Genomic DNA, 72,089 nt, shown 5'->3' with positions numbered 1-72,089 from the left:
CAGTAGCATAGCAGTTAGTGTAATTCTTTAAAGCGCTAGCTGACAGATCAGTGTTCAATTCCCGTCATTGTCTGTAAGGAGATTTTATATTTTCCTCATGACTAGTCTGGTTTTCTCCCACATTCCAAAAGATGTATGGGTTAGGTCTCCATCCCCTGAGATTCTGCATCCAACATACCATTCCCTGCAACTTTGGCCATCCCTAATGTGATCCCTCCACTGGCACATTATCCCCTCCCCTCCTCTGTCCACTTTACTCAGGGTTTTCTCTCTTCATGACATCCTTGTTCACTCGACCCTCATGCCAATTGGCCCCCAGGCACTAATCCCTGCAACCATCCCAAATATTACACCTGCCCCCACATCTTTCTGTCCAGTCCTGTTGAAAGGCCTCAGCCAAGATAAAAATGTTAATTTCCCTCCATAGATGTTGCTTGTCCTGTTAAATCCCTCCAGAATCTGTGAGTGTGTGCGCACGTGTGTTTCTCCACTCCAGCATATGTGATAATGTGTGAAAATAACAGCTTTATGTGACAATAACATTATCACGCCTTCTTCTCCTTTCTGGACTCAGTACAGAATTCAACAATCTCAAATCATTACCAACTTCCAATATTTTTATGATTTTTTAAAAAGTCATAGTCAAAGAGCGATACAACATAGATACAGGCTGTTCAATCCAAAGACTCCATGCCAACCATAGTTCCCACCCAGCTAGTCCCAACTTCCTATCCTTAGCCGATATTCCATATACACTCTACTCTGTGGAAAAAGTTGCCCCTCGAGTCCCTTCTAAATCTTTCTCTCTCACTACTATCTATGTCCCCTAGTTTTGGTTTCCCCTGCTCTGGAGTAGGGGAAAACTGTTGCCGTCCATCTCCCCAGCAGCCTCCATTCACAAGCCTCTTCTTTTCTAATATCCTCCAGAGCTAATTTTGTGATTCATTACTGTCTATACCACCTTCTCTTACCTGGCTCTGACAACCTCATTACATTTAATCATTCCCAGCCACTACCTCAACACATCTTTTTTGTCTTCTCTGCCTTTCTCACTCATTTCTCTCTATCTTAAAAACTTATTTATTTATTGAGACAGAATATGGAATAGGCCCCTCGAGCCATGCTGCCCAGCAACCCCCAATTTAACCTTAACCTTCATCGGACAATCTGTCAATTTCAATTTCACTGACCAATTAACCTATTCTCACCTGGAGAAAGCTTGCATTACTACTTATAATGAAAGGCCAACAACCTTTAACATAGGGGGAGGGGGGATGGGTAACACATATTTTCTTTTTCACACACTTTTATTCTGTAACTATTTGAAAACACAATAAAAAAAGTTTTTAAAAAAAGACCATAGAACATAAAGCATAGACCATGATCTTATTGAAAGGCGGAGGAGGCTCGATGGACCAGATGGCCTACTCCTGTTCCTATTTTTGATGTTATGTTCCTTTAGCTACGGCCATGCTGGGGAAAGGGCGTCAGCTGCCCATGCCTATCTGTGTCTCCTATTACCTTATACACTTCGATCAAGTTGCTTCTCATCATCCTTCTCCCCAGGCAGAAAAGCCCTTGCTTGCTCAACATTTCCTCCATAAAACATGCTGTCTAATTTAAGCAGCACCCTAATAAATCTCCTCTGCACCCTCTCTAAAGCTTCCACATCTTTCCTATAATAAGGTGCATATTAATGATATTGAATACATCTGTGTCAAAAGTAAATGCAGCTCTCAATATTATTCTAAAATTGAATCTATTACTCCTAATAGCATCCCAAAAAGAATCCCAATCCTTCTCAGTCTAGCCGATTCGCCATTATGGGCAAGAGAGCATGCAGGCCGACACCTAATATCCTGACATCAGTCGTCTATATTATAGCCCCCATGGTAAACTGAATGTGTTGGGTTATTGAGTGACATCAACAATGTGCTAGTGACATGGTCTGTGGGAGCATAAACAGCATGCCTTTCCTTGCACGAATAGTGCCTATGCACTGACTACTGTCATGCTTAAAAATACAAATGTGGCTGCAATCACTCTGAATTTACTGAATGTGAGACGGTGTGCGAAATCTCTAAAATTCTTACGCCATTGCGTTCCGGTCCATGCACTTTTGCCTCTGGACGTAGAACATCAGGCCCATCTACCTCTGCTGCCTTCAAAGTTTGTATTTGGTAGACCTCCTGGCTCCCAGAAGTATAAGAGATACCTGTCGTGCTGGCCCAAGAAACTGAAGTCTGCTCGATAAAGACAAAAATCCAATTGGATCTTAGCTGTTTTAAAGCAAAAAATAGCTGCAAGCCATGAACTTCCTGCAGCTATATGGGAAAGTGTGAATAGTTATACTGTGAATAATTGGCACTGTGAGTAATGGATGTAATTACAAAGCAGGCCTGCCAACAGCTATACTTCATTAAGGAGTTTGAGGAAATTTGATATGTCACTAAAACCTCCAGCAAATTTCTACAAGTGCACTGTGAGTGCATTCTGACTGCTGCATCACTGCTTGGAATGGGGATGCCAGTACCCAGGGTCAGCAAAAGCTTCAGAGGGTTATAAACTCACCCGGTTCCATCATCGGCACGAGCCTTCCTGCCATCGAGAACATCTTGCCTCAAGAAGGCAGCATCCATCATGAAGAATCTACCATCTAGAACATGCCCTCGTCTCATTACTACCATCATGGTGGAACAGCCGGAGTCTGAAGACACATACTCAATATTTTAGAATCAGCTTCATCCCCCGCCTTCAGATTTCTGAACGGCTCATGAACACCAACCTCATCACTTTACTCTCTTTTTGCACTACTGATTTATATTTGTAATTAGTTCTTCTGAAAGTTTTCACTCACCTCGACACTGAACTGATCCATAACCTATGGATTCATTTCAAGGATTCTGCAACCCGTGTTCTCAGTATTATTTATCTATTATTAATATTATTTTGTATTTGCATAGTTTGTCGTCTTTTGCACATTGATTGTTTGCAGACTTTGTCATTGATTTTGTTGTATTTCCCACAAGAAAATGAATCTCAGTGGTTTATGGTGACATATATGTACTTTGATAATAAATTTACTTTGAACTTTTGAACTTTATTCTAAATTATAGATTTTTTTATTTATTGCACAATAGTGCTGCTGTAAAACAAACAATTTCATGACATATGTCGGTGATAAGGATGTAGTAAGGATGAACCTAAAGAGTAGTAAGAATGTGGTCTACAAGTTACAATGTGAGATAGAAAATGCATGTTAGAAGGGCAATGTTATAATAGTCATGGGGATTTCTATATCCAGGTAGATTAGGAAAATAAGGTTGGTGTGGGACTCCAAGAGGGGAAGTTTCTAGAATGCTTACAAGATGGCTTTTTAGAGCAGCTCGTGGTTGGGCTCAGCCTTTCTGGACTGGGTGTTGTGCAATGAACCAGAATTGGTAAGAGTTTAAGGTAAGGTATGGGAAGTTACCATTACTGGAAAGAAGGTTCTTAGGAAACTGAAAGGTCTGAAGTTAGATAAATCACCTGGACCAGATGGTGTACACCTCAGGATTCTGAAAGAGGTGGCTGAAGAGATTGTGGAAATATTGGTAATAATTTTTCAGGGATTACTAGATTCTGGAATGGTTCCGAAAGAATTGAAAATTGCAAATATCACTCCACTCTTCAAGAAGGGAGAAAGGCAGAAGAAAGGGAGTTATAGGCCAGTTAGTCTGACCTCAGTATTTGAGAAGATGTTGGAATCGATTATTAACAATGAGGTCTCAGGATACTTGGAGGCACATGATAAAATAAGCTGTAGTCAGCATGGTAAGGAATGTAAATGTGATGTTAGAAGCATTTCAAGAGAACTAGTACATAAAAGCAAGGATGCAATGCTGGGACTTTATAAAGCACAGGCCCCACTTGGAGTACTGTGTGCAGTTTTGGGCCCCTTTATCTAAGAAAAGATATGCTGAAACTGAAGAGGGTTCAAAAGAGGTTCACGAGAATTATTCCAGGATTATTATTAATAATAATAATAATAATTTCCCACTTGGGATCAATAAAGTACTTATTATTATTATTTTGTTATAGCAGCAAACATTTAAAAACACACTTAGCAATAATAATAAATATAATAATAATCATAACTAATGAAGTACAGAATAACAATATACATGATAATAATTTACCAATGCGCGATACTGTGAAATAACAATGTACGAAAAACTAAAACAGAGTCTATTGTACTATGATTTGTGTCTCCTATCACACAGAGTTGAACTGTTGTATATGCTTATGCGTTTGGTAGGAGAGATTTTCAGTAACAATCAAATGGCTTGTCATATGAAGAGAGTTTGATGGCTCTGGGCCCATATTCACTAGAATTCAGAAGAATGAGGTGTGACTTCATTGAAACCTGTTGAATGGTGAATGGATGTGGAGAGGATGTTTCCTATGGTGAGAGAGTTTAACAGCAGAGAACACAACCTCAGAATGGAGGGGCATCCTTTTACAATGGAGATGAGGAAGACTTTATTTAGCCAGAGAGTAGAGAATCTGTGGAATTTATTGCCACAGGCAGCCTGTGGAGGCCATGTTTTTATGCATATTTAAGGCAGAGGTTGATGGATCCTTGATTGGTCAGGGCATGGAGGGATAGGAGAGGGGAGGCAGGAGACTGGGGTTGAGAGGAAAAATGGATAAGCCATGATGAAAGAGTGGAGCAAACTCGATGGGCCAAATGGCCTAATTCTGCTCCTATAACTTATGGTCTTATAGTAAACCTGATTCTGCAGAAATGATGGCTGTGCAACAAGCAAACGAAGAAGCAAAACCTTGAATACTTACCTTAGTTCTAATAAAAAATGCTTTCCTGCTATATAGAATACCTTAGGATCATGTATTGTTGGTGTGCTGACTGCTAACTAATTACTAGGCCCAGTGAACAGTTGATTTACCTAAATCAAGACCAACCTTTGAAAGATTAATGAGAGGGTTACCACTTATTAGCTGATGTGTCTTTTCTGTGATTAACTAAGATGCTCCTAAGACCAATTTCTAGAGCTTATACAAGAGTAGTTAATGCCCAAATACCTATTCTGTATACAGACTAAACAGCACTGAATTTCCTGCTGACATGTGTTCCTGCATGTAACAAGTAATATTAAATGTAGATTAGGTACTAAAGCTGGTAGTTATTAAGCATTTGGAGCACTTTTAGTTGGTTGCAAGTGCAGTGCAGCCTCTGTCCAGTTCATGATCTTTAAAAACTTTGGCTATTATTAATAAAATTCTCATTTAGCTCAATCTCTGTCCAAGACCACAAGAAACTATAGGGGTTTGTGGACGCAGCTCAGCACATCAAAAAAAAAACTAGCCTCTGATTCATGGACTCTGTCTACACTTTTTCCTGTTGCAGTAACATAATCACTCATCTCCAGCACTCGCTCTTCATCCCATCCAGAAGATCTAAAAGCCTGAAAGCATGTACCACCAGGCTCAGCAATGGACTGCATGGTATTGATAGGGTTTGTGAGTTACGGGCATGCAATGCTGATGCTGGAAGCATGGCAACACTTGTGGGCTGCCCCAAGAGCAATTCTTAGACTGTGTTGGTCGTTGATGCAAAATGACATATTTCAATATATGTATAACAAATAACGTTAATTCCACAATTAAAAATCTATTGAATGGACCTCTTATACACTGATAGACTCCTGACCTCACAATCCACCTCACCATTGTCTTACACCTTATTGTCTGCCTGCACCGTAGTTTCTCTGTAGCTGTAACACTTAATTCTTATTCCGTTATTATTTTTCCCTTACACAACCTCGATGTACTGATGTGATGAAATGAACGGCATGGATGACATGAAAAAAGGGATCTTCAGTGTATCTTAGTAGATCTGACAATAATAAACCAATTTACCAGTTTACCATTGTAAAAGGACATATATGGGAATAGTAGTATAGTGGAGGAGCACATCATTTTGATTATTGATCAAGCAACAATTAACAGTGCCTTAAACAAAGGATCTCACCCATCTGGAGTTGAGTTGGACCATGAGGATGAGGAGATTATCATTCCAGAAGAGCATCAAAGGAGCAAGTTCGGTGATTTGGTTCAAGTCTGTTCTGCCATTCCATCCTGGCTAATTGATCATCCCTCTCAGCTCCATTCTCCTGCCTTTTCCCCAAAATATTTGACACCCTTACTAATCCAAAAACCTATCAACCTCCACTTTAAATATACCAAATAACATGGCATCCACAGCTGTCTGTAGCAATGAATTCCACAGATTCACCATCCACTGGCTAAAGGAATTCCTCCTCATCTCTCTTCGAAAGGGACGTCAGTGTTTATTGACGCTGTGCTCTCAGGTCCTAGACTCCCCCACAACAGAATCCCCCATCATTCTGCTAAACTCCAGCAAGGCAGGCCCAGAGCCATCAACCACTCCTCATATGTTAACCATTTCATTTCCCAGGGTCATTCTCATAAGCCTTCTCTGAACCCTCTTCAATGCCAGCACAGCTTCGGCATTACTTTAGCATGGTAATTAGTAATCATTTATCTTTGGACTCAAAGGTAGCCAATTCTGATAAAGAAATGAGATGCAAAACACTGCAGGTGTTTGAATATGGAGCAAAACAGATACAAATTTGTAGAGGAACTCGCTGAGTTAAGCAGCATTTGTTTCAGGCTGAGACTCTGCATCAGGCCTGAGAGTGTAGAGGGAAGATCACCCTCTACCTCTAAAGAGGTGAGGGGGAGAGGTGAGACAGGAGCTGGTAGTTGATAGGTAGAACCAGGTGACGTGGGAGAAGATGGGCTGATGGACCCACTTGGGAAAAGGAGCAGGGGAAGTTTAGAAACAGAAGCTGGTGGGTGTAGCTGAGCGAAGGGCGCTGAGTAGGCTACGGTCAATTATGGAAAACTCTGAACATCCTCTACATAGCACCATCCAGAGACAGAGAAGCAGTTTCAGCGACAGGTTACTATCGATGCAATGCTCCTCAGACAGGATGAAGAGGTCAATACTCCCCAATGCCATTAGGCTTTACAATTCTACCGCCAGGACTTAAGAACTTTTTAAAAGCTATTATTAATGCTTTTTGAGATAGTGATTTGATGCATATCATATTCTTTACTGAGTTAAGTATTGTATGTAATTAGTTTTGCTACAACAAGTGTATGGGACATTGGAAAAAAGTTGAATTTCCCCATGGGGATGAATAAAGTATCTATCTATCTATCTATCTATCTATCTATCTATCTATAAGTGCAACCAGATAAGGGAGGGCTGATGGGTTTATGAACCAGATGGGAAAGAAATTATAGAGGGTAGGACAGAAAGAGAAACAGAAAATAGGGGCAGGAGTAGGCCATTCGGCCCTTCGAGCCTGCACCGCCATTCAATATGATCATGGCTGATCTTCCAACTCAGAACCCTGTACCTGCTTTCTCTCCATACCCCCGATCCCTTTAGCCACAAGGGCCATATCTAACTTCCTCTTAAATATAACCAATGAACCGGCCTCAACTGTTTCCTGTGGCAGAGAATTCCACAGATTCACCACTCTCTGTGTGAAGAAGTTTTTCCTCATCTCGGTCCTAAAAGGCTTCCCCTTTATCCTTAAACTGTGACCCCTCGTTCTGGACTTCCCCAACATCGGAAACAATCTTCCTGCATCTAGCCTGTCCAATCCCTTTAGAATTTTATAGGTTTCAATAAGTTTCAATAAGGACAGAGGGAGAAGAAACACAGGTGGATGAGTATGTAGCTGAAGGACAGATGGAACCAGGTGGCAGAGGGTAATGTCTTTGGGGGAGAGAAAGAAAGGAAAAGATGAACAAAAGGCAACAGGACCTAGGTGAACTGGTAGGTGTGGAAAAGGAACAATGGGGTTTTGAAAATGGGAATGTTATGAATGTACCACAACTCGGAGGGGCCGAAGGGTGCGGGGTAGCCCCCTCCTTTGTGAGAATCGCAAGATCGCTATTGAGTCCATTCAGGAGACCCAGGAAATGAGAGAAAGACATGCAGAATCCACAAGTCGTTGGAATGTGTCTTGGCCTCCGAGAGGCGGACCCACTGATGCCGGGTATTGTCTCTTGGAGACGGACTTGTGTATTGCATCCTGTACGATGCATCGACGCCCCAGGCAATGAAACGAGGGGGAGGTTGGTGGAGGGATTGCATCATCCCAACCTGATTGACATCTGAGACCCTGTGAGTCAGGATAAAAAGAGGGTCTGTGGGAACAGCCCCTCAGACGCACCAGAAGAAACGCCAGCAATCCCGTAATAGCAAGAAACCAGGGGAAAGGCCACGTGCGTTCGGTTCCATTTGCCCTGGAATCGGTGGGCCCTTTTCCACGGCCGAAAGGTTTTTAGCTAACAACGGGGAAACCAACTCCCAATGACTCTCGAAGGATTGACATCATAAAAGGAATGGGCAAGTTTTAAACCCGTCTTTCTCTCCAACCCAAAAGCTGCAGCTTGAATGAACTGAGTGACTTTTATATTTCCATCGGACAATACATTATCCCCTAGACAACGATAGAGCTATTTCTTATTGAATATTATTATACCCGCGCTTTTAGATTTAGTATTGATGATGTGTATTATCTGCATGTTTGCATTGACATTATTTTGTGTATTTTTTTATCAATAAATACTGTTAAAAATAGTACCATCAGACTTCAACGGACCTCTCTATCTTTTCTGGTAAGTGACCCAGTTACGGGGTACGTAACAATTGGGGTTCTCGTCCCAGGATTTGACACCAAATTGGGGGGGCCAGTGAATCGGGCTTGTAAGTCCGAACTTGGATCTGGTTACGCGGGTAGCCAGACAGGAAACCAGCAAAGATGGACGTGGGGGAATTTATAGAAAACCCGACTCTGGAGGCGCTGGAGGCGGCCACCAAATCAGACTTGATAAATTTGACGGGGTTAAACCTCGCAGAGGTGAGGTTGTCAATGAAAAAGCGGGAGGTGCGAAGGGCAATAACTCAGTACTATATTGGGAAGAATGTGTTTACAGCTGAGGTATTGGAAAATATCCCTGAAAAGGTACTAGCTAGTGGGACGGCTCAGTTAGAGTTGGAGAAATTAAGGTTGGAACATGCAATTAAGTTAAAGCAGCTGAGAAGGAGAATGAAAGAGCCGAGAGAGAGAGAGAAAGAGCCGACAAACAAAGGGAGCATGAGCTCCAGCTAAAGGAGAAAGAAAGGGAGCATGCGCTCCAGCTAAAAGAGTTAGAGGTGAAATGGGAGCAGGACAGAGCTGAGAAGCAAAGAGAGCATGAACTTCAGTTAAAACAGCTGGAAGCAGTTGAGAAGGAGAAGGAAAGGGCCGAGAAGGAGAGGGAGGCAGAGAAACAGAGGAAACATGACTTGGAGATGGAGAAGTTAAGGCAAGAGCAACGAGTTCAGGGGTCAGACCAAGAGGAGCGGTTTAATGTTAGTTGGGAGTTGAGGTTAGTACCTCCATTCGAGGAGATGGATGTTGATAGTTATTTGTTGCTTTTTGAAAAGGTGGCAGTGAATCAGAAGTGGCCCAGAGATCAGTGGGTGACGTTGTTACAAAGTGTGTTAAAGATAGATAGAGATAGATAGATAGATACTTTATTCATCCCCATGGGGAAATTCAACTTTTTTTTTCCCAATGTCCCATACACTTGTTGTAGCAAAACTAATTACATACAATACTTAACTCAGTAAAAAAAATATGATATGCATCTAAATCACTATCTCAAAAAGCATTAATAATAGCTGTTAAAAAGTTCTTAAGTCCTGGCGGTTGAATTGTAAAGCCTAATGGCATTGGGGAGTATTGACCTCTTCATCCTGTCTGAGGAGCATTGCATCGATAGTAACCTGTCGCTGAAACTGCTTCTCTGTCTCTGGATGGTGCTATGTAGAGGATGTTCAGAGTTTTCCATAATTGACCGTAGCCTACTCAGCGCCCTTCGCTCAGCTACCGATGTTAAACTCTCCAGTACTTTGCCCACGACAGAGCCCGCCTTCCTTACCAGCTTATTAAGACGTGAGGCGTCCTTCTTCTTAATGCTTCCTCCCCAACACGCCACCACAAAGAAGAGGGCGCTCTCCACAACTGACCTATAGAACATCTTCAGCATCTCACTACAGACATTGAATGACGCCAACCTTCTAAGGAAGTACAGTCGAAAAGGGAAGACACAGCGGGCATATACAGCGTTGTCCATGGAGGAGGAAGAGGAGGAGAGTTAAGACAAAGTAAAGGCGGCCATTCTCCGGAGTTACGAGCTAGTACCTGAAGCGTATAGACAAAAGTTCAGAAATTTAAAGAAAGGGTGGAATCAGACGTATACCGAGTTTGCCTATGAGAAGGGTGTGCTCTTGGACCGTTGGTGCACCGCAGAAATAGTGGAAGAGGATTACTGGCGTCTCAGGGAGTTAATTCTGATTGAGGAATTTAAAGGTTGTGTTTCAGAGGATATCCAGATGTATTTGAATGAGAAGCCGAATAAGTCCATCTCAGAATTTGCTAGGTTCGCAGATGAATATGCCCTAACCCACAAGACAAAGTTTTCCTCGAATAAAAGTTCCCAGAGAGACCGTGGGAATGATCGAGAAAGCCCGCCGGCTGAGGCAGAGGTCCCGCTGGGAGCTAGTGGTAAGATTGAGGGGGAAAGGCAAGACGGCCAGAGATTTCCGGGCTTGACCTGTTTTAATTGTGGAAAGGGGGGGCATATTGCATCTAGGTGCTTTGCTCCGAAGAAAGAGACAGGAAAAGGGAAAGCAGCAGTCCCTATCGGATGTGCCGTGGTAATCAGTAAATCGACAAGAGAGCCCCGGGTAGACAGAGTACGAGAAGGGTCTGAGACTTGTATGTCAAATGGAACCGTGTCTGTGAGGGAGGGAGGCACCCCAGTTCCAGCACGGATCTGGAGAGACATGGGGGCTGAGCTATCATTGATCAGCAGTAAGGCACTAGATTTTGGTTGCAAGACGGGAATGGTAGCCATGAAAGGAATAGGAAAAGGGACGGAAATGGTGCCCTTGCATAAGATCATTATGAATTGTGAGCTAGTCTCTGGACCAGTTGAAATGGGGGTGCGATCAGAATTCCCGAGAACTGACGCGGACGTCCTTCTTGGTAACGATTTAGCTGGTGGTAAGGTTTGGTCAGCAATGACGCTGACGAGCCGGCCGGTGAGCATTGCAGCCCCGCCCCTAGCGTCCAAGATCTAACCCGCATGCGTGGTTACTCGCAGCATGTCGAGAAAGGCAGCTGAGAACGAGACCAGTTTAAATCTGGCCAGTATCGATTTGGCCGAGACGTTTTTACCGACTCTGTACCACGAGGGTTTGGAGGGTGGTAAAACAGAGGGTAGTAAAGTGAAAGAGAGTAAGGGAGAGGAGATAGACCTTCCCTTAGCGAGGAATGAAGTGCTAGAGGCAGGAAATGGAGATGAGAAACAGATAGAGCTGTTAAAAGGACCAGAGTTGGACATGGATGATCTGTCTGGTTTGGCAGAACTGTTTGAAGAAGTTGAAAATTCTAAAGGTGTTCCCGATAATGAAATGAGGGCAGTCCTAGATGAAAAGGATGCCCTTACCTTGAAGAAGTCTGCTGGGTTGGCAGATGAGGTTGTTACCGCCCGCGGGGTTGAATTTTCTCCGGAAGGGAGTTGCCCAGAGAGCAGCTGGGAGAATCAGGGGAATTTAGAATTTGGACCGGGTACGGGTATTGAAAGCCTGGAAGAGGCAAATGTCCCGTTTGAGTGTGTCCAAGATGTGGATGCACGTGGTACTGAACCTAGTAATGGAGCTCAGAAAAAGTCTGAGGTATTTGATTCAGTTGAAAAGGAATGAGGTCCTTGTGGGTCAGATAGACCTGGTTCAGTGAAGAAAGGGTTAACCTTGGTAATAGTGGGAAGTGAGTGTTCCCAGGTGTTTGTGCTCGAAGGTGTGTTAAAAGTTAATGTGGAGATCAAACGTGGGGAGATGAATATTATCATTGAAGAAAATGGGAAATATGTAGTTCCCAAATCAAATGAAAAAAATTTAAAACCCGCGGATCACTTACAAGTTGAGTTGGAAGATGACGGGGCCCCCCCATGCTATTGTTATTCCAGAGTGTGGTGTGAAAAGGCAGAATCTGAAATGCTGCTTGAATAAAGAGTTCGAATTGAAAACTAATAGCCTGAAGGGTCCTGAAGAGAAAGCTAGCAACTTGCGTAAAATTAAAGAATTGGGTGGAAATTCAGAAGATGGTCTAAGTTTGGGACACAGTGTTGATAAAATAACTCCTATGAAAGAAGCGGGCAACAGCCTATTTCGCCAGGATACCCAAGCTCCCCACGTGGGAACTAACCGGAAAAGAGGCGAGGGTTAATGGGGACGCCATTTTTAAATAGCAGAAACCGGTTTTAAGGGATTTCGACAAAGCCTGTGAATAATAAAAGACAACCCCCATGGAAGCCTGCCTGTTAAGTTTGAAAGCCACATAAAGATTAGTATTTGCCTGAACTGTTATAGTATACCCGTAAGCTAAGATCACAACTCTTTAGTTTTGTTGGCTAAAGAAAAATAAGACCTAAAAATAGGTGGTTATTCAATTGGAGTCTGATGCTACAAGACTTTAGTGGGGTACAAGATGTTAAGATATTAAAGGAAGTGACAATTGTAATCGGTAACCATCTAGATACTGAATTGAATGTATAACTGTATTACTCTGTAAAAAAAAACACATTTGTATTGTGTTAGATTCTACCATCCTGTAAGACTCTGTACTACTCCGTTTTCACTGACGGTGAAAATGCTTTGAAGAAAGGGGGTGTTATGAATGTACCACAGCTCGGAGGGGCCGAAGGGTGAGGGGTAGCCCCCTCCTTTGTGAGAATCGCAAGATCACTATTGAGTCCATTCAGGAGACCCAGGAAATGAGAGAAAGACATGCAGAATCCACAAGTCGTTGGAATGTGTCTTGGCCTCTGAGAGGCGGACCCATTGATGTCGGCTATTGTCTTTTGGAGACGGACTTGTGTATTGCATCCTGTACTATGCATCGACGCCCCAGGCAATGAAACGAGGGGGAGGTTGGTGGAGGGATTGCATCATCCCAACCTGATTGACATCTGAGACCCTGTGAGTCAGGATAAAAAGAGGGTCTGTGGGAACAGCCCCTCAGATGCACCAGAAGAAACGCCAGCGATCCCGTAATAGCAAGAAACCAGGGGAAAGGCCACATGCGTCCGGTTCCATTTACCCTGGAATCGGTGGGCCCTTTTCCACGGCCGAAAGGTTTTTAGCTAACAACGGGGAAACCAACTCCCAACGACTCTCGAAGGATTGACATCATAAAAGGAATGGGCAAGTTTTAAACCCGTCTTTCTCTCCAACCCAAAAGCTGCAGCTTGAATGACCTGAGTGACTTTTATATTTCCATCAGACAATACATTATCCCCTAGACAACGATAGAGCTATTTCTTATTGAGTATTATTATACCCGCGCTTTTTGATTTAGTATTGACGACGTGTATTATCTGCATGTTTGCATTGATGTTATTTTGTGTATTTTTTTTATCAATAAATACTGTTAAAAATAGTACCATCAGACTTCAACGGACCTCTCTATCTTTGCTGGTAAGTGACCCAGTTACGGGGTACGTAACAGGAAAAATCAATGTTCATGCTGTTGGGTAGTAGGCTACTCAAGTGCAATTTGAGGTGTTGTTCATCTACTTTGTGTTTCTCCTCACCATGGCATTGAAGAACCTGACAGACAGGTGAGTGTGGGAATGGGAAGTTGAAATGATATACAACTGCAATTGCAGACAGAACACAGGTGCTTCACAGAAGAATTGGCCCAATCGGTGATCACTGGTGCTGTAAATCGACTGTGCTGTAATGTTACCATGCTGTCTATTGTTGAGCCTGTGGTACATGCTTTCAGGCTTTTGTATCTTCTGCCTGAAGGGAGGGAGCGAAGAGAGAATGTTGGAGATCAGAGGGGTCTTTGATCCTTGCAGACACCAACACAATCCTGGGCAAGTGTCTCTCAGAGATGAATTTTTAAGCCTCCTAAAAGCATGAACTTACGACCATTACTTCTGTTCAGCAAAAAATTGAGGACACATATTTAAAATAGCTACCACAATTTTCAAGAAATAATATATATGTAAATGTAGTGAGTAATAGTAATTTTTGTAATACTAAAGTGACCTGCATGGATGTGGTCCATGCAGAAAGTTTATCTCTCCATGTAGAAAGATAAGGCAAGCTATTGGATAACTTGTTTCATTGAAACCATAAACTCGTTACATTTGTTTGAAGACAAAAGATGTAGCTGCATTTCCAAACTTTTAAAAATTAAATAGTTAAAAACTTTGTTTTTTCAGGATATTGTGTAATTGCTGGTGAGCGGGGGTTGTTTGTGGTCATAAAGCCTGATTATGATCAGACTGTTCAGATACAGCAAGAACAATCGTAACTTTAAATTGCCATAATTCGTCTGATGCTTATCATGACTATCAATGCCAAGGCTCCTGGCTTGACAAGACAATGGTAGATAAAGTTTAATGATTTTACCAGGTCAGCAAGGGGTGAGCAGACCCATCTAGCTTCTGAGATTGCATTGCAAAGCAAGTTTTCCATACTCAAAATGTTCTTCTTTCATGAATGTACTAAATCATGGGAATTACTGACTGTCAATACAATTAACTGTACTGCAGTGTGAAGCCAGTATCAGATACACCTTGTCTTACCCCTCCCCTTTCAGCATTCAGGTTGCCTTTCAAACTGCTTCACTCTGTTCCCTTCTTCCATCTTTAGTAATATGCCAACCCTATTTTTAGTTTTGTACCATGTAACCATGGGAAATGCAGCTTTCAAATGTTTACCTCCTCCCTTTCCATCTTCCAGAGTAAAGCGGTAACTTACTTGTTCCAACTTTATGTACTGCAACTCGAGGACATAATGTGGATTTCCCCACTTCCTGGAAACCAAAAGCTCACTTTCAAGGATTCTACAACACATGTTCTCATTATGTAAGTATGTATGCATTATTATTGTTGTATTTTTATTCTCAATTCAAGCTGGTAAAACCTGAGGTATGGCCAAGCGCACTCATTTCTCAATTGCTAGGAACATTCAAACGATTCTAATGCTGTTTAGTATTGTGGTTTTCTGGAGATTTATAAAAATATTGCTGTGCAGGTCTAATTGTTCAATGCTATTGTGTAGTGACTTTGGGATGATACCAGTTGTAGTTATTACTATTGAGACAATGTATACCCTGTTCATGTTCCATAGTCTTTCAATTTCCTTTTTTAATTCAGCTTATTTCTGGTGTTTTTCACTCATTGATTGTTGTATGTTATGAGGGGTGATTGATAAGTTCATGGCCTAAGGTAGAAGGAGTAGATTTATACAGCTCTTGTTACATGCACATGCAGTTCAACTCTTTGAGTGATTATGCAGAAAGTTTGAAGTTAATAACTCATCAGGGGTGATTGATAAGTTCATGGCCTAAGGTAGAAGGAGATGAGTTATTAACTTCAAACTTTCTGCTGTTACGAAGGTGCCACAACTCTGAGTGGCCGAAGGGTACAAAGTAGCCCCCTCCTTTTTGAGAATCGTAAGATCGCTATTAATTCGGGTCTGGGACCCAGGAAATGAGAGAGAGACACGCAGAATCCACAAGGGTTTGGAATGTGTCCTGGCCCCCAGAAAGGCGGAACCATTGATAACGACTATTGTCTCTTGCAGACGGAATTGTGTATTGAGTACTGTACTATTCATTGAAGCCCTCAGGGAATGACCAGAGTGGGCTGGTTGAGGGATTGCATCATCCCAACCTGATTGACATCTGAGACCCCGTGAGTAAGGATAAAAGAGGGTCTGGGGAACAACCCCTTTAGACGCACCAGGAGAGACGCTAGAAATCCCGTGACAGCGTTTAATAGTAACAGCCGGTGGGGGGCTCGCGTGCGTCCTTTCCCTTTGCCGGGATTGGGGCCTTACCACGGAAGAACGGCTTTAGCTAAAGGAGAAACCAACACCAACGGAACTCTGGAAGGATCGAAATCATAAAAGGAAAAGCTGGCAAGTTCTAAAAATCTCTCTCCAAACAAAAAGCTGCAGCCTGAATGAACTGAGTGACTTTCATATTTCCATCGGACAATACGTTATCCCCTAGACAATAGAGCTATTTCTTATTGATTACTATTATACCCGCACTTTTAGATTTAGTATTGACAACGTATATTATCTGTATGTTTGCATTGACATTATTTTGTGTATTTTTTTATCAATAAATACTGTTAAAAATAGTACCATCAGACTTCAACGGACCTCTCTATCTTTGCTGGTAAGTGACCCAGTTACGGGGTTCGTAACACTGCATAATTTATTAAGTAAACTGTTCTTACTTGTTTATCCTGTAACATTATATCCAGATGGCTATTATAGATTACCCTATCTGCAATAATGGACCAATCATAATATGATTTGAAAGACTCTGATTCTAAAACTGGATCAGGATTGTATTTATAGTAAGGTGTAGTGTCTTTTATGAATTTGGTATTTTAAAGCAAGATTTTGGTGAATGAATTTTGCTATTTGATAGTTCATATTTTTTCTCCTAATGGTTTTTAGTTGTCTTTTATTAGTTATCAAAAAGTTCCCAATTCTTGAATTTCCCACTAATTCTTGTTATATGCTCTCTCAAACTACTCTAAAAGCTATTCATAGCCAGTCTACAAATTCCCTCTTAGGGGATCCAGCACCACATTAATTGTACTAATCTAGCGGCATATTGAAATCCCCATTATGATGGTAACATTTGTCTTTTTACATACCTTTCCTATTTCCTATTGAACTTTATATCCCACATCCTGTCCACTGTTCAGAGGCCTGTATATAACTCCCATCAGGGTCTTTTTACCCTTAGGAGTTTCCTAACTCTACCCACAAAGACTCTCCATCTTCTGATCCTATGTCATCTCTTCCTAAGGGTTTGATTTCATTTTTTTACCAAGAGAGCCAACCCACACGCTCTGCCTATCTGCCTTTCTTTTCAATACAAGGTGTATCAATACAAGCTGATTGAGAACTTACAGAACCTGGGCCTCTGTACCTCCCTCTGCAATTGGAACCTTGACTTCTGAACTGGAAGACCACAATCTGCGTAGATTGGTGATAACATATCCTCCTTGCTGACACTGGTGCACCTCAGGCGTGTGAGCTTAGCCCACTGATCTACTCTCTCTATACCCATGACTGTGTGGCTAGGGGTAGCTCAAATACCATCTATAAATTTGCTAATGATGCAACAATTGTTGTTAGAATCTCAAATGGTGACGAGAGGGCATTCAGGAGTGAGATATGCCAACTAGTGGCATGGTGTCGCAGCAACAACTTGGCACTCAACATCAGTAAGATGATAGAGTGGATTGTGGACTTCAGGAAGGGTAAGACGAAGGAACACACACCAATCCTCATAGAGGGATCAGAAGTGGAGAGACTGAGCAGTTTCAAGTTTCTGGGTATCAAGATCTCTGAGGATCTAACCTGGTCCCAACATATTGATGCAGTTATAAAGAAGGCAAGACAGCGGCTATACTTCATTAGGAGTTTGAAGAGAATTAGCATGTCAACAAATACACTCAAAAACTTCTATAGATGTACCATGGAGAACATTCTGACAGGCTGCATCACTATCTGGTATGGGGGGGTGAGGGGAGGTGCTACTGCACAGGACTTAAAAAAGGTTGTAAATATAGTCGGCTCCATCTTGGGTACTAGCCTACAAAGTACCCAGGACATCTTCAAGGAGCGCTGTCTCAGAAAGGCAGTGTCCATTATTAAGGACCTCCAGCACCCAGGGCATGCCCCTTTCTCACTGTTACCATCAGGTAGGAGGTACAGAAGCCTGAAGGCACACACTCAGTGATTCAGGAACAGCTTCTTCCCCTCTGCCATCCGATTCCTAAATGGACATTGAACCTTTGAACACTACCTCACTTTTTAATATATATAATTTCTGTTTTTTTGCACAATTTTTAATCTATTCAATATACATATACTGTAATTGGTTTATTTATTTATTTTTTTCTATATTATGTATTGCATTGAACTGCTGCTGCTAAGTTAACAAATTTTACGACACATGCTGGTGATAATAAACCTGATTCTGATTCAGCCACAACTGAATGATGCCCACAACATCATTCCTGCCAATCTTTAATTGTGCTACAAGATTATCTACCTTATTCTGTATTCTGTGTGCATTCAAATATAACACCTTCAGTGACTGTAACATTGACCAATCCTTCCTCACAGTCTCCCTCCACACTGCATCTCTTTGTATGCTAACTTCCCCATTCCTAACTCCCTAAATCGTCCTTTCCCCATTTCTCTCTTCTACCCATGTCTTGGTGCCAATCTGCACCATGACCTCTGGCTGCCCACTCTCCCTCTTGAGACATCCTGGATTCTCACACCTGGAAAGCAACACATCATCATGGTTTCTCTTCTGCGGCCACGGAATCTACTGTCCATTCTCCTAACCCATTGAATCTCCTATCACTACCCCACAATTGACTTTACCCTTCCCTGCTGAGCCTCAGGGTTGATGCTGTACCCCGATCAGTCATCCCCCAACCCCCCCCCCCCACTGTATCCAAAGTGGTATACTTGTTGTTGGGGGGAATAGCCACAAGGGATCCCTGCATTGACTGCTTTTTCTGGTGGTCACCCATCTACTATGTGAAGCCTGCACCCTGGATATGACCACCTCAGTGACAGATTCCTGACTATGAAGTTTTCAGCCTCCCAGATGGTCCTGAATGCATTCACCTCCAGCTCCATTTCCTTTATAGTCATGAGCTGAAGTTGGGTGCACTTCCTGCAGATGCAGTCATGAGAGAGTCTGTTAGGTACCCTGAAATCCCACATCTCACAGGAGGAGCATTCCATTGCTTGAATCATCATCTTGCCTACACTTGTTATGCCACTAACATCAGGAACTTAAATTCCAGCCTGCGCCTGTTGTCGCCCAAGCCTGCTGAACCAAAGCCTGACCACTCAAACAATGGTCACTCCACTCAAACCACACTTCTTTTTATTGGACCTTGCTAATTAAACCAAGCAATCTCCCACTCTGCAAACTAGTTCCAGCAGGCACTGCTCACCTTTTAAAACTGGTACATAAAGTTCACAAGGAACTGTCTCCGGCTCTCGCCATGACCTCCCACGCCGGAGACAAGTCCCAGCAGTCATCACCCCTTCTTAAACCTAAATGATAGAACATAGAATAGTACAGCACATTACAGGCCCTTCTGCCCACAATGTTGTGCCGACCCTCAAACCCTGCCTCCCATATAAACCCCCACCTTAAATTCCTCCAAATGTTGACAAATTGCTCATATTTACTCTCATTGTTGGTGATGATCAATTCCTGCACATTTTCCAGCTCATTGAAGCACGTATGCAGTGGGGAGTCAACGGGATTCTTTCCCACATCCATCCCCAATATTCATTAACTATGTTAAGGACTTACCCCGTGCATATATTATTTGTCCCATCAAAAGCCGACTCTTGGAATGTATATGGTGTTCAAATAACCTACTTTAACTATGTGTATTGTGTTCTTATCTAAGGTCTATTGATACAAAATCAGAGCAAATTTCAAAATGAATACAGCAAAGAAATAATTCCCTGAAACAATAAAAAGTTGCTTCTCAGTGGGATTAGTCTGCGAGAACACAGATGAATTATTTTTCTGATGACAGATGTTCGCAACAAACATAATATTGGAGGCCAGACAACATTCTCCATGTTTCACAGCCTCACTCATTACAGTAGATTGACCATTGATTATGTGAAAATTTGCATGAACAGAATTCCTACATGAATCTTGAGACACAGATGCATTCAAGCAAGCTGTCCATTCCAGTTACATCCAGGTCAGACAAAATCACTGCTAATGAGCTTCAGGCAACAGGCTAGCAGGCAAAGTGAGTGACTGTCTGTACAAATCAGGTGCTATACCCACTCCATGAAGTTGTCTTTTACCTCCTCTCATGACAGCAATCTTCTTCCTTTTCATTTCCAGGTAACGCCTTCAACAAGCAGCACGCAATTTACAGAATGCACAGCAATTCCAATCTCCCTGCATAATCTACCGAGCAATCTTGCAAAGCTCGCTAGCACTAAATAGATTCAAATAGCCAGATAGATCCCACAGATTGCAAAGATCAGCATTCCCATGGGTCGTATGTTATTGCAAAGTCACAAAGTACAATCCAGTTCATTCCTCAAGATAACAATATCAACACCTCCACTGAGACAAAGATATGATCAGAATGTGATCTGGAAAGAGAATTGCATATTGACATTTTGCTCGATATTATTGACCACTTATTATTCCAAAGTAACACACACAAAATGGTTAAAGAACTAAGCAGGTCAGACAGCATCTATGGAGAGAAATAAACAGTCTACATTTCAGGCTGAGACTTTTCATCATGACTCAAATTTTGTCGGTAATTTTAGATAGGGATATTGTAGAGCCAAAGCTTTCCACTCTATTTTGGTACATAAGAGATTGTAAATATGTGTGTGTGATATTTCTTATTGTTCGTGAATTTGAAATGGGTGATACAAATTCGTCCTCAGCAGTTATTGTGGTGCTGGTACCATTGTAAAGCTTGACAGGAAAGATTCAAGTCCTGTGACATTCACAACTTGGCAATGGTCTCACCATTTTCTTGACTGATTGTACACTATTTGTTTCTATCTTTTGGGAAAAATAAACCATCTTTTCCCACACAGGTGCATATTGTAGAGCTTAAATGCCATGCTCATGAAGCCAGTTGAACAGTTGTTCAGGTATTTAGAACTTTTCCTCCTCTATAATGGTTGCAAAGAAAATGCCATCTTGGTTCATTAACACTGCTGGGTTCCCTTCAACATCTTGTCCACAGTGTTGTGAAACGTTTTAATTGGGTTTTTTTAGCGTGTTGCACCAGACAGTCAGCCATCCTTGTCTGGCATGTGGTGTCAGGATTGGTCTCCTTTCGGATTAACCAGGTCAAGGTATGGACGTTCCTGACTCGGCCTTTGTATTTTTTACATGGCCGAGTGGCTAGCTTGACACTCATCCCAGCACAGATGGAACGTGTGCTCAGGGGTGGCCCAACTTGGATTCGAACTTGGGAGCCTTCACTCCGGAGTCCGGCGCTAATGCCATTGCGCCACCAGCCGGCCGTTCTAATTGATGACTTTACGTCATTGACTAGACTGATATCATTATCCATATGAAATTTGTACATATACATGAGGCAGATCCAACAATCAAATCTTTGGCCTCTAACAACTTAAGATAGGACTCTATCAATACATATGATGTGTCTTATTGTGCATGGCTAATCTGAGGATTACTGTGAAATTACTGTAACGTTGAACAGTTTAGGGAACTATAACAATGAAAACTGTGTAGCCTTTGTACCATTTAATGCCAGCCTATAAATCTGATGGTGTAGTGGTCTTTCAAACCACTCTTAGTTATTGAAGCCAATCATTTCCTCTACAGATTGGATGGTTTTCTTAATTACTTCAATTGTTAGCCTGATTTTTGACCGTTTTGAAAAACTACATCTGACATAGAAACCAGTGCTTCCCCAGACTGGGCCAATGATACCCAAGAGACCAAACCCCACCCATATCAAGCCCTGCCAGCACAGTTATCCGCCTCTTGCTGCACCGCTCCCAAGGACCTGTTGGCATCACTGCAGACGCAGAGATTAACTGCAGGCAAAGTGAAACCGGTCCACTCTGGTGGCATTGCAATAGCTCACGCTTTCTGCTACATCCAAAGTCTGAGACTGCAAAATCAAAATTGGAAAAATATAGACTATTTTTGGGGAGTTAAACATCAATTTAAAAGTTCCACAAACACATATTAAGATGAACTTCCAATTTCTCAATATACCCCTCATTGCCCTTGTACTTGATTTGTCTGACTGCTCTACTTCCTCTGTAATGACAACACTGTGTCTCCAATCTGTTTTCCTTATGTACTCCCTCAATTTACCTATATTTGGATAATTTGTCTAAATGGCACACCAATGATGCTTTTCTCTGTATCTCAAGACAATAATAAACCAATTACCAATTTAATTATTAAAAACTATTTAAAATAAACAGTAATATATTTAAAATAAAGGAACAGCTTTTCACTTACTTTTTTGGGAGAAGATCAGCAATCTCGTTTAAATAGATGGGTGTGCCCGAGGTGCACCATCTTGGGTCTGCTGGCAGATACAATGTTGGTCATGCCCCTCAGCTCGTTAAGTTACAAACCTCAGAAAAAAAGGTAACCACTCCAATTGTTTGAAAACTGGATGAAAAAATGTTAGGCAGACTCTGTGGAAAGAGAAACATGGGCAATGCTTGAAGTCAAAGACATTTTGTCGGAAGTGAGAAAGAGGGACAAAAGCCAGTTTTATGTTGAAGAGAAGGTGGAGAAAGGATGGAGAGAGCAAAGAGCATATTTGTCATTGGATGAAGTCAGGGTTGTCATGGCAATAAACTGTTGATAAAGCTATCTGCAGATGGATTTGATAGATTAATAAGAATAGCGAGAGAGAAAGAGAGAGAGAGCGAGAGCACAAACAAAGGAACAGATAAATATTGTAATGTACCAAAACTAAGACCATAAGACATAGGAGCAGAATTAAATTATTCAGCCCATCAAGTCCCCTCAGCCATTTGATTATGGCTGATTTATTATCCCTCTGAATCCCATTCCCCTGCCTTCTCCTCATAACTTTTGATGTCCTTACTAAGCAACACCCTATCAAAGTCTAATTTAAATATACCCAGTGGCTTGGAGAGCACAACTCTCTGTGGCAATAAATTTCACAGATTCACCATCTTCTGGCTAAAGAAATTCCTCTTCATTTCTTTTCTAAAGAGTCGTCTTTTTATTCTGAGGCTGTTCCCTCTGATCCAAGACTCTCCTATTAAACACTGCAACATCCAAAGAGCAATAAACTTTGCTGAGGTCCAACCTCACCCAGTTACTGTGTAGGAAAATCCCAGCAGCATATCAAGGCCGAAAGACAAAAACAGTCAATGTGGGAAATGAATGCCTTGCAGCAGAATGTACAAGTTCTAATACAAAGCAATTAAATTATGTTGAATTGCTGAATTATATATTCAGTCAACCAATCAGGAGTATAGAATACTTTCATCTCAAGATGTGTTCAGAGACAGAATAAGAGTGCGTATGTGCTAACAAGCAGTCTCTAATACAGTGATTCCCAACTGGGGCTGTACCATACCCCAAAGGGACAGTTACTTGTCCTAAGGGGTGGGGGGGGTTAAGGGAAATAGAAGTCATCGGGATGCATTCAAGATCCTTGGGGGAAAGGTTTGTAAGCAGCACCCTAACTTGAGGCATGAGACCTGAACGACCATTAGTAAAGCAGGCTCTTCCAAAAAAAAAAGGATGGAAAAAGAGGAACCATAGCCCTGCAGGCAGTGATCACTTTCATCACAACATGTCTAAAACTCGGCAATTTCATCCAACCTTACCAACCAAACAGACGGTATTGCGAGGGTGCCCAACTGTTCCCCTTGACTCACAGCATGGAACACGTTCATGCAATTTAACAGTCGCTAAGTCATGTCCACCCTCTCATTTTTCTCTACAGATCCATGGAAAACAGGGCACGTAAAGATACAGCGCTGGCTGGAACCAAACAGTGAAATAGAGCCAATCGGTGAACCTGCCGACCACAAGGATTCCCCTTGAGGTGTTCAAAACGACCTCGGCTTCATATGAGCAGTCAAGAACCATTTTTGGTCAATCAGGCAAACTGGAATAGTATAAAGGTAGCTTTCCGAACACCAGCTCTATCCCGACTAACAGTCAGATCCCAATCTGAGTTTGTCAATGTAATTTGCACTATTGTGATCGTCTTCATCTTTGCCTCGCTGTTCCTTTGTATGCCATTACCATCGTTCGATCTGTGTCAACTTGTTGTTGTCATCAACATATGATAGTTTGTGTTAATTTTTTTATTTTAATTTAGCCCCGTTAATGTTGGATAAATATGTATGGCGTGATTTTTATGAGTCAGAAGGCAGTGAAGCCTTGAATTCTAATCTGCTAAGAAACAGAAACTACAGGAAGTACGTCAATACAATGTCACATACCTGGAGTATGGTTTGATTTCATTTCTGCCAGATAAGCGAAACCCCGTATGTCTTACTTGAAGACATGAAACCATCAAGATTGCAGGGACACCTCCATAAAAGGCTACTTCTGGTTTTACTCAGTTCCAGAAGATGAAAGAAACATTTGAAAAGCATTACACATTCAAGTCATTTGCCAAGAATGCTAAAAATGAGCTTCGTAGTGGTGTTTTTGCTTATTATAACATTTCCAAAATGATAGCAAAGTGTGGAAAATTTCATACGACTGGTAAAAGATTCATAATGCCTACTGTATCAGAAATGCTCACCACTGTTCTCAAAATGGATACCAGTATTTCAAAATCAATTTCTCTCAGTAATAACTCTGTAGCTTGGTGTCCTGGCGATATGAGTGAAGACATTGAGTACATCAACTATGCACAGAGCTGTAAAAAAAATGGAATTTGAGATACAACTGGATGAGTCAACTGTGCAAGAGGCATTGCTAATAGCAGATGTACGGTTTATCAAAAATGGAAAAGATTATCTTTTGTAAAAAGTGAAAAACAAGTATTAACAGAGAATCAATCTACAGCAAGCTCAAAATGGACATTGAAGATAAAAGTATTCCGATTAGGAAAACCATTTATTTGTGCAACAGATGGAGCACCATATATGACAGGTTACCATGCTGGTTTAGTGGCATCTATGAAAAAAGAAATTCCAAGTCAGTTTGCAATCCATTGTATAATTCATCATCAACATCTCAGCCAAAAATCTCAGCCAGCAACCTTTTTCAAACATGTCTCTTGTAATATCTGCTATCAACAAAATTAAAGCTCACCCATTAAATAGCAAAATATTTCTCTAGTTGTACGAAGATAATGATGAAGAGTTTGATCACTTGTTTCTACACACGAAAGGGGGGTGGGAACTGAAGTGATAGGGCTGAGGAAGGGGAAAACAGAAATAAATCAAAGACAGAGATGATAAAAAGGACATGCAGAAGATGAATCATAATCACAGCCAGTGGGATGATTTACAGGGCAACAGAGACATGGTACAGTTAAAACAGAAAGCAACAAATACTGGAATGAAAGTGTTATATTTGAATACGTGCAGCATAAGAAATAAAATAAACGATCTTGAAATTCAACTACAGATTGGTAAATATGACGTTGTGGCCATCTCTGAAATTTGGCTAAAGGATGGCTGCCATTGGGAGCTGAACGTCCAAGGATATATGGTGAATTGGAAAGATAGGTTAGTAGGCAGAGGGAATTGTGTGGCCCTGTGTTTAAGAAATAATATTAAATCACTAGAAAAGGATGACATTGGATCAGAAGGTATAGAGACTCTATGGGCTGAGTTAAGAAATCGCGAGGGTAAAAGGACCCTAATGGCAGTTGTATACGGGCCGCCAAACAGCAGCCGGGATGTGGATTACAAATTACAGCAGGAGATAGAAAAGGCATGACAGATGGGTAGTATCATGATAATTATTGGAGATTTCAACATGAAAGTGAATTGGGAAAACCAGGCTAGTACTGGACCTCGAGAGAGAGAATTTGTCATATGTCTAAGGGATGGCTTTTTAGAACAGCTTGTCATTGAGCCCACTAGGGGATTGGCTGTGTTGGATTGGGTGTTGTGCAATGATACGAAGGTGTGAGAAGAGAGCTTAAGGTTAAGGAACCCTTGGGGAACAGTGATCACAATATGATCGAGTTCACTTTGAAATTTGAAAAGGAGAAACTAAATTTCAATTTGTTGGTATTTCAGTGAAATTAAGGAAGTTACAATGGCATGAGAGGGGAACTGGTCAAAGTTGACTGGAAAGGGACATGAGCAGGAAGGACAGCAGAGCAACAATGGCTGGAGTTTCTGCGAAAATGAGGGAAGTGCATGATAGTTCTATTCCAAATAAGAATAAATATTCAAATGGAAGAAGGACACTACCGTGGCTGACATGTGAATTGAGAACCAAAGTAAAAGCAAAATAGAGGGCATACAAGGAAGCTAACATAGAAACATAGAAAACCTACACCACACTACAGGCCCTTTGGCTCACAAATCTGTGCCAAACATGTCTCTACCTTAGAACTACCTAGGCTTTACCCACAGCCCTCTATTTTTCTAAACTCCATGTAGCCATCCAGGAGACTCTTAAAAGATCCTATCGTTTCTGCCTCCACCAACACCACCAGCAGCTCATTCCACACACTCACCACTGTCTGCATAAAAAAAAATTAACCCTGACATCTCCTCTGTACCTACTTTCAAGCACCTTAAAACTACGCCCTCTCATGCTAGCCATTTCAGCCCTGGGGAAAAGCTTCTGATTATCCACACGATCAATGCCTCTCATTATCTTGTACACATCTATCAGGTCACCTCTCATCCTCCGTCGCTCCAAGGAGAAAAAGCCGAGTTCACTCAACCTATTCTCATAAGGCATTTAGAACAGTGATGCGGTGAAATTACTTTAGTCGGAGAGTGGTAAAGCTGTGGAATTTGTTGCCAAGAGTGACTGTGGAGATCAAGTCATTGAGTGCACTTAAAGCAAAGATAGATAGGTTCTTAGTTAGCCAGGGCATCAAAGGGTATGGGGAGAAGGCAGGGAATAACTGGAAGAATTGGATCAGCCCATGATTGAATGGTGGAGCAGACTCAATGGGCCAAATGGCCTACTTCTGCTACTATATCTTATGGTCTTATGGTCTAAGTGCCTTGGCTGTCAAAAGGCTGCTGCTTAAAACTCTTCTTTGATCTTTTTGACACTGTGGTTGGATTTTTGCTCAAAAACAAGAGCTTGAGAAACAAGATTGAACTTTTATTTGGAGATGTGTCAAAACCAGCCAATCTGTATAACAAAGTGAACATTCGAAATATGAAACCGCAGGGTGAGAATTCCAATAGAATCCAGGCAAAAGGTGGAATGTCCACTTTCATCAGAAAAGTTGAAATATGTAAGCAAAACATTAGGAGAAGAATGTTCTCACAGTTTCCCAGCATGGGAACTATGGCACTCTCTTTCACAGATTATGATTTGCAAGAGTATAGCTTACACCCGCAGTCACTGAAGAAGGATTTTCAGACTTGAGTCAAGGATTTGTACAATCTAAAATACCAGACTTGGTAATTAACCCATTTCTTTGCAAGGTGGAAGAACAGGAAGAGAGCTTGCAAGAAGAAATTAACAGAATTCAGAGCAATGAAGAGGCAAAACCTTTTCAAAAACATCAGCATTTATGGTGCGTGGCTACACTGCCATACGAAGTTTCTTGACCTTTGGAGAAGAGCCAAACTGCTCTTCAGCATTTCCATCCTCCTACCTTTTTGAAAGAGGCTTCAATGCAGTGAACCACATACTCACAAAACAGAAACCACGTGGACATTGACACACATGGTGACTTAAGTCTTTTGCTATCACAGCTCAAACCAGATATTTCAACTCTTGCTAAAAATCAAGTTCAAGGATCACATTGATATTGAAACTGCTACACAGCACACAGATACTGTGTAAGCTCAGTTTAAAGACAAATAATAATTTAAAGCAGAATCATTTTTCTCATGTTAGCATATGGTAGACGTGTTTTTACACTATGGGGGCGGTGGACAGAATATTGTGCCTAAGAGGTGCGTGGGCAAGTATGAAGGTGCTATAGGTGGGTGTGGGCAAGTATGAAAGTGTCTCAGGGGATCATTGGGCTAAAGCAGGTTGGGAAACTCTGCTCCAATATGATATGAGTCACTAGCCTACATCATTAGTAAAGAGTTAGACAAATCTAAATTTAAGCAAATCTGATTGAAGAGACAGAATTGGATGCACATCAGCTCTGGAAGGGTCTACAGGTCATTACCTCCCACAAGGGGAAACTCAACATCATGAATGGTTGTGATGTTTCTCTCCCAAATGAGATCAACACCTTTTATATGTGTTTTGAAAGGGAGAATAAAACTACACCTTTGTGAATCCCTGCAGCATCTGGTGACCAAGTGACCTCTGTCTCAGAGGCCGCCATCAGAACAGCCTTCAAGAGGGTGAACCGTCATAAGACACCTGGCCCTGGTGGCTTCATCATAGGGCCAACCAACTGGCAGGAGTGATCAAGGACATCTTCAATGTCTCACTGCTGCCATCAATGGTTCCCACCAGCTTCAAGAGGGCAAAAATCATACCAGTGCCAAAGAAGAGAATGGTGAGCAGTTTCAGTGACCCAGTTCCACTCATATCTACTTTGATGGAATGCTTTAAGAAGCTGGTCATGGCCAGAATCTACTCCTGTGTAAGCAAGGACCTGGATCTGCTACAATTTGCCTATCACTACAATAGGTCTACAGTGGATACAAACTCATTGACTCTCCATTCATCCTTGAATCACCTGGACAATATCAAACAAACTGCTGTTTATTGATTACTGCTCAGCATTCAACACAATTGTATCCTTGGTACTAATCAACAAGCTCCAAAATCTGGGCTTCTGTACCTCCCTCTACAACTGGAACCTTGACTTCCTCACTGGGAGATCACAGTTATTCCAGATCTGAATGATCATCTCCTCTTTGCTGGCAATCAACACTGGCACACCTCAGGGATGCTGCTTAGCCCGCTGCTCTGTTCTGTCTACACCCACAATTGTGTGGCTAGGCACAACTCAAATGCCATGTATAAATTTGCCAATGACTCAACTATCGTTGGCAAAATTTCAGAAGGTGGTGAGGAGATGTATAGAATTGAGGTAGATCAGCTGGTTGAGTGGTGTGGCAATAACAACCTTCCACACAATGTCAGTAAGACTAAGGAATTGATTGTAGACTTCAGGAAGGGGAAGTCGAGGGAACATAGGCCAGTCCTCATCGAGAATCCATAGTGGAAATGGTGAACAGTTTCAAGTCCCTGGATGCAATTACAAAGGCACAAGAGCAGCAATATTTCATTAGGGGTTTAAGGAGACTTGGTATATCACCAAAGACTTGTATTTTTCTATACATGTACTGAGGAGAGCATTCTAACTGGATATATAGTTGTCTGGTATGGAGAGGCCACTGTACAGAATTGGGAAAACCTGCAGAAAGTTACAAACTCAGCCAGCTCCATTATGGGCACTAGCCTCCCCAGAATCGAGGAGATGTTCAAAATACAATGCCTCAACAAGCTGGCATCTGTTATTAGGGATCCCCATCACCCAGGACATATCCTTTTCTCATTGCTACCACCAGGAAGGAGGTACAGGAGCCTGAAGACATACACGCAATGTTTCAGAAACAGCTTCTTCCATTCTGCCATCAGATTTCTGAATGAACAATGAACCCATATACACTACCTCACTAGTTTTTCTTCTTTTGTTCTCTTTTTGCACTACTTATTTTATTTAATTATATATATGTGTGTGTGTGTGTGTGTGTGTGTGTGTGTGTGTATATTTAATAATTTATATATATCTATATGTTGATTCCTCTGGCATATTAGGCATTTGATTGATAAAAATTACATATATCTGTAAATTATATATATCTTATTGCAATTTATAGTTATTATTATTATGTTTTATAACATACTGCTGCCACAAAACAGCAAGTATGACAACATATGCCAGTAATACTAAACCTGTGCCTGTCATTAGAGCAATTCAGCCCATTTATGTTTTCATATTCAGAGTTCATTTGCTAAGCTTTCTGATGTAGTTATCTTTGTCCAAAATCAGATCACCGGCAGATGCACCCATAAGCAAGTCATTAACTTTCATCCCCATTTTAAATTTGTTGCATTTCTCATTCTTGCCTTTGCACAGGCTGTGTCACGCTCCCTGTCTGATGCTGTTGTGGCTTTGCAATCCTGAGTCGATAACCTTGCCTTGGAGAAGATGAAGCAACTTCACTGCTGAAAACTGACAGTCCTGCTGGAGCCTCTCCCTTATACTGGTGGTAGACATATCCACCTCCTTCAGCCTTTGTTCCAAACGCAGCTTGAGAATGGAAGTGCTTACTTCTCTTTGCCTATGCTTAACATTAACTCAAAAATAAACCACTGGTTAAACTCTTTTACAGATTTGAAAACATCTCTACCAGTCCAATAATTTTACATGCACTCTCAAACATTAAATATTGTGTATTTGATAAGTTAGATTGAATTTGTTTGATTGTTAAACTGCACATGAATTTGTCCTGCAGGAAAGCATCAAAACTTCAGTGGCAATCTAACTCTTCAACCCAGTCACATAATCACTGTTGGTCTCAGCTGACCTTCAGTTTCTGGTTCCAAGGTTGTAGCTTTCTACCATCTGAAAAAAAATTGCCTTGTAAAACTAATTCTGCCATCTCACTATCACCTCATCACAATAAAACCTCTTTTGTCTTGCATGGTACCTGGAGTCTGCTGAAGTGGAAATATATCCAGGCTTATCTCTATTAACAGGATTGCTTTTCTTTTCTCTCATGTGTCTTCATTTTGAGAAGGCACACATTCACACGTTTCTCAGTATCAGCAACATTATTGCCCCTGAAACCCATCTCTATCCATTCTAAATGAGAACGCAGAAGAACACATGAACTTAATCATAAATGCCAAGGTTCCTGATTTGGGATTGAGCTGCCATCTCACACTGTTCCAACTTTAATACTTACAAAGCAGTAATCTGTGATCACCATACACAACGCCATATTTCTGAACTCAAGAACCAATGCTTCAAGCCTGTACATTGAAGTTACTGGAACTCATGTTTAGTTTGCGGATTCACACAGATACCAACAACATGGTTGTCCTGTATTCAGCGATGGGCAAATGGAACTAGGCACAGGCAAATGGCACAGCCTTATATGAGAACACGAGGAAATCTGCAGATGCTGGAAATTCAAGCAACACACACAAAATGCTGGTGGAACGCAGTAGGCCAGGCAGCATCTATAGGAAGAAGTACAGTTGACGTTTCGGGCCAAGACCCTTTGTCAGGACTAACTGAAAGAAGAGATAGTAAGAGATTTGAAAGTGGGAGGGGGAGGGGGAGATCCGAAATGATAGGAGAAGACCGGAGGGGGTGGGATGAAGCTAAGAGCTGGAAAGGTAATTGGCAAAATGGATACAGAGCTGGAGAAGAGAAAGGATCATGGGACGGGAGGCCTAGGGAGAAAGAAAGGGGGAGGGGAGCACCAGAGGGAGATGGGGAACAGGCAAGGTGCTACTGTGAGAGGGGCAGAGAGAGAAAAAAGAGAGAGAAAAGAGAAAAAAAGGAATAAATAAACAAACAAACAAGTAAGTACACACATACATACATAATACATAAATAAATAAATAGATGGATAAATAAATAGATAGATAGATCAATAAGGGATGGGGTAAGAAGGGGAAGGGGGCATGAACAGAAGTTAGAGATATCAATGTTCATGCCATCAGGTTGGAGGCTACCCAGCCGGTATATAAGGCGTTGTTCCTCCAACCTGAGTGTGGCTTCATCTTGACAGTAGAGGAGGCCATGGCGAGACATATCAGAATCGGAATGGGACGTGTAATTAAAATGTGTGGCCGCTGGGAGATCCTGCTTTCTCTGGTGGACAGAGCGTAGGTGTTCAGCGAGACGGTCCCCCAGTCTGCGTCGGGTCTCACCAATATATAAAAGGCCACACCGGGAGCACCGGACGCAGTATACCACACCAGCCGACTCACAGGTGCAGTGTTGCTTCAGCTGTAAGGACTGTCTGGGGCCCTGAATGGTGGTGAGGGAGGAAGTGTAAGGGCAGGTGTAGCATTTGTTCTGCTTACAAGGATAAGTGCCAGGAGGGAGATCGGTGGGAAGGAATGGGGGAGACAACTGGACAAGGGAGTCAAGATGAAGCCACACTCAGGTTGGAGGAACAACACCTTATATTCCATCTAGGTAGCCTCCCACCTGATGGCATGAACATTGATTTCTCTAACTTCCGTTAATGCCCCTCCTCCCCTTCTTACCCCATCCCTTATTTACTTATTTATGTATTTATGTTTTCCCTTTCTTCTCTTTTCTCTCTCTCTCTCTTTTCTCTCTCTGTCCCTCTCACAATAACTCCTTGCCTGTTCCCCATCTCCCTCTGGTTCTCCCCTCCCTCTTTCTCCCTAGGCCTCCTGTCCCATGATCCTCTTCCTCTCCAGCTCTGTATCCCTTTTGCCAACCAACTTTCCAGCACTTAGCTTGATCCCTCCCCATCCCGTCCTTTCCTATATATTTCTGATCTCCCCCTCCCCCTCCCACTTTCAAATCTCTTACTATCTCTTCTTTCAGTTAGTCCTGACAAAGGGTCTCGGCCTGAAACATCAACTGTACTTCTTCCTATAGGTGCTGCCTGGCCTGCTGTGTTCCACCAGAATTTTGTGTGTGTAGCCTTAGATGGGAATCTCGTACGGTATTTAGATGATCTAATTGATAGTATTGTGGCCAAGTTTGTGGATAATTCAATTTAGGTGGAGGAGCAAGTGGAGTCGAGGAAGCAGGGAGTCTGCAAAAGGACTAGGACAGATTGGGAGAATGGGCATTGAAGTGGCAGGTGGAATGTAGTGTTAGGAAGTGTATGGTCATGCACATTGGTAAAAGGAATAAATGGTGAGAAAATACAAAAAATTGACATACAAAGGGACTTGGGAGTCCTCATGCAGGGATCTTTAAAAGCTAACTTGCAGGTTGATTCAGTGGTAAGGAAGGAAAATGCAATGTTAGCATTCATTTCAAGAGAATTAGACTGAAAGAGCAATGATTTAATAGTGAGGCTTTACAAGGCATTGGTCAGAATGCATTTGGAGTATTGTGAGCAGTTTTGGGTCCCTTATCTAAGAAAAGATGTGCTAGCGTTGAGGAGGGTTGAGAGGAGTTTCACGAGAATGATTCTGGGAAGGAAAGGGTTATCATGTGAGGAGCGTTTGATGGCCCTGGACCTGTATTCACTGGAGTTGAGAAGAAAGAGGGGGGGATCTCATTGAAACCCATTAAATATTGAAAAGTCTGGATCAAGTGGGTGTAGAGAGAATATTTCCTATGCTGGGTGAGTCTAGGACCAGAGGGAACAGCCTCAAGCTAAAGGGACATCCATTTAGAGAAGAGATGATGAGGAATTTCTTCAGCTAGGGTGTAGTGAATCTGTGGAATTCATTGCCACGGATGGTTGTGGAGGCCAAGTCATTGAGTATATTTAAAACAGAGGCTGATAGGTTCTTGATTAGTAAGAGCATGAAAGTTTATGGGGGAAAGGCAGGAGATTGAGTTTGAGAGGGTTAATAAATCAGCAGTTTGGGGTTGTGATGGAATAGTGGAGCACACTCAGTGGGCCAAATGGTCTAATTCTGCCCCTATGTCTTATGGTGTTATGACCTCTAGTTCGAGTCTCACTAACCTCAGTGGAAAAGGCCTGTTTGTACTTATCTATATTGCTCATAATCTTGCATAATTATAAAATCTCCCCTGCTTCAGGGAATGAAGCCCTGGCCTATTCATCCTTTCCCTCAGATTCTGGTGCTCAAGTCCTGGCTACATCCTTGTAAATTTTCTCAGTATTCTGTCTTATTGAGATCTTTCCTCATGAAAGGTGACCAGAACTGTACATAATATTCCAAAAAAGAAAAGTATTGGTCACGAACATCTTATACAACTTCAATATAATAATGATGACAACCAGCTTCTTCTCCATTCCTTCATTCTACCTACCACTAAATTGGAGCAATAACCTGAATGCAAAATAGTTTCCCACTGGCTGTGATGTTGGAAAGTAATGAACAAATATCAATATATAAACACTGTTAATTTTGAAGGACTTCTGCAGAGCTCTGGAGGATACTCTCTTTACCCAAATAGCATTGATAATGATGTGCCACACAAAACTACTTAGTTTTACAATGCTAAGGATTATTGAGCTGCCACTGTAGATATATTACACTACTTGTAACTGAGTGATGAACTGCTTTACTATCCAGTGAGGAACAAACAGGAAATCTGTATCATTAATCAAGACAGAGAAAGCGCAGGCCAGCAGTGAGGAAATTCCAAACAATAAGTGGCAACATAAATATTGGTAGAACATCAAGTCCATTGGCACTAACAACCAACTGCTGGAATAGGAATTTCCTAGCCTTATTAAATTTATAACAATTACTTTATCAGCAGCTTTTTCTGCTAAATGTCAGCCGGCAAAGTTTATTGTTATTTTTGTGACACTTCTCTGTCCATTTATTAGGGAGAGAGGCGGCGGGCCTGTGGTATGTTGCAATGTCGGGTGAATGGTTCGTTTTTGTTCTACCGCAGATAATGGTCTTTATTGGGGGCTTGATTGGTGGGTGGAGGGTGCTGATGCTTTTTTGCTGAAATAAGTTCGGGGGAGGGGGAGAGTCAGTGCGCTGCTTGTGCATGGGGGGGAGTAAGGGGCTTTGGGGTTCTAAAGTTTTTACTGTTGCTCATTCTTTGGGGCACTCCTCTGTTTCTATAGATGTCCGTGAAGAACAAGTATTTCGGATTGTATAATGTATACATTCTCTGATATTAAATTTAACTCTTGACCTGTTGAAACTATTGTATGGTGATGGATAACCTTTCTATTTTCATCTTAAACTGGTGAACTTTTAAGATGGTGCTGCTGACAACTTACAGGTGGTTGCCAAAGCAAGAAATAAAACTAAATACATTACTAATGACTTATCTTCTGCAAAAAAAAATTATAATAAATGGTCACAATGAGCAATGAGGAGGTGAGGAAAGGCAAGGCTGAGTTGAGCATTGAAGCGTGTTGGGATGAGTCGGGGCATGTTGGGAGCAAAGATGGAGTGGGGGAGAGGTAGATTCAGAGCCCGTCCACCTGAATGACCCAAACAACGCATTTCAATGTACGTCTAACAAATTCTATACAGAATTCTATACAAAACATCTATCTGATGTTTTTATCATTTCAAAGATTTCTACTATTTTCCTCTTGTTTGACATAATCTTATAAGAAGAAATCCTGCGTGAAATCTCAAATGTAATACAGCAGAGTGCAATTTGCAGCCACCCTGCCAGAGGAAGGCGAGTCTCCACTGTTTTGATAAAAATAAAGAGATGGTGACCGTCCAGTTCTGTGGATGTCAATCACTGTCTGTTCGTCATTCAGGGGACTGGAACTGAGGTGCTGTCACCTCTTTTTCAGGTTTGTAAAGGAGCAAGGAAGTTAGAATGGAAAATGTGGAGGCATTTGTCCTCATCCTTTAGGCAGCTGATGCCTAAGGACTGGGAAACAGCAAATGCTGCATCCTTGCTGAAAAGTGGATGCAATGGTTAACCAAGCAACTGGTGGCTTGTTGACTGCAGAGTGACAGAGAAACATTGATTTGTAAAGGAAAATCATGGTTCACAGTTTTACTGAGGCAACTGAGATTTTCAGGGGCAGAAATGAGAGTAGTTGCTATTACCAAAGAGAAAGTGCTAGGAAATCTGAAAGATATGAAGGTAGATAAGTTACTGGACCAGATAGACAACACCCCCAGGGTTCAGAAAGAGGTAGCTGAAGAGATGGTGGTGGTATTTGTATTCAGATTTTAAGAACCATTTGATTCTGGAATGGTTCCAATGGACTGGAAAATTGTCACTCCACTCTTTAAGAAGGGAGGGAGGCAAAAGAAAGGAAATTATAGGCCAGTTAGTCTTTCAGTGGTTGGGAAGATGTTGGAGTCATTAAGTCAAGTCAAGTCAACTTTTATTGTCATTTCAACCATAACTGCTGGTACAGTACATACTAAAAATGAGACAACGTTTCTCAGGACCATGGTTTACATGACACAGTACAAAAAACTAGACTGAACTACGTAATAAAAAAAAACAACAGAGAAAGCTACACTAGACTACAGACCTACACTGGACTGCATAAAGTGCACAAAAACAGTGCAGGCATTAAAATAAATAATAAACAGGACGTAGGGCAAGGTGTCAGTCCAGGCTTCAGGTATTGAGGAGTCTGATAGCTTGGGGAAGAAACTGTTACAAAGTCTGGTCGTGAGAACCAGAATGCTTCGGAGCCTTTTCCCAGATGGCAGGAGGGAGAAGAGATTGTATGAGGGGTGCGTGGGGTCCTTTGATGAGGATGTGGTTTCAAGGTCCTTGGAGACACATGATAAAATAGGCCGAAGTCAGCTTGGTTTCCTTAAGGAGAAATCATGCCTGACAAATCTGTTGGAATTCTTGAGTAAGTAACAGACAGGATAGACAAAGGTGAGTCAGTGAATGGTGGTTACATTTCTTTTTCAGAATGCCTTTGACAAGACGCCACACATAAAGCTGACAAACAAGATAAGACCTCATGGTATTATCAGAAAGATACTAGCATGGATAGAAGACTGGCTGACTGGCGAGGGGAAGAGTCAGAATAAATGGGGCATTTTCTGATTGACTGCTTGTGTGTTACAGTGGTCTGTGTTGGGACAGCTTCTTTTCACATTATATGTCAATGATTTGGATGATGGAACGGATGGTTTTGAGTCCCAATTTGCAGATGATAGATACGAAGACAAGTGGAAGTGCAGGCAGTGTGGAGGAAGCAGAAGGTCAGCAGAACTCTTTAGGCAGATTAGAAAAATGGACAAAGAAGTGACAGTTGGAATATAGTGTAGGAAATTGTAGGGTCATATACTTTGTAGATGAATAAAGGTATAGACTATTTTTGAAATGAGAGAAAATTCAGAAATCAGAGGTGCAAAGCACGTGTGAATCCTTGTGCAGGATTCACTAATGGTTAACTTGCACGTTGAGTCGGTGATTGTAATGCTGAGGCTTTATAAGGCATTGATCAAACCTGTACTCGGAGAATTGAGTAGTTTTGGGCCCCTTATCTAAGAAAAGATGTGCTGGCATTGAAGGAGGTTGAAAGACTCTAGTAATGGCAAGGTTAGTGTATGAGGAGCATTTGATGTCTGTACCTACACTCGCTGGAGTTTAGAAGAATGCGGTGAGATCTCACTGAAATCTATTGAATATTGAAAGGCCTAGATAGTGTGGAATTGAAGAAGATTTTTCCTATAGTGAGGGAATCTAGGACCAGAGCGCACAGCCTCAGAATACAAAGATGCTCCTTTAGAACAGAGATGAGGAGGAATTCCTTTAGCCAGAGTGCAGTAAACCTGTGGAATTCATTGCTACAGGGAGCTATGGAAGCCAAGTCTTTGGGTACATTTAAAGTGGAAGTTGATAGGTTCTTGATTAGTAAGACTATATGGGAGAAGTCAGGAGAATGGGGTTGATAGAGAGCAACTTTGATGGAAAGGTGGGCCAAGTGACATAAGTCCGCTCATATGCCTTATGTATTTTTGGCTTAAAAATATAGATAATGTGCTGTACTTGGATTTTCAAAGTGCTTTATACATTAAACTCTTATTTGGTGAATCCAGAAATCTCATGCAACCAGCAAAAATTGTTGAGAATATTAAACAAGTTCATAAATATTTTTCACAACATAAGTTTCAATTGGACAAGTAAGAAATGAAAATTCAAGCTTGACACTCAGAGAAGCAATTTTCAATGTGTCATGCACTTGGAAGCAGGTGAAGGGAGAATGTATAAATAAATACAAAGAGATTTTTTTGTGCAAAAGGGCAAACAGTTGACAACTGTATGTGAAGAAATAGTGGAATCAGTGGACTGTGTGAATGCTGAAAATCCAGTGGAAATACATTTGCGAAATGCACTGAAGGGCATGTAAATTGACAAGGACACTCTAGTTACAGTGACACTAAATACTGATTAAACAGAATCATAAAGTCATAGAACACTAGAGCACAGAAACAGGCCCTTTGGCCCATCTAGTCTGTGATAAACTGTTTTTCTGCCTAGTCCCATCAACCTGCACCTGGACCATAGACTTCCATACCTCTCTTATCCGTGTAGCTATTCATATTCTGTTAAATTTCGAAACTGAACCAACATCCACCATTTGCTCTTGCAGCTTGTTCCATGCTTGCACCCCATCGGAGTGATGAAGTTCCCCATAATGTTCCACTTAAACATTTCACCTTTCACCCTAGCCTGTGACCTCCAGTTCTATCCTCACCCAACTTCAGTGGAAAATGCCTGCTTGCATTTACCCTATCTGTACCCTCCATAATTTTGTATACCTCTATCAAATCTCCCCTCTCTCACCTCATTCTCCTTCACTCCCAATTTTGTGTGTCAGCTGCAAATTCGCTGATCCAGTTTACCACGCTGTCATCCTGATCGTAGAAAAGGTTTTAAATCACAGTAAACCTAGTGATCAAGAAGAAGAAAGTGGTGATGAACGGGCACCTGAAGAAAAAATCTCTTGCAAAATTTCTACCTAAGGAATTGAAAATGTCTTGAAAGATGTTGAGCAACAGAATTGCTTTTCTACCTAATCTGCAATACATTTTTACCTTCTTCATTCACACTTTGTGTGTGACAGAAGGGAGGCTTGCAAGCAAGCTGACATAAGATCTATTGAAGAAGGTTAGTAAGCCTAAATCTCCTCAGCCTTTAATTTCTGTTATGCCAAATAAGTGTGAAAAGACATTTCTTTTAGTTTATTTATGTTTATATATAAGGTCAGTGCAGCAGTAAGCTGATTATCAACCATATCCTCTTTGAGGAACTAACACATCATATGATGGCAAATACAGCCATTCATTTGATTTGCTGCATTTTACATTAATACTGGTCTGCCTTAAAGCATAGCACTGCCACGTAAAACAGTGTTATTTAAAAGGGCAGGAAGATGACATATAGAGCAGCAATTTATTTCAAGGTTTATGCATAGAATACTAGTGTGTGTTGGACAGTCAATTCATTTTTAAGCAATTCCCATGCGACTGGCTTATTCCTGCAGTCAGTGCCTCATCCTCCCACCCCATATCTCATGGCTGAGTGTTTACTGCAACAGGCTTGTCATGATAAGTTAAACCAATGGAATAAAAGCGATAGAAAACAATCTGACACACCAGGAAGTTGTAGTGAGTGGTCCTGTTTTGAATGGAGGCTTTGTATCCTGGGATTCTCCAATGGATACAGGAAAGCGGGAAGCACAATGAATTACAACACAACTAATTTTAAGCTTCAAGTAGTAACAGATAGGATAGTGGAAAGGGCAGAGAAGTAATGGGTAAAATTATTGTGCCTATAAAAAAATATTCACCCCCCCCCCCCCGGAAGTTTTCATGTTTTATTGTTTTACAACATTGAATCACACTGGATTTAATCTGGCTTTTTTTGACACTGATCAACAGACCTTTTTGTGTCAAACTGAAAACGGTTCTCTACATAGTGATATAAATACATTACAAATGTAAAACACAAAATAATTAATTGCATAAGTATTCATCCCCTTTAATATGACACACCAACTCATCACTGGTGCAGCCAATTGGTCTTAGAAGCCACATAATTACTTAAATGGAGATGTCGTGTGCAGCCAAAGATTCAATTAATTGTAGTAAAAATACACCCGTATCTGGAATGGCCAATTGCTGGTGAGTCAGTATCCTGGCAAACCTACACGATGAAGATGAAAGAACACTACAAGCAACTCCACGAAAGGATTAGATAGATAGACATTTTATTGATCCCAAAGGAAATTACAGTGTCACAGTAGCATTACAAGTGCACAGATCTACGAATATACAAATATTAGAAGCGAAGTAAGAAAGAATAAAAAATAAGTTACCTCAAACTGTCTAACAGGAGGGGGTCATCACTTCCCCGGTTATCGGTTAACTCATTATAGAGCCTAATATGAAAGGGTAAGAATGACCTCTTACAGCACTCTTTGAAGCAGTGAAGTTGTCTTAGTCTATTACTAAAAGTGCTTCTCTGTTCAGCCAAGGTGGCATTCAGAGGGTGAGAAAAATTGTCCTGAATTGCCAGTATTTTCTATACAGTCTTTTGTTCTACCACAGCCTCTAGTGTGTCCACTTTAACTCCTATAGCAGAGCCAGCCTTTCCAATCAGTTTATTGAGCCTGTTGGCATCACCCATGTTGATGCCACTGCCCCAGCACAGTACGGCATAGAAGATCGTACTGGCGACAACAGACTGGTAGAACGTGCATACTCCAAAGGACCTCAATCTCCTCAGGAAGAAGAGGCAACTCTGGCCTTTCTTGTACACTGCCTCTGTGTTGGTGCTCCTCTCAAGTCTGTCATCCAACTGCACTCCAGGTACTTGTAGGTTATTGAAAAGCACTGGTCAGGAGATGGATAGAGGAAAATTTCCAAGTCACTGAGTATCCTTTGATTTACAGTTAAGTCAATCATCAAGAAATGGAAAGAATATGGCACAGAATATGCCTAGAGCAAGCTGTTCTCAAAAACTGAGTGACAGTGCAAGAGGGGAACTAGTGAGGGAGGCCACCGTGAGACCGATGATATCTCTGGAAGAGCTACATTCTCCAGTGGCTAAGAGGGGAGAAACTGCGCATAAAACAACTGTTGCCCATGTTCTTCATCAGTCGCACCTTTATGGGAGAATGGCAAAGAGAAAGCCACTTGAAAAAAAACTCACATGAAATCTCAGCTGGAGTTTGGCAGAAGGCAAGTGGGAGACTCTGAAGTCAGCTGGAAGAAAGTTCTATGGTCTGAGGAAACCAGAATTGAGCTTTTTGGCCATCAGACTAAACTTTACGTTTGGTGTAAGCCAAACACCGCACATCATCAAAATCACACCATCCCTACCATGAAGCATGGTGGTGGCCACATCATGCTGTGGGGATGCTTCACTGCAGCAGGCCCTGGAAGGCTTGTGAAAGTAGAGGGTAAAATGAATGCAGAAAAATACAGGGCAGTCCTGGAGGAAAAGCTGATGCAGTCTGTGAGAAAACTGCAACTTGGGAGAAGATTTCTTTTCCAGCAAGATAACGAACCCAAGCATAAAGCCAAAGCTACACAGGAATGGCTTAAAAACAACAAAGTTAATGTCCTGGTATGGCCAAATCAGAATCCAGAATGCAATCCAATTGCAAATTTGTAGCTGGACTTCAAAAGGGCTGTTCACTCACAATCCCCATGCAATCTGATAGAGTTTGAGCAGTTTCATAAAGAAGAATGCGGAAAAATTGCAGTGTCTAGATGTGCAAAGCTGGTAGAGATCTATCCATACAGACTCAATGCTGTAATTGCTCCAAAAGTGCCTCTACTAAATACTAACTTGAAGTGAACTGTACATGCATGTAATGAGAGCGTCTTGGACCTCCAAGTGGTCCACAGCAGGGGTGATTGCTAAGTTCATGCCCTGAGATAGAAGGAGATGAGTTATACAGCTCTCGTTACATGCACATACAGCTCCACTCTGAGTGAAAATGCAGTAAGTTTGAAGTTGATAACTCACCTCCTTCTACCTTAGTCCACGAGCTTATTAATCACCCCTCGTATTGTCATCCCCACATGTACATGCATGCAAAGGAGCAATGAAAAACTTACTTTCAGCAGCGTCACAGGCACGTAGCACTAGATAAACAACATTCACAGGGAAAAATAGTTAAACATAAATTATACACATTTCATACAACAAAGAACCAATTAGAACCAAAAAAAGTTCATTACAGTTCCGAGTGGCCATAATGTTGCTATAGTGGTTAGTTTTTTGCAGGCTGGTCCAAGAACCAATTGGTTGAAGGACACAAGTTGTTCTTGAACCCCCATGGTGTGGAACGTCCAGCTTCTGTACCTTCTGCCTGATGGTAGCAGTGAGAAGATAGTAGTTTTGATAATCTGGCTCTCCTCTCCTACAGTTGTTGTATTTAAATCGCACCTGACAGCTTTGCATCACAGATGATCCAATTTGAAGTGATTCAGGGCGATGAATGGCTGTTACATTATGTTCCATGGTCCAAGCATGTACAGTATCATGTAACTGGGTAGCTTTCCTCTAACCACTGACAACCCAGATTTTTTTCTCTGTTAAATATGCCGGCAATGGGGAATTACTGTAAAAATGAACCTGTAGCAGCTTCTGGGCTGTGGGGGGAGATCCGTAAATCACTGTGAGAGTGTGTTCATACTTATTGAAGTACATCTGGCCATGCGAGAATGGGGCATGTCTTGTTATGTAGCTGCCTTTTCCAGGGCCTCGGACTTTGATGAGTCCTGTCATTCAGCAAAATTGCAGTGCTTTGTCATTTTGGCACCATTGTCCACGGGGAATCTAGCAAAATTGCTTAATCTACAGAACAATAAAGCCGTGACTTGCTTGATTCATCTTGCACAAATGTTTGCTGTATGTTGCTAATGTCTGTGTTGACAGCAGACGAGTACAAGAGTTGGAACCACGGTAACCTTAGCTGCCATAAGCAGATCAGCACATATGGTGAGGGTGAGGCACATCTCTGCTCATAACGTCAACTAAAGGCCTGACAACTTCTTCTGCAAAGCGACAGTGCAAGCGCACTTGAGTACTTGCAACAATGCGTTGTTAACTCCAACCAAGCTAAGCTCCCCTTCAATCTGTGCTTTTAGAGCTGCAGTATCATCCAGTTCAGAACGTATGTATGAAAATAGGAGCAGGAGAAGGCCACTAAGCCCCTCAAACCTGTCCTGACACACAATAGGATCATCAACACACACAAAATGCTGGTGAAACACAGCAGGCCAGGCAGCATCTATAGGAAGAAGCGCTGTCGACATTTCGGGCCGAGACCCTCCATCAGGACTAATCGAAAGGAAAGATAGTAAGAGATTTGAAAGTAGTGGGGGGAGGGGGAAATGCGAAATGATAGGAGAAGACCGGAGGGGGTGGGATGAAGCTAAGAGCTGGAAAGGTGATTGGCAAAAGTGATACAGAGCTGGAGAAGGGAAAGGATCATGGGACGGGAGGTCTCAGGAGAAAGAAAGGGGGGGGGAGCACCAGAGGGAGATGGAGAACAGGCAAACAACTAAATATGTCAGGGATGGGGTAAGAAGGGGAGGAGGGACATTAACGGAAGTTAGAGAAGTCAATGTTCATGCCATCAGGTTGGAGGCTACCCAGCCAGTATATAAGGTGTTGTTCCTCCAACCTGAGTTTGGATTCATTTTGACAATAGAGGAGGCCATGGATAGACATATCAGAATGGGAATGGGACGTGGAATTAAAATGTGTGGCCACTAGGAGATCCTGCTTTTTCTGGCGGACCAAGCGTAGGTGTTCAGCGAAACGGTCTCCCAGTCTGCGTCCCCCTCCCCCCACTACTTTCAAATCTCTTACTATCTTCCCTTTTGGTTAGTCCTGCCGACGGGTCTCGGCCTGAAACTTCGACAGGGCTTCTCCTATAGATGCTGCCTGGCCTGCTGTGTTCTACCAGCATTTTGTGTGTGTTGTTGTTTGAATTTCCAGCATCTGCAGATTTCCTCATGTTTGCACAATAGGATCATGATTGTTCTGCCTTCTTCTTCTGTGCTACTTCAATTCTCAGATCCTTCAAATTTTTATCTGCTTTCTCTTTAAATGCTGTCAATGATCGATCTTCAACAACATTCCAGGATGGAGAACTCCAGAGATTCACAGCTCTCAGCAAGAAGATGTGGAAGCACACCTCAGTTTTAAATTACCAGTCCATAATTTTGTAATTTTTTAAATAACCATTCCATAATCTTATAGCTCTGCCTAAGCTTCAGTGTTAAAGCTTTCAGTCTTTACAAATCCCTTTGACCTCAGTCCTTCATTCTCCTGTAATCCCCCACAATCCAAAATTTTAGCAATCCCCATTTCTTTGACATCCCGATTTTTCATGTCATCCACATTGGTGGCAGCTCTGTCTTTGACTGCCGGAGTCGCAGGAGCTGCTGTCCCCTCCCAACAAAATAGGGACTATGAGTTTCTGAATTGTTAGGTGCAAATCCTGAAGGTTTTGAAACATAAAGTAAGAGGTATATAAGTTTTTGATCAACTTCATTGGGTGGTGCTGTTACTAGATTTGTCTGGTTTTGATCTTTTTTTCTGAGGAGTTGTCTCTGTGGAGCCTGCATGTTTTCCTGCAACCACATGAGTTCTCCCCCCTACACCCTCTGTTTTCCCTGTCCACTCTCAGTCCTGAGGCAGGATCTTGACCTGAAACATTTACAGTTCCTTTTCCTCTCACATATACTGGACGACACTCTGAGTTCCTCCAACAGACTGTTGGTTGTGATGATTGTAGTGTCAGAATAGGCATAAAGTTAATGGGACAAATGGCTTCCTTCTGAGTCATGAAGAAATATTAAGCATGTAGATGTATTAGAATGGCATAAACGATCTTTCAGAAGCAGAGGATCAAACAGCAGACATATAGGTGACCAGGCATATAGATGAGGGTAGTGCAGTGGATGTGATCTACATGGATTTCAGTAAGGCATTTGACAAGGTTCCACATGGTAGGCTTATTCAGAAAGTCAGAAGGCATGGGATCCAGGGAAGTTTGGCCAGGTGGATTCAGAATTGGCTTGCCTGCAGAAGGCAGAGGGTCGTGGTGGAGGGAGTACATTCAGATTGGACGGTTGTGACTAGTGGTGTCCCACAAGGATCTGTTCTGGGACCTCTACTTTTTGTGATTTTTATTAACGACCTGGATGTGGGGGTAGAAGGGTGGGTTGGGAAGTTTGCAGACGACACAAAGGTTGGTGGTGTTGTAGATAGTGTAGAGGATTGTCAAAGACTGCAGAGAGACATTGATAGGATGCAGAAGTGGTCTGAGAAGTGGCAGTTGGAGTTCAACACGGAGAAGTGTGAGGTGGTACACTTTGGAAGGACAAACTCCAAGGCAGAGTACAAAGTAAATGGCAGGATACTTGGTAGTGTGGAGGAGCAGAGGGATCTGGGGGTACATGTCCACAGATCCCTGAAAGTTGCCTCACAGGTAGATAGGGTAGTTAAGAAAGCTTATGGGGTGTTAGCTTTCATAAGTCGAGGGATAGAGTTTAAGAGACGCAATGTAATGATGCAGCTCTATAAAACTCTAGTTAGGCCACACTTGGAGTACTGTGTCCAGTTCTGGTCGCCTCAGTATAGGAAGGATGTGGAAGCATTGGAAACGATACAGAGGAGATTTACCAGGATGCTGCCTGGTTTAGAGAGTATGGATTATGATCAGAAATTATGGGAGCTAGGGCTTTACTCTTTGGAGAGAAGGAGGATGAGAGGAGACATGATAGAGGTGTACAAGATATTAAGAGGAATAGACAGAGTGGACAGCCAGTGCCTCTTTCCCAGGGCACCATTGCTCAGTACAAGAGGACATGGCTTTAAGGTAAGGGGAGGGAAGTTCAAGGGGGATATTAGAGGAAGGTTTTTCACTCAGAGTGGTTGGTGCGTGGAATGCACTGCCTGAGTCTGTGGTGGAGGCAGATATGCTAGTGAAGTTTAAGAGACTACTAGTCAGGTATATGGAGGAATTTAAGGTGGGGGGTTATATGGGAGGCAGGGTTTGAGGGTCGGCACAACATTGTGGGCCGAAGGGCCTGTAATGTGCTGTACTGTTCTATGTTCAACCAGAGGGAAGTGTCACAATGCAGATGTCCTCTTGGCAAATGTTTCCATGTGGTACCCTGGTTAAGATTTTCACTGCTAGGCTGTAGGTATTTCATTTTGGCAGCTCTGTAAGAACAGTCTGTTCTGCTTTCAGCTTGTTTGGGTTTGAGCTGAGACTGGGGGCTTTACTGTTCAACTCAAAAATGTGGTGTCAGCCAATCAGGATGGTGGAATTCAGAGAAGATTCTAAAGAACTCTGGGCGGAGGTTTTTGTGATGGACACTGGTGTGGGTCAAGATCTTTTTTTGGCAGGAGGTGGGAGAAGTCGGGGGGAAGATGGCTAAGAATGCTGTCTCTGTTGCACAAGGTGCTTTTTGCAAATGAATGGCTTCAAGGAGGAAGGACCAATACTCCAGTAGGCAAGCCCACTTGTACGAGATGGATTTCAAGCGGGATTCAGAAGGTGGCATGTGCTTTCACGCAGACCGAGGGCCAAGCGCGCGAATTACAAACAAATTCAAGATGAGCTCCACATTTGACTGGTTAATTATGATGGACTCATTTGCTTTTTTTTTCTTTCTTATCTTTAAAAACTGCCTGACTAAGTTAACATTCTTAAATATATTTTCTTTATAATTGTATATTATATAGAACAATCTGTTACTTCTTACCAACAAGCATTTGGCGGGGGCAGTAGGTCACACAGCATTCACACAGACCGGGGTTTTGGTGAGTGAGTCGTCCCAACCTCGCGGGTTTGGCGGGACCAAAGTCGTATACACCCTTGACGTATGGAGCCTGAGAAAGGCGGGTTTCCTCACCACAGAGTCCAGTGGCTGTTAGTGAGGGGCTAACAAGCTGTATTTCCAGAGACGCCCAATAAAAAGGAGTTTCACCATTATTAGGAAGGATGTCTAGGATCTAAGGATACAACCTCAGAATAAGAGGGTGAGCGTTTAGACTGAGATGAGGAGGAACTTCAGCCAGAGGGTGTTGAATTCATTGGATTCCTTGCCCGAGACGGCTGTGGAGGCCAAGTTATTGGACTATTATGGATGAGATTAATAGGTTCTTGTTTGGTGAGGTTGGGGAGGGTGGTTAAGGGCTTTGGGAAGAAGGCAGGAGAATGGGGTCGAGACAAGAATCAGCCATGATTGAACGGCAGAAGAAACTCAAAGGAACAAATGACCTAATTCTGCTCCTGTATCTTATTGTCTTCTGGTCTGGGATGTTTCACTCACTCAGGGCCTTGCATTATGAGGCATGTTAACCCTTGCTCCAAATTAACTGGTTGTCTGCCGCAGTGCAATGCAATTTTGTCCAGCCTGAACTCAAGTGTACTCCAGTGTTGTGGGAGCCCAGTTTTCAATTATTCAGTACAATCCAGCACAGTATTGGGCTCTCTCCATGTGAGCAGCTTGTAGGATACACAACTATTCCATTACATTTAGGGAAGCTAGAAACATAAAAGTACCATTAAAACCATAATAAATGTTAAAACTTTTATTTACACAGGTAGGAAGCTTAAAATACACATATAACAAAATTGAATTAAAATCATTTGAACTCACTTCAATAAATACTAATGCAACCGCATACATTTCTCTGGAGAGCCAATATCTTCAACTGTTTTGAATGGCAGATGTGTGTTCCTTCAAGACTTAGTGGGTGATTTTTCCAGCTCTAAAACCGGGAATTCTGTGGGCGATCAAGCCATCCCTTTGGACTCCATTTGTTCATGGGATGTGGATATGCTGGTGAGGACATTTGTTATTCATCCCTCTTTTTGCCTACACTGTGTAATGTGGAAGTTCATTTCAAGGGACAATTTAACAGTCAGCCCTTGCTAATGGGTCTGGAGTCATCAAGGTTAATACAGGCTCACCTGTTTGCTATATCTGACAAGTCTTCCCTTTGGACGATGCAATTTTGAACTAAGGCCAGTCTTTCCCCAGGCACAACTGGGCCAGGTCCACTACCATATGGTCCAGTTTAATAAGCACTGCCATTTGTTTTGAAAGCAGATAAGATTAAATGCCATTCAGAATTCTGCAGCACAGCTCTGCCCAACCTAATTTCAGCTTGACATAAGGTCCGCTTGCTCCCAAGGCAGACACAAACCAGATTTTGCTCTTGGAATTCTTTATAAGCAATGTTTCATGTGGTGACGAACAAGAGAATTTCCCACTTCAGCTGCAATTTGCCAGACTCCTCCACCACCTGATTACATTCTAAAATGCTGGTAAACATCCTGCTGAGTTCATCTAATTGCTGATGCAAACTATAAATAACAGCGTCTCTTCAACCAAATGAAAAGATTCAGTTATCTGAGAACACAGTGTCAGGAATAGCCCGATTACTACTGCCTGGATTTGCCACCCACATTGCTGTCGCCTTCCTCTTCTTTTTTCCTTACCCAGATGCCCTCTTCTCATTACTACCTCCAGGGAGGAGGTACAGAAGCCTGAAGACCCAGAGTCAGCATCTTGGGAGCAGCTTCTTCGCCTCTGTATCAGAGTTCTGGATGGTCCAATGAACCTATGAGTGTTCCTTCACCAGACCTCCTTTGCAATATTTATCTATTCATTCACTCATTTATTATTGTGACTTATAATAATGTCTTGCACTATACTGCTATCACAAAGCAACAAATTTCACAAAAACCACAGTTTATGTCAGTGAAAATAAACCTGACTCTGATCCAATTCCTGGTAGGATATGATCTGCTCCTTATGTAGATGAGGTAGTGGAAGATCCCAACACCATGCAGGCTGTATCCTGGCCTACTCTTACTACCAGCTACCATCTTTCATTTCTGCTTCTTTGATCAAGGGCAGCATCTCCCTCTGCTGGTGTTTGGGAAGGATAGGGCCTATATGATATTTTATCCTCTAATGTAGGTTTAAGATGGAGCTGGTGAAGCCCCGTGACTACTTATCAGCAGCAAACAAATCGAAGAATACAACTAATTACTTTATAGTAACACTTCTTCTTGTAACATTTCTGATAAACAATCACCGCCAACAATGGATAGGCAAGGAAGTCGAGGCAGATGTGAGGCAAGCGAACGAGTGCAAATCTGAATCAAGGCAAGGTCAGGCTGAGCCAAGGCTAGGCCCATCCACCAAACTGAGAACGAGGAAGGACCCAACATTTGATTGATCAGTTCCCCGGTCCCGACTGCTTCATTTTCACTATGGATGTCCAATCCTTATACACTTCCATTCCCTATCAAGAAGGCCTCAAAGCTCTTGGCTATTTTCTTCACTATAGACCTCACCAGTTCCCCAACACCACCACACTCCTCCGGTTGGCGGAACTGGTACTCACACTTAATAACTTCTCTTCTGGCTCTTCCCACTTTCTTCAGATCAAGGGTGTAGTTATGGGCACTCACACGGGCCCCAGCTATGCCTGCATCTCTGTTGGTTATGTGGAACAGCCTATGCTCTAAATCTATACTGGTACTGCTCCCCAACTTCTCCTTTGCTATATTGATGACTACATTGGTGCTGCTTCCTGCACCCATGCTGAGCTTATTAATTTCATCGACTTTGCCTCTAACTTCCACCCAGCCCTCAAATTCACTTGGTCTATCTCGGACGCTTCTCTCCCCTTTCTCGATCTCTCGGTCTCCATCTCTGGAGACAGACTGTCCACTGACATCTTCTATAAACCCACTGACTCTCATAACTACCTCGATTATACCTCTTCCCACCCTGCCAAACGCAAAAATGCTATTCCCTATTCCCAGTTCCTCCCAGGATACTCCCAGGATGAGGCTTTCCGTTCCAGGACATCTCAAATGTCCTCTTTCTTTAAGGATTGTGGTTTCCCTTCTGCCATCATCAATGATGCCCTCACCCGCATCTCCTCCATTTCCCGCACTTCAGCCCTCACCCCATCCTCCCGTCACCACAACAGGGAGTGAGTTCCCCTTGTCCTCACCTACTTCCCCACCAGCCTCCGGATCCAGCATATTATCCTCTGCAACTTCCGCCACCTTCAACAGGACCCCACCACTAAGGACATCTTTCCCTCTCTACCCCTCTCTGCTTTCTGCAGGGATTGTCCCCTCCATAACTGCCTGGTCCACACGTCCCTCCCCACAGATCTCCCACCTGGCACTTATCCCTGCAAGCGTAAATACTACACCTGTCCCTACACCTCCTCTCTTACCAATATTCAGGGCCCCAAACAGTCCTTCCAGGTGAGGCAACACTTCACTTGTGAGTCTGTTGGGGTCATCTATTTCATCCAGTACTCCCGGTGCGGCCTCCTCTACATCAGCGAGACCCGACGCAGATTGGGGGACCGCTTCGTTGAGCACCTCCGCTCCGTCCATCACAACAGACAGGATCTCCCGGTTGCCACTTACTTCAACTCTGCTTCACATTCCCATTCGGATATGTCCATACATGGCCTCCTCTACTGCCATGATGAGGCCAAACTCAGGTTGGAGGAGCAACACCTCATATACTGTCTGGGTAGTCTCCAGCCCCTTGGTATGAACATCGAATTCTCCAACTTCCAGTAATTCTCTCCCTCTCCCTTCCCCATCCCAGTTTCACTCTGCCTCCTCCTCCAGCTGCCTATCACCTCTCTCATGATTCTGCCTTCTTCTACTACACATAGTGCTTTCCCCTTACATTCCTTCTTCACCTCTCCTGCCTATCCCCACCCTGCTTCCCCTCCCCCACTCCTTGATCTTTCCTCTTATTGGTTTTTCACCTGGCACCTTCCACCCTCCCCCCACCTTCTTTATAGGGCCCCTGACCCCTCCCTCTTCAGTCCTGTCGAAGGGTCTCAGCCCAAAACATTGACTGCTCGTTTCCACGGATGCTGCCCGACCTGCTGAGTTCCTCCAGCGTGTTGAACGTGTTGCTTTGATTGATCTAAGTGCTAGGCCAATTTGGAAAGGTCAGGTAAAGGCCGAAACATGCAGCGAGGTCCATGCCAAGAACACATCGAAGCGACAGGGCTCAGATCCTAGAGCGAGAAATGACCCGATGTTTGGACGATTTAGACACTAGATTGAAAAGGCAGGGTGTTTGGACCAGAGCAAGGACCCAGGCTGGTTCAGCTCTCTGCTCTGAGACATTTACTCAGCTCTGTCTTGAATTGAGGCTGTGGCCTGCTCCGGCTACAGTGATGCCTAGCGTCGTGTCTGTAGACTCACTTTTGCTCTGAATGATATTTGCTTACCTTATTGATTGCATGGTTTATTTTTTCTCTCTCTCAGCACATCGGGTGTTTGACAGTCTGTTTTTCCTTTCACTGGGTTCCTTTCATTTTCTTTGTTTTGCGGCTGCCTGTAAAGAGACAAACCTCAAGGTTGTATAATGCATACATACTTTGAACTTTGAAATTTAAATTCAATTGCAATGATCAGATGCTGAGGGAGATCCACAGAGGAGGTGCTGGAGTCAGACACAATCAATCACCACATTTAAGAGGCATTTAAATAGGCACTTAAATTGGTAAGGCATGAAAGAATAAGGATCTAATGCAGGCAAGTTCCTGTAGCTGGGAATGACCAGCATGGATGCAATGGGCTGAAGGGCTCATTTCTAACCTGTATATTTCTCTGAGCCTATAAGACAAAGATAGGGCGAGTTTGAAAGGCATTAGCAGTTGAGTGCAGCTAAGTTAAATTATCCTGAAGAGAAAGAGGTGGTTATTTTCATTTATATCCAACAACTGGTGGCACAGTAGTGTAGAGGTTCATGCCATACCTTACAGTACCAGTGATCACCGATCGGGGTTCTACTCCCATCGCTGTCTGTAAGGAGTTTGTACATTCGTCCCTTGACTTTGTGGGTTGCCGCTGGGTCCCCTGGCTTCCTCCCATGTTCCAAAAAGACACAGGGTTAGTAAGCTGTGGGCACGCTATGTTGGTGTTGAAGTGTGGCAACACTTGTGGGCTGCCCCCAACACAATCCTCAGACTGTGCCAGTTATTGATTTGTTGTACATGTAACAAATAATGCTAATCTTTATCCTTATAAACATTTTATATCAATTTGGGAGCAGTTAAATTACCAGCAAAGAGGTGTTCAGATCTATTACTGATGAGTTTGTTCATGAGGGTCCTGATGTTGTTGAAAAAGCTTAACAGGTCATTAACGAAGCTGCATATTGGCTACATTTTCTAATTTTATGTCCCATTTCCAGCACTTACCTCACTGACTCCACAATATTGGTACATTCTTGTCACCACTCAGGAAAAATACTTCCTTTGTTTCCCCGAGCCCTTCTCAAAGAACCTCCGGGGAGGCTCCAGAAGATCTTTCTAAAGTGTCTTGTGATCTTTTGGATTCACCTGAACTGACAGGGGAGAACATTGGTTGAGAGCATCTTCTATAAAGCAGTTCCTCCCACAATAGAACACTCATCCAGTTAAGCAGTGAAATCTTAGCCTTGTTTATATACTGCAATGTTGTCCAAAGGAGTTTAAAATCCAGAAGCCATCCCATGGAAAAGGTGCACTGCCTGAGCAGAAGTAATGTTTAAGTGAAGCAGGCATGCTTTTCTAGCTTTAAATGCATTTTCTTTTCTGTTCAGGAATTTGATAGCCAGTAACAGTCTGCATTCAGCTATATAAAATGCACACGAGAGAGAACAGGGACACTGTCTTTTATTTTAAATTGAAGACAAGCCAAGTTGTATAACATACATTGCCTATACTCCAAATGGAAATGATAATTATTTAAATTAGATGGGCCAACAAGCTAATCAGGCACAGTCCATCATATACTGTATGCTGCATATTAAAAGATTAAAGCACATATCTTTCTTCCAACCTAAAATGTCATGCGTTGGTAAATGTGTCCCCTATAAAATGCCATGAAAACTAAGCAAAATGTCAAACAAGTCTAAGCCACTCTATAATTTCCAATACCAATTAAGCTAAAACATCAAAAAATTGAAGATAGGAATCAAATCTGTCAGAGCTTAGCTATAAAATAGAATGCAAGGCGTATACATGGTGGAATGTTTTTACAATTATAATTCTGACTTTGGTTTTGATTTCTCACTTTCGACCAACTTGGCTATCCCAGTAGAAATTCTCTGACATAAAAACATTCCCAGTGAAAATGATGGAAAGGATTTAGGACCAATATAATGCCAGAGAGTTTCCCAGGAGCAGTGTCCAAATAAGTAGCACACACAAAATGCTAGAGGAACTCAGCAGGTCAGGCATTATCAGTGGAGGGGAATAAACAGTCGACATTTCAGGCTGAGACCATTCATCTGGATTTCAAGCATCTGCAGAATCTCTTGTGTTTATGATTACATAGTCCAAGTAAGATCCCTCCATTATGAAGGGATAATTACACTCCAGAGTCTTTATTGCAAGTGCTGAAGATCTGCCTCAGGAGGTCTCTGTATCTAAAGTCCAAGCAGGATCTGGACAGCCCATATGATGCAAAAATGTGGGAGCTAAACTGACCAGGTAATGGAGCAGAGCACATAACAGGACTCAAAAGATCGCAAATGCTGAAGAAACGACAGAGGTGGAGCAGTGAGAGAGGGTCTAGAGTACATAGAGTCATGGAGTCACTGAAACAGGCTCTTCACCCCATCTAGTCCATGCTAACTCATTATGCTCCTTAGTCCCATCAATCTACAACTGGACCATCGGCCTTCATACCCCTCCCATCCACGTATCTATCCAAATTTATAGTAAATATTGGAATCAAACACACATCCACCACTTCCACAGGTAGCTCACTATACTCTCACAACCATCTAAGCTGTGCACGTGTGCGCCCACATACGTTTTCAACAAGCGCACAAAGGAAATTAGTGTGCACACAAAAGGTTAGTTACCTAAAATAATGTCGTAATTAATAATTATACGTATTGAAAATAAGCTTTTAGCTAAATGTTTCTGTTAACTAGTTAGTCAGTTTTCCAAATACCACACGCACGTCACTAATTTACTTCACCTCACTTTTCCCGTTCATGTTTCTACAGCTGCATCACAGCGGCAGCCATCTTTGGTGGATAGTGTTCATATCGTAAAGTTTACAAAGATCTGTTTCAAATCCTGTAGATAGCTTACTAAGTTTTTATTGAAAAAAGTACTGATTCACTATGTCAAATTCAAAAGAAGCGAAGGGTGTGAAGTGCAAAGGAACTGCAAATCTGTTTAAAGCTGAACGGCTTTAGTAGAAACTGCTACAACAAAAGCTCATGAGGTGCATGTCATTTGGTTAATGAGAATCAAAAGCTATCAATTGGATGGAAGTTCTATTAGTCTAGATAGAGTTTACAAAGAATGGGTAAATGCCAAAGACAGGAGAGAGAAAAAGTAACTGAGTGGCTTAAATATGTGTTATTTTGTTGTTATTCTGTGCAGTTTTACATCATAAACTGTGCTACATGTGCATTCAGTTCGCACATACTTTTGTCACAGGAAAAAAATCTGCACAAGATTTTTGTGCTCACTGACTACTAAAAATTAGAGGGAACATTGCTCACCACCCTCTGAGTACAAACGTTTCCCTTCAGTTTCCCCTTAAATATTTCACCTTTCACTCTTAACCCATGACCTCTACTTATAGTCTCACCCGACCTCCAGTTATAGTCTCACCCAACTTCAGTGGAAAAACACAAAGTACACTGCAGATGCTGTGGTCAAATCAACACATACAAACAAACTAGATGAACTCAGCAGGTCGGGCAGCATCCATTGAAAGGAGCAGTCAAAAAGTGAAAAAGCCTGCTTGCGTTTACCCTATCTTTGGGGCGGCTCAGTAGCATAGAGGTTAGCACAACGTTATACAGTACAGGCAACCCAGGTTCAATTCCTGCCACTGCCTGTAAGGAGTATGTACGTTCTCCCCGTGACCGTGTGGGTTTGCTCCGAGTGCTCTGGTTTCCTCCCACAGTCCAAAGACATATTGGTTGGTAGGCTAATTGGTCATTGTAAATTGTCCTGTGATTAGGCTCAGATTAAATCTGGGGGGGGGGTTGCTGTGCAGCGTGGCTCAAAGGGGTGGAAGGACTATTCCAAGCTGTATCTCCAGAAATAAATAAATACGCCTCATACCAAAATGAGTAATGTTCCAACGAAACATAATCCATAAAAGTTCATTCAAAGCACAACCAGAATTCCCAGAAAGTGCAGCAGGTTTAGTTCAATGGGAAATTATAGAGTAACTTTGCATTGTTTGACATTTTGGTTTATTTTTCTTTGTATTTTATAAGTGATGCACTTACCAATGCAAAGTGCATAGGGACTTCCTAGTTAGTGGTTCAGTGTCAAAGGCTTGAGCACATAATATGGCTAATTCATCAGTACTCTGTAGAGCGACTACTGCACTATTCCAGGTGATATTTTCTGAAAGATATAATAAACCATGGCCTGATCTGCCCTCCAAATATGCATGGAAGATAAAATACAGGGGAATAGAAATTCATCATCAATTGCTCAGACTGTACTCAGCATTTGTAAGTCAATGAGGTCAATGGGAATAAATTTCATCAACAGAGCACACCGTGTTTTGTGGAAACAAGGATGTATTTCTATTCTTCCAGCACCTGACTAATATTTATCACGGTGCTGAAAACAGATGATGTGCCCGTTTATTTCAATGCTATTTATGAATTTTTTCCATGTTTAGATCGACAACACATCTCCTCCACTAAAACAGAGGCTACATTTTTCAATGGCTTCATCAGCTCTAAAGTGTTTGAGGGTGAGCTGAGGTTGTTAATGATGCTGTGGGAATCAGTTTCAAGTGCTGCACTTTAAAGTTTCTAGTTTGTGATATCGATCCAAATATTTCAATAGATTACAGATTTTCAACCGTCAGCGGGTTACTGGCAATGCAGGGTTTCATCCTGAAAGTCGACAATTAGGGTGTCACGGTAGCGTGGCGGTTAGCATGACACTATTACAGCTCAGTTATCCTGACGCCGTCCATAATGAGTTTGCGCATCTTTGCCGTGACCACTTGGGCTTCCTCCATGTGTTCTCGTTCCCTCCCACAATACAAAAACGTACCGATTAGTCGGTTAATTTGTCATGGTAAATTGTCCAGTGACTAGGCTAGGGTTAAATAGGTGGGTTGCTGAGCAGTGAGGCTCATTGGGCTGGAAAGATCTGCTCCACGCAGTGCCTCGAAATAAATAAATTCCTTTCCTCCCGCAGATGCTGTTCAACCCAACCAAGTTCTTCCAGCAGGCTTTTTTGTTGTTTAAAATATTATTTGTATTCAATTAGATCCCCTTAAACCAGTGATAATTGTAACCAATTTGGAATATTAATATTCTTACTTTCTGGCCAGGATTTAGTTGCCATTCTGGTAGGATGTTCTGCGAGGCTGTGGTGGCCAGTGCTATCATGTTTGCTGTTGTGTGCTGGGGCAGCAGGCTGAGAGTAGCAGACACCAACAGAATCAACAAACTCATTCATAAGGCCAGTGGTGTTGTGGGGGTGGAACTGGACTCTCTGACGGTGGTGTCTGAAAAGAGGATGCTGTCCAAGTTGCATGCCATCTTGGACAATGACTCCCATCCACTTCATAATGTACTGGTTAGGCACAGGAGTACATTCAGCCAGAGTCTCATTCCACTGAGATGTAACACTGAGCGTCATAGGAAATCATTCCTGCCTGTGGCCATCAAACTTTACAACTCCTCCCTCGGAGTGTCAGACACCCTGAGCCAATAGGTTCTTCCTGGACTTATTTCCACTTGGCATGATTAACTTATTATTTAATTATTTATGGTTTTATATTGCTATATTTCTTCACTATTCTTGGTTGGTGCGGCTGTAACAAAACCCAATTTCCCTCGGGATCAATAAAGTATGTCTGTCTGTCTGTCAATGTGCAGTTACTGGGATCTGGGAAAGATCTCACAAAACTAATAGACACAAAAACAGCTGAAGAGGAATAGGACAGCACATGAACCCACATTAAAATGAAGTTGAGGTGTCCAGGGCTCAAGAGACTCATGTTCGGTGCAACACCTCAGATATTCTCTAACAATCACAGGAAAGGCTGTATATACCAATATGATAATATTCTGCACAGGCTTCCCCAAGTCTCTAAGGTAATTGAGGATATCTGTGTAACATTGTTGAGCCATGACCTGTTATATTTCAAGAATATTTTTCACATCTCAGCAATCCAAACACAGAGCTGCATTTTCATCTGTAATCTTCAATTCCATCCCTAACCACTTATTCACCCCTTTACATCATAGGATAGGCTGCAAAGGTCACAAATCATGCTGAGCCTGATACCTAACATCAACAAGTAATTTATTTTGAATTGTGAAGCTCATTGTTTCTTCCATTTGTTGTGCTAGGTCACAGTCCAAGAGAAACATCATGTGAAATCAACACTTTAAGGAACTCAGGTCTGTTATTGATGCAGTTGTAGACCAAGCAAGGAGCTTGATGGTTAGTAGATGTTCTGCTTGTAAATCAGAACAAATACAGCTAGCTGCAGGAGATGTATAAATATTGAGTAACTCCTTCTTCCTAAGGAAGCAATGCATGTACTGTCAGAGAACTTCCGTCTGAGAAGCTTAGCTTTGCTCTTCGTTTGAAGGGTTCATCTAATTAGTGGCCCTTAAAATGATCATGTTAAAATTAATAACATCAATTCCCACTGGTAAGTGAGATGATAAGTGCCAAATTTTAAAATGATCTCAAAAAGAATCAGAAGGCAAGTAAAAGAAAATATTTATGCAGAACATTAGAATGTGCAATCTCATAAGATATTGTTGAAGTAAATTGTATAAATATAATTAAATGGGTAATGTTAGTACATGTCCTTCAGGCAGGTGGGGCCCATCGGCCTTGGATGGAGAAGGAAAACTCTGACTGTAAACCTCCGCTGCCTTGCGGCCATACCCACCCATGGGAAAGGCTTTGGGAGTAAACCCTGAGGAAGAAATCCGGAGCTGGGGTCCCGAAGGCAGCTTGATGTTGTTTACAACTCCACTCTGACAACCTCTATGACGACACTGGTGCCAAGCAGTATCAGCGCTTGCCCTTAACATCGGTAGCTGAGCGAAGGGCGCTGAGTAGGCTACGGTCAATTATGGATAACTCTGAACATCCTCTACATAGCACCATCCAGAGACAGAGAAGCAGTTTCAGTGACAGGTTACTATCGATGCAATGCTCCTCAGACAGGATGAAGAGGTCAATACTCCCCAATGCCATTAGGCTTTACAATTCTACCGCCAGGACTTAAGAAGTTTTTAAAAGCTATTATTAATACTTTTTGAGACGGTGATTTAGATGCATATCATATTTTTTTACTGAGTTAAGTATTGTATGTAATTAGTTTTGCTACAACAAGTGTATGGGACATTGGAAAAAAAGTTGAATTTCCCCATGGGGATGAATAAAGTATCTATCTATCTATCTTCCCTTGGACTATGTCAGTGACGTGGAGAGGGGAAACCCGCTGCAACAGCTGGTTCTTCAAATCTTCCCCCCCAGGCTTGCACCCTGGAGAGAACGCAGTCCACCAGAGGCACAAACCCATGATACCCTTGGATCATGGCTTCCTACTACTAGTACATGTCCAAAATTGAATGCCATTGGTGCTGAGACGGTGATTTTCCTTGACTTTGGGAATTGAGGCACAGAGTATTGAAAGGAAATGTTTTCTTTCATACTTACCGAATAAGAATACGATTATGCTTCCTCTTTAAAGTAAGGACTGGGTGCAGGTCAATGGGACTAGCGGAATAAAGTTTCAGCACAGACTAGAAGGGCCGAATGGCCTGTTTCTGTGCAGTAGTGTTCTATGATTCTGTGGTTCTATTACCTGAAGTGGTATCTGTTGGCCTTTTTGACCCCATTGCAATGGCAAAAAATAAAAAAACACATGGGAGGTCATAGGCAGCAGAGCTTGGGGGTTTGGACTGGGCCTGGTAAGGCCAAGAATTGTTCAGGTTGTCTTGGAGAGCAAGAGTTAGGCCAGCACACCACTGGAAGTGACAGCTGCTGAGAATAAGTGCCTAACTAAATGATCTGGTGTTAGATATTAAATAAGTACCAAAGTAATTAAGTTCAAAACTATTAGTTCTGCGTTAGCCAGATTTTCAGCATTCAGCCTGTAGTTCGATAATATTCCTAGGTATGGGGAATTACGAAACATGGGAACAAAGTCAAAGTAAGTTTATTATCAAAGCACATATTTATCACCACCTACTACCATGAGATTCATCTTCTTGCAGGAATTTACAGGAAAATAAAATATAGTAGAATTTATGAAAAACTATACCCAATCAAAAACAAAGACTGACAAACAACCATGAGTATAAGGAAACAATTGGGGAAGTACACCTTGAACCTTATCCCATTCTTAATTATAACGTAGCAGCTCTGTAAATTCTACCTTTGCCTTATTTCCTAAATACAATTACTGTAGGTAACCAAAAATGGTTAATCTCAGGTTTAATATCAACAATTGAATCTGTATTAGTTGCTATTTGTTAAGATGAGTTTAAGCCCCAGCAACTTCCTACACCTAAATAGTTCCCCTAACCACTCCTGAAAAGCCTTGCTCTGATGTTTAGTCTGTCTTCTTATTCTAGTCTCCCAACAAGCCAATTAATGTCTCACTCACAACACACAGTAAAATGCTGGAGGAAATCAGTAGATCTGGCAGCGTCTACGGAGGAAAATAAATAATCAATGCTTCAGACTGAGACTCTACTTCAGGAATGGCAATCATCCTGAAGAATGGTCTCACCCTGAAACATCAACTGTTTTTTTCCTCCGTAGATGCTACCTGACTTGCTGAATTGTTCCAGCATTTTGGTGTTGCTCAAGATTTCCAGCATCCACAGAGTCTTTCTTTAGTGTCACACTCTATGCAGGCAGTTAGCCTAACAACTTGAAAATTTAGCAAAATGGATAGTTTAACCATTTCAATCCCAATAACATGTATCACCAGTTTGTGTAATTTAAACTTCAGAGATCAGGTGGCCTTCTGGGATTCTGGGAAATCTATGCTCTGCTCCCTCCATAAGCAGGTGAACTAAATTCAACTAGGTAGCCCATGTCATGATAAACATCCACACAGACATCAAAATGCTTCTGAATTGTAACAAATGAGAGAAAACCTGCAGATGCTGGAAATCCAAGCAACATAGACAAGATGCTGGAGGAACTCAGCAGGCCAGGCAGCATTGATGGAAAAGAGTACAGTCAACATTTCGGACCAAGACCCTTCAGCAGGACCTTTACCATCTCCGCTCTCATGATGAGGCTGTTCATTCCAGAATGAAGGAGATGTCCTTGGGACTTCCCTTCCTCCACCATCACGCTGCCCTCAACCGCATCTCTTCCATTTCATGCACGTCTCCTCTCACCTGATGCTCCCACCACCCCACCAGGGATAGGGTTCCTCTTGTCCTCACCTACCACCCCACCAGCCTCCACATTCAGCACATAATTCTCCACAACTTCTGCCATCGCCAATGCGATCCCACCATCAAGCACATCTTTCCCTCCCCTCATCATTTTCTGCTTTCCGCAAGGATCACTCCCTATGTGACTCCCTTGTCCATGTGTCCCTCCCGGCACTTATCCTTGCAGGCAGAACACATGCTGCATCTCTTCCCTCACTCTCATTCAGGGCCTCAAACAGTCCTTCCAGCTGAGGTGACACTTCACCTGTGAGTCGGTTGGGTCATGTACTGTGTCCAGTACTCCCAGTGTGGCCTCCTGTATATCAGTGGGACCTGACGTTGACTGTGAGACTGCTGCACCGAGCAATTACACCCCATCCGCCAGAAAAAAAAACGGGGTCCTCGGTGGTCACCCATTTTAATTGCACTTCCCACTCCCATTCCGATATGTCAGTCCATGGCCTCCCCTGCTGTCACATTGAGGCCACACGCAGGATGGAGGAACAACACCTTACATTCCATTTGGGTGGCGTCCAACCTGATGGTATGAACATCGATTTCTCCAGCTTCCGGTAATGCCCCCACTCTCCTTCACCATTCGCCACCCCCTTTTCCCTCTCACCTTATCTCCTTGTCGGCCCATTGCCTCCCTCTAGTACTCCTCCCCCTTTTCTTTCTTCCCTGGCCTTCTGTCTTGTCCTATTAGATTACCCCTCTCCAGCACTGTATCTCTTTCACCAATCAACCTCCCAGCTCTTTACTTCATCCCTCCCCCTTCCACTCCAACCCCTGGTTTCACCTATCACCTTGTGTTTCTCACTCCCCTCCACCCACCTTCTACTCATCTTTTTTTTCTCCTGTCCTGATGAGCATCGAACATCGACTGTTTACTCTTTTCCACAGATGCTGCCTGGCCTGCTGAGTTCCTCCAGCATTTTGTGTGTGTGTTGCCTGAACTAACATTTTTTTTATACCTTCATGATTGGTCAGTTTGCCACTTAAACTGGAAGTGCAGACCAGATTTACAAACAGATGCGTTGATGCATTGCATATTGATTTGTATTTTCCGAAACCTTAGCCGAGTTATCAGGAGAAATCCTACTCACCAAAATTGTGCTTCTTCACAAAGACGGAATGAAGGTGTGAAGGTTATGCATCCACCTTATACTTACATTAGAGTATCTTGGAACTCTTGGACTGATGTGGTTGCGTAGCGGTTCGTGTATGATCATGGTTTGATTCATCACTACTGTAAGGAGTTTGTATGTTCTCCCTATGGGTTTCCTCCAGGTGCTCCAGTTTCTTCCCACATTGCAAAGACATATGGTTAAGGTTAGTGAGATTCCAAAGACAGTTAAGGTTAGTGAGTTTGGAACATACAATGTTGGAGCCAGAAGTGTAGTGAACCAGCATAATCCCCACTGATTTCACTTGATGCAAACTGCACATTTCACTGTATGTTTCAATGTACAGTATTTGTGACAAATTAAGCCAGTCCTTTGAGCAGCAAGGCCTAGTCTAAATATTGAAGCAAGCACTTCGAGGAATGCATTTAGGAACCACTTCTACATACAAAGTACAATGGAAATTTAGAATTCCCTCCTGTGATATTGGAGTAATCATTTCTTCAGCAAGACGACATAACTCATGGTGAACCAAAATTAATCAAAAGCTGACCAGAATTCCTTCCCCAAGGTGCTGTGGGGAACCTGGTGTCAGAACTGAACTTTTCAAATGGCTTGTAAATTGAAAAGAAATCCTGAGGTATTTGTTTATACAAGCAACAATTTTTCCTCTAGACTTCTGCTAAATGGCAATGTCACCAAAGTTACAAGTCATCGCATAAATAATAATTTGGCTGGATCTGTCCTCGCAGGCATTTGCAAGAGTAAACAACACGAGAAGCATTCATTAACATCTCTGAGAATACTCAAAGTGTTTCATCCTTGTACCATGGTCGGAATTGGATTTGCAATTTGCAACTGGAATCAGTTTATTATTGTCACATGTACCGAGGTTGTCACAACCACGGACTCTGCAGTAGGGTCTACATGCCCGCGCAGGCAAGCTACGCCACAGGTCCACCAATTGCACTCCCAAGTATGCATGATCCAGCTATAAAGCGTTCTAGTATGGTGGTGCTTAACTCCTATCTTTTCATGCTAGTCTTGGTGAGACTTGACCAAAAGCACAGCAATATTTACACTCGCTACTTACCCTCGATAAAGCCATGAGGCTACACTCAGAGTGCAGAAGCAACAGCTTGTATTCCATTTAGGTAGTCTTTTACTTGATGGCGTGAATATCGATTTCTCCTTCTGGTTAAAAAACAAAATCCCTCTGCCTCCCGTCTTCTTCAATTCCCTATTCTGGACTCTTACCACTTCTCACCTGCCTATCACCTTCCCTTGGAGCCCCTCCTCTTTCCCACTCTCCTCTCCTATCAGATTCCTTCTTCTCCAGCCCTTTATCTTTCCCACCCATTTAGCTTCACCTCTCACCTTCTAGCTATCCTCCTGCTCCTTCCTCCATCTTTTTATTCTGGCATCATCCCCCCTTCCATTACAGTCCAGAAGAAGGATGTTGGCCTGAAACATTAATTGTTCACTTTCTTTCATGAATGCTGCCTGACCTACTGAGTTCCCCAAGCATTTTGCTTTTGATTTCCAGCATCTGCAGAATTTCTTGTGTACAAGAATTGCTGCATTAGTTTGATTTTTTTTGTATTTTTTTTTATAAAAGAGTCAGCATTTTAATGCCTTGTGAGCATCCATTAGGAGTCCTGATGTAGGGTTTCAATCTGATACATGAACAGTTCCCTTCCTCCCTTGGATACTGCTCAGCCCGTTGAGTCTCTCCAGTAGATCGTTTGTTGCAAAAGTTTTCCCTCCCAAATAGATTTAGGCTGAACTCTGGAGAAATAGAAATTACCTGCACTGAGCAAAGTTTAAGATTTGATAACTTTTTATTAACCAAACACAAATAGGGATAAGGGACAAAAGTTGATTGGCAACTGATGTACAAAGTTAGGTTAAAGGTCAGCATAACCTCATTAAGTGGGAGAACAGGCTTGATGGGGTAAATTCTGTTCCCATTCTCTGACATTAGGGAGTTGACTCTCTTCCTTCACACACCTAGAATAGGGAAAGGGAATATTTGACATTAGTAAACATTTTGAAAACTAATAGGTATTATCAGAGTTTTACTTGCTCCACCCCCCCCCCCCAAAAGACATGAGAAGGAATCACAGAGCCATACATCACAGAATCCATCTCGAAGTGTCAACCACTTACCCACTAACTTGGGCCTCAAATCTGAGAAAGGATGTGCTGGCATTAGAAAGGATCCAGAGGTGGTTTATGAGAATGATCCTGGGAATGAAAGGATTATTGTACAAGACATGAGGAGCATTTGATTACTTTGCACCTGTACTCACTGGAGCTGGAAGTTTGAGAGGACACCTCACTGAAATATACCAAATATTGATAGGTCCATATAGAGTGGACATGGAAAAGATGTTTCCTATAGTGGGAGAGTCTAGTGTCAGAGAGCACAGCCTCAAAATACAAGGACATCCCTTCAGAACAAAGATGAGGAATAATTTCTTCAGCCAGAGGGTGGTGACTCTCTGTAGCTCATTGATACAGACAGCTGTGGAGGCCAAGTCATTGGGTATGTTTATAGAGGTGGATAGAGACTTGATTAGTAAATGCAAAGGTTTTGTTGAGAAGGCAGGAGAATGGGGCTGGGAGAGATGATAAATCAGCCATGATCATATGGCAGAGTAGATTCAATGGGCTGAATGGTCTAACTTTACTCCTTATAATCCAATGGTCTTACAGCTCAGGACACTTACATTTTCCAGTTAACCTACCAACCCACACATCTTTTGGAGGAACATGGAATGGACCCAAGTGCAGGACACAGGCACTGAAGTAGTAGGGGCAGGACAGGAATAACTAGAGGATAGAACAAGATGGGGAGACCATGGCATGCAAAGGTAACACTGGGGTTTAGGCTGACAAGGCAGGGTCTTCAGCCAGGTAACAGCAAACTGGCCTGACCTACCTGACAGATGTAAGGGGTAGGAAAGGGGCAGAGTCCTCCAGACAGGTTACATAACTCCTTGGTAGGGACACCTCCCAGAGGCATGGACAGAGGCCTGGGCAAGACACAGGAAACCTGGGAAGGTGCTGGGTACCACCCATCAGAAGCAAGGGGTAGGAATAGGGGCAGAGTCCCCATCAGGCAACAGCAATCTATCCTGACCTACCCAACAGGGCAAGGGAACAAAAGAGAACTAGGACCAGGGTGACAATGGAAACAGACTGGCAGAACTAGTAGGTGAGCAGTGGGGACTCCAAGCCAGGAGGAACAGAACAAAACCAGACAAATAGCACAGGCAGAACAAACATGACACACAGGCCAGAGCACAGAAACAGGACAACTAGGCAAACCAGACAGAGGATCAGCACATGGCAGGGTAACACATCAAAAGCAAAACAACACTCAGCTAGGCTGTCCCAGGATCCCTTATAAACACCTGCCAGCTGAACAGGCAACAGGTGTGCTTCCTTAAGCCAAGAGGATCCTAATTGGCTCAAGGGTGATAGGAGGGACAGCTGCAAGACCCGGAGTCCGGAGTCTGCGGACCGGATCAAGACCCAGAATGCGGGCTCCGGACCAGACCATGACACATGGAGCATCAAGAGGGAATCAATGCAGTCACAGTGAGAACATGCAAGCTCCAACAGAGATTATCTGAGGTCACGGTGCCAGAACCCAGGTCTTTGGCATTGTGAAACAACAGCTCCTCTAGCTACATCACTCTGCCACTTTACTAATCTGCCATCAACAGATGGGACAGAAATACCTAAAAAGAACTCTCATTTCCTAAGACAGAGATAGATGTCCCTTCACTCCAGCTCTCTGGGTGTTGAGGTAGTTCAGATGGCTGCTGTGGGATTTGTAGGTTCTGCCTCAGCTAGTCCAGAAGGCGAGACGAGGACTTCGGATTGGATGATTTTTGTCACATGTACTGAGGTATAGTGAAAAGTTTGTTTTGCACTCCGTTATTTCACATCAATTTCTTACAACAGCACAGAGAGGTCGTACAAGGTGAAGCAATAACAGAATACAGAATGAAGTGAAGAGCTACAGAGAAAGTACTGTGCGGACTTGGGTCATTTTTAAAGGCTCTGAGCTCCATCTGTGACGTTTTGCCTGACTTATGCAAGCTCCTATAATGGAGACTTAGTATATTCCCATATGTACTTTCTCTGTTTTGGGTCATTACGAGCCAGGTATTCTCTCGAGTGGCCACGGATGCATTTATTACACTGGTGACTGCACACCAATCGTTGCTGCACTGTCTCTGATTACCATCATTTTCCACTTCATTGTTTAGTAGCTGTGCACGGCTGGTGTCGTGTGTTCTGCAGATGAGACAAAGCATTATTAAATGTTCCAGGTTCCTGACAGTGCTGATTTTCTGTGCTCCGTTAACTCAGTCTGTTAGAGACACTGGGTCATGCTGATTTGCAGCTTAGTAGTTCATGCAGGCAGCAGACACGGGCAGGCCTACCTCTCAGCGCTGTCTATTTAACAGCAGAGCCAAACAAAAATCTACATGCAAGAGAAAAGCCTTTCATTTAACCTAGTTTATTAAGTGGAATTGGAGTGAGAACCTCCTTTCCCTTTTGGGATGAAATAATGTTTGTTTCTTTATTTTACAATGTGGTCCTCTGACCATTATAACTGAAAGATGTTTCCTAATAAGCTGGTAAGGAAGGCGGGCTCTGTCGTGGGCAAAGTACTGGAGAGTTTAACATCGGTAGCTGAGCGAAGGGCGCTGAGTAGGCTACGGTCAATTATGGATAACTCTGAACATCCTCTACATAGCACCATCCAGAGACAGAGAAGCAGTTTCAGCGACAGGTTACTATCGATGCAATGCTCCTCAGACAGGATGAAGAGGTCAATACTCCCCAATGCCATTAGGCTTTACAATTCTACCGCCAGGACTTAAGAACTTTTTAAAGCTATTATTAATGCTTTTTGAGATGGTGATTTAGATGCATATCATATTTTTTTTACTGAGTTAAGTATTGTATTTAATTAGTTTTGCTACAACAAGTGTATGGGACATTGGAAAAAAAGTTGAATTTCCCCATGGGGATGAATAAAGTATCTATCTATCTATCTACCTATCTATCTATCTATCTAATTCTTTTTTATGTTCATCACAGCACCATGGCGGGTATCTTTGAAATCGTCCACCTTCACTGTACTGAGGAAATCGGTGATGTTCCTAAACCTGGAGAGGCTACGCAGTTCTTTTTGTCCTGCCTAATCTTACCTTTCCTCTTCAAGATATGAAAGCGTGTAATGATACCATAGGTGGTTACCATCGTGTTAGAGGTGCATTTCAGTGTTTATTACCTTTGTCTCAGCCCTCATCTTAAAAGACTTCTTCATGCATTTCTTGAATATCTGGGGAGTGGCAGCTATCTGAAGCAGCTTGAGGGTAGGAAACAGCATAATACAGTTCAGTAATAGTCAACCAAACATCAAGGGATGGGGAAGAATTGTAATGTTCCCCTCTGAGTACTGAGTGCTCAAAAGAAATTTCTTACATATTAACAATTTCCATCAGATTATTCCCTCAATATTGTGTGCTGGGTATTGCTGTATTATAAAATGGAATTCAAGAATAATATTGAAATCTAAAATATTTCCCCCTTCAGTGTTCACTAAATAAACTATCATCAAATAATTATATTTTCCAGCTTGGCCTGTATATATTTATGTCTCTCAAAATGGTAATGAAGATCGGTTTTTTTCTCTATTTTCCTCGAACTATTTTGAAATTGATTGGCAAATGATTTCATGGTGATGAATCATAGGAAGGACTGAGGTTAATAATTTATTGCGACAAATCCATACTTCTTAAAAGGGGACTACTGACTGCTACAGAGTGTAGACACGACAGTTAATGAAGCACCTTTGCATAATTGATTGTAATTTGACTAATGATTGTTGGCAGACTTGTCAACAGGTTTCCTTACTTTACTTACAAGTAACTGCAACAATGGCAGTGTTATTTGATAATCACCATTGAGAGGAGAGGATTTGTTGGTATTTATTAATTGTTCTCAATGCAGATAATTGAATTTTGTTGAAAAAGATAGTGTTGTCAAATTATGGAAACTAGGCCACTAAACTAACCATTAATTTTGCCTTTAATTGGCTGTTTTTTGGCTTTCTCAGTGTATTAGGCACATTTGTTATCCATTAAAAAGATGTTGTCAAAACATTAAATCCACAAAAGCAGACTTATTCAGTTCTGACTGAATTTCAAACCCTATAATGGAATAGTTTAGGAGAGATTCTAAGAATCTTATTCCATGAGGAGGGGGTATCTAAGACAAGGGATCATAAGTTTGAAGGGAAGGGAGGAGATTTAAGGGAGTTTTTTTTACAAAGAGAATGGCTGGAATCTGGAATGTGTTGTTGAGAAGATGGTGGAGGCAGATACTTACACAACATATAAGAAGCATCTCGATAAGCACTTGAATAGCCAAGCCATTTAAGAGTATGGACTTTATGCATGCAAGTGAGGTGAGCGGAGAAGGGTGCCATGGTTGTCATGGAAATGGTGGGTGGAAGGGTCTGTTGTCAGGTTGTTTGACTTTACAAAGAGGTGGTATGATAGCACAGCAGCTAACATAAATGCCTAGAGCACCAGTAATCACCAAACAGGATTCAGTTCACACCACTTCTGTCAGGAGGTTGTACTTTCTCTCCATGGTCTCATGGGCTTCTTCTAGGTGCCCTAGTTTCTTCCCACGTTTCAAAGACATACAGGTTAGGGTTAATAAGTTGTGAGCATGCTGTGCCGGTGCTGGAAGTGTGGCAATACCAGCGTCCTGTCCCCAGCACAATCCCAAGACTGCGTTGGTCATTGGCACACAGAACACATTTCACTGTAAGTTTCAATGTACTGGCGACAAATAAAGGTAATCCTTTTTCTTATTTTTTACTCTATTGCCCTTTACTTGTACTGTATGTCCAACTTAGTTCCTCAGTGACTGAATGACTTGCCCAGTTATTTGTCACAATTTGTTAAATCTGTTCTTCTCCACCTCTTCACTCCCCAGACAAACACCACACCGTTAGCACCCTGTAGTCTGTTGTATTTATTAGCTGCAATCGAGACTCACCAGTTGAATGCAGACAAGTGCGAGGTGTTGCACTTTACTCAGACCCATCAGGGTAAGTTTTACACAGTGGACGGTAGGTCACTGAGGAGCGCTGTGGAACAAAGGGTTATGGGAATATAGGTACATGATTCATTGAAAGTGGCATCACAGGTAGATAGGGTCGTAAAGAAAGCTTTTGGCACGTTGGTCTTCATCAATCAAAGTAATGAGTACAGTAGATGGGACATTATGTTGAAGTTGTGTAAGATGTTGGTGAGGTCTAATTTGGAGAATTGTGTACAGTTTTGTGTACCTACCTACAAAAAAAATGTAAAGTAGGTGGTTAGGACTTTATTCCTTGGAATGTAGAAGACTGAGGGGAGATGTGACAGAGGTATACAAAATTATGAGGGGTATAGACAGAATAAATGCAAACAGGCCTTTTCCACTAAGGTTGGGTGGGACTACAACTATAGATCATAGGTTAAGAGTGAAAGGCGAAGAGTTTAAGGGGAAAAGGGGGGAAGCTTCTTCACTCAGAGGGTGGTGCGAGTGTGGAACGAGCTACCAGTGGAAATGGTGTATGTGAGCTCGATTTCAACATTTAAGAGAAGTTTGGATAGGTACATGGATAGGAGGAATATGGAAGACTATGGTTTCCTAGTGTGATGGGAGTAGGCAATTTAAATGGCTCAGCAAGGACTACGTGTGCCGAAGGTCCTATTTCTGTGCTGTACTTTTCTATGATTCTATTACTTACACTGAACTATGTACCCTTTATTTCTGTCATTGAGCTACAATGAGCACCAGTACACTATCACATTAAAGGAATAATCCTCATGCATGTTTTCTTATCCTTTACCATCTCAGGAACATATCCACCCTTACATTTTCTCTCGCACATTTAATGCTTTGATGCAGGTCAAGCAACCATACACCCATCCTCCTCTTTTTCCCAGTGCTCTAGATTTGATGATGATCCTGAATCAGTCTGCTTCTCCTTTTCTCTCCCAGCCTTTAAAAAAATCTTTTCCAAAGGGCACAAAGCTCCATGTTGACAATCAACATGGGCACATCTCCAGGATGTGTGCTTAGCTCACTGCCCTACTCTCCCTACACTCGTGATTGTGTGATGAGGCACAGCTCAGATGCCAGGGACATGACTGTTAATCGCAGAATTTCAGATGGTGACGAGGAGGTGTACAGGAGCAAAACAGATCGGCTGGTTGAGTGGTGTCACAACGATAACCTTGCTCTCATCATCAGAAATACCAAGGAACAGATTGTGGACCTCAGGAAGGGGAAGTTGAGGACACACACCCACCCCCACTGAGTGGTTAGCAGTTTCATGTTCCTTTGCATCAACATCTCAAAAGATCTATTCTGACCCCAACATATTAATGCAATCATGAAGAAGGCCAACCAACGGCTATACTTCATCAGGAATTGGGAAGATTTGGAATGTTACCAAAGACTCTACAGATATACTGTGGACAGCATTCTAACTGGTTACATCGTGCCAAGTATGGAGGCTCCATTGCCTAGGATCACAATTGGCTGCAGAGGATGGCAGACTCAGCTCCAACTCAGGCACAAGCCTCCCCACCATCAAGGACATCATCAAAAGGCAGTGCTTAAAGAAGGTGGCATCCATCATTAAGTACCCTCACCATCCAGGACATGCACATTTCTCATTACAGCCAATAGGGAAGAGGTACAGGAGCCTGAAGACCCAAACTTAATGTTTTAGGAACAACTTCTCCCCTCTGCCATCAGATTTCTGAACAGTCAATGAACCCTTGAAAACCCTCACTAATCCAATTTGGGACTTTTTATTTATTTATATTTGTGAGTGAATGAGGGCCTTCGTCAGTCAGAGTTGACCTTGGATATTGCATCCCAGCTGCATAGATACACAAGCCTAGGCAGCACAATGTGGAGAGCGAGCTGTTGCCCGTGAAGCAAGCTCCCCTTCTCCACATATCTGATGAACTCAAAGGAACGGCAGAGACCATACAGTTTAGTACCAGCAGCGTCGCAGGAGTTGCCAGTCTGCATTGAACTCAATGTAGGACTGCCTTAGGGACTCCAGCTCCAGATTTTTCCCTCGGGGTTTACTCATGAAGCCTTCCCCATGAGTGGGTGTAGCTGCAAGGCAGCGGAGGTTTGAGATCAGAGTTTTCCTTCTCCTAGATGAGCTGCCAACCATGGCTGACGAGCCCCATCTGCCCAAAGCAACAAGCTTTAAGACGTCAGCAACCCACCTTTGCCCCTTCTGTCTGGCAACGTACTGCTGCTACAAAACCAAATAATCCATGACACATGTCTGTGATAATAAATCTGATTTTGATTCTGAAAAACTGCCTGTGATGTTCCAGATCGTTTCCTTCTCCACTTACCTTAGCACATGAGGAGGACTGAATACTTTGAGAGGGCGAAACGAGAACGGGAAGTGTCTTGGATGGAGAACCAGGGGGAAGCTGGAACTGGATGAACTAAATGGTCGTTTCTTTACTCATAACTCTGTAGTGTTCAGTGTTATTTTCTGTGAAGGTTATTTCTGGTAAATACATTGTATTCACATTAATCTGGTGCCACTCATTCATCACTCATTATTTTCCTTCTTTATTAGAGAACATCATAGATATGACTTGTTAATCATCCATCACAACGGAATGAACCATTGCTTAGATAAGAGATCTTCCTTTACTTTGTTAATATCAATTTGTTTGTAAGATTGCTGCAATTGCTACTCTTAAGGGACAGAGCAGGAAAACCCGTTTTATTATCATGCCAACAAAAGATTGCAACATTGAACCTCTGATTAATGTTTTTACTTCCCATTTCTCGTTGTTGGCCTTGTGAGAGTCAGTTGATCAATTATTTATACTGCCATGGTCTCAGTGTATCAATAAAGAGTTAAGTGGCTTGTGGTTACCATACAAGAACACTTGGCCTTTTGCAATGGGGACAGGAAGCTTGGACGAAACTATATCTTTGTAACAATCTAATGCCAGCTATTAAAATCCCTAAGGTATTCATAAAAACCCTCCTTTCTCCTTAGCCACTATCCCTGCTACTACATACCCTCACAGCTGCAGTGTGGGGAAACTACTGCACTTAAAAGTAATAAATAATGCACAAAGCCCCAGGGTAAAACATAAAGTATTCAAGTAACCAAATACTACTCAAACCTGATAATGGGGATATTTAAGTGAACTCATATTTAGAATTCCAAAGAGTATATTTTCCAAGCTTATGATTTTCCACTCACAAAGCATGACATAGCTAGGTGTTACCCCCAGTATTTTAAAGACAGTAAAAGTAAGGGGGGAAATAACAGTGACAAAGCCAAAGATGAGTCTGATCATGTGACCTGTCTGATTTTTGGATGTGATAATACAAAATCAATGCAGCTTCTGAACCAGTGGGCTCGCCGTCACATTTTAATGAATGGAGTCGAGGACCACAGTACTGTGAAAGCTGGGTAATAATTCACACCTTCAGTCATTGGTTGATGAAACGCGGCTTCCCTTTCATACTTCACTCCCATCACACTTAATAATGTATATGGCAATTCAAAGTTAGCTTTTGTGAAGAGCTGCTCTTTGGTGAAGCCTTGTACATGATAATGTGGCCTTACAGCACAGCACAATTTGTCAAGAGAATGGAACAGATGGTTCGCGTCCTCAGACATAAAATAGCACAGTAACATCAATATCCACAAACCCATCTAATCCTGAGTAATTGGTTTCTTGTTTGACCTTGGCGAGGTGAGTTGTTCTCTTCCCGACAGAAACTGAAGGTTATGCCTATTTGAAAGTTATAGACATTGCAGTATCCCTACAAATCAAATTTTGATCAAACGCTGAACTTCTAAGACTTACTTGACATCAGAGTCAACACC

The sequence above is a fragment of the Hemitrygon akajei genome, chromosome 12, assembly GCF_048418815.1.
Source record: "Hemitrygon akajei chromosome 12, sHemAka1.3, whole genome shotgun sequence".
Lineage (NCBI taxonomy): Eukaryota > Metazoa > Chordata > Chondrichthyes > Myliobatiformes > Dasyatidae > Hemitrygon > Hemitrygon akajei.
The sequence above is the reverse complement of the archived record's forward strand: the minus strand, read 5'-3'. Positions refer to the sequence as shown.